Raw genomic sequence first — 69,692 nt, 5'->3', positions numbered from 1 at the left:
AGTTCCCCACAGGAGGGCAGCACTGGGACAGACGGGGAGCCACAGCCGGCAAGCACACTGACAGGTTGATGGAAGAGTTCCTCTGGAGCGCACAGGAGCAGGTGAAGCGCGTTGAGTTCAGTGGACTTAAGTGGCTTCTTGGCAATCCCAGAGCCTGGCGTCTGAATCGAGAGGTGATGATTTGCACTTTCTAAAAAAGTCTGAGCACCATCAGATTAAGTAAATGTTGAGTTTACTATTGTAATTTGATACCGTAAACCTCTCCATAGAATTGCGGAGGACGTGTAAGACCTTCGGGAGCAGGACAGAGGACCCCGAAGTCCCGGGGCGGGGGGGGGGCAGGGAAGGGGACGCGGCAGTTCTTCGGGGGTGGGGACAGGGTGGCGGAAGACTCCCGGAAGCGAGGCGAGGCCGAACACCCGGAAGACCTTCGGGGTGGGACCAAGATGGCGGGGCAGGCTGCTTAGACCTTCGGGGGTCGGGCCTCGGCTGCGAGAGACCTCCTAGGGCGGGAACAAGATGGCGGGTCCGCTGCAAGCGGAAGTCGCCCGGAAGTCCTCTGGGGTGGGACCGGGAGGGCGGAAGTGTCCCGGAAGTGCGGCGGAAGGTCAGACTTCCCGGAAGCGGCTCCTAAGTCTTCCAGGGGCGGGGGCGAGGTGCCGGAACGCTATCGGAGGATGTGTAAGACCTTCGGGAGCAGGATAGAGGACCCCGAAGTCCTGGGGCGGGGGTGGGGCAGGGAAGGGGACGCGGCAGTTCTCCGGGGGCGGGGACAGGGTGGCGGAAGACTCCCGGAAGCGGGGCGAGGCCGAACACCCGGAAGACCTTCGGGGTGGGACCAAGATGGCGGGGCAGGCTGCGTAGACCTTCGGGGGTTGGGCCACGGCTGCGTGAGACCTTCTAGGGCGGGAACAAGATGGCGGGTCCGCCGCAAGCGGAAGTCGCCCGGAAGTCCTCTGGGGTGGGACCGGGAGGGCGGAAGTGTCCCGGAAGTGCGGCGGAAGGTCAGACTTCCCGGAAGCGGCTCCTAAGTCCTCCAGGGGCGGGGCCGAGGTGCCGGCAGCCTGTCGGAAGCGGGGCGGAGGGTGTGTAAGACCTTTGGGAGCAGGATAGAGGACCCCGAAGTGCCAGTGCGTGGCAGGGAAGGGGACGCGCTAGTTCTAGTTCTTCGGGGGCGGGGACAGGGTGGCGGAAGACACCCGGAAGCGGCGCGAGGCCGAACACCCGGAAGACCTTCGGGGTGGGACCAAGATGGCGGGGCAGGCTGCGTAGACCTTCGGGGGTTGGGCCTCGGCTGCGTGAGACCTCCTAGGGCGGGAACAAGATGGCGGGTCCACCGCAAGCGAAAGTCACCCGGAAGTCCTTTGGGGTCGGACCGGGAGGGCGGAAGTGTCCCGGAAGTGCGGCGGAAGGTCAGACTTCCCGGAAGCGGCTCCTAAGTCCTCCAGGGGCGGGGCCGAGGTGCCGGCAGCCTGTCGGAAGCGGGGCGGAGGGTGTGTAAGACCTTCGGGAGCAGGATAGAGGACCCCGAAGTGCCAGTGCGTGGCAGGGAAGGGGACGCGCTAGTTCTAGTTCTTCGGGGGCGGGGACAGGGTGGCGGAAGACACCCGGAAGCGGCGCGAGGCCGAACACCCGGAAGACCTTCGGGGTGGGACCAAGATGGCGGGGCAGGCTGCGTAGACCTTCGGGGGTTGGGCCTCGGCTGCGTGAGACCTCCTAGGGCGGGAACAAGATGGCGGGTCCGCCGCGAGCGGAAGTCGCCCGGAAGTCCTCTGGGGTGGGACCGGGAGGGCGGAAGTGTCCCGGAAGTGCGGCGGAAGGTCAGACTTCCCGGAGGCGGCTCCTAAGTCCTCCAGGGGCGGGGCCGAGGTGGCGGCAGCCTGTCGGAAGCGGGGCGGAGGGAGTGTAAGATCTTCGGGAGCAGGCTAGAGGGCCCCGAAGTCCCACGGGGACAGGGAAGAGGACGGGGTAGTTCTTCGGGGGCGGGAGACACAGAGTGCAGAGAGGAGAGCATTCCAGAGAGGGTGAGGGACAGACAGAGGGCGGTCCAGAGGGGGGCGGGGGTCCAGGACAGAGCATCAGCAACAAGGCAGTGGCGAGTTGCAGGTCAGAATGAAGAAAGTGGACTTTATTCTCAGGACGAGGGAAAGCAGGGGCTGATTCGGGTTTATATAGAACATACTATTTGTGTGTGTGTGTAGCGGGCTGGGGGGGGGGGGCGGTGTCCTCTTAAAGCCAAAGAATACGACAGTGCAAATACAAAATTGGGCATCAAATTGAAAATCAGAATGAGAAACCTCACCAAATCACCGCGGTGGTTCGATGAGCCGACATACCCGTAAGGCACCCCCCCGCCGGCGTTTCCGGCATCACGAGACCTGAATCCCCAGATGGTAACTGCACACACCTTAAGGATGAAGTTTGCCACAGACGAGCTTCTGACTTGGCCCATGTCAAGCCCTGTTCCTCTCCCACTGTCCGGGAACTTCCAACGATGGTGACAACTTCTGTTCCTATGCCTTCCTGTCACTATACTGGGTATGCAGGCTCAGCGGGTGGGTGAGGAACACGTCCCGAGAGCCATTTCGACCCTGAGGTGAGTAACAATAACCTCACTACACATGGAAGTATCTGCGAACAAGTATGTTCCGCTGCAGAAACAGACGGTAGCGCTTATTAACTGCAGGTAGAAGACCTTACTTTTGCCGACTTTACAAAAAGCACGAGCACGGAACACATTGTGAGGGTCCCTTCCCAGGCCTCGGGAGCGAGGGGTCCTGAAGCTTAAGCTTTGCTCACTTCGCAGCAGATCTGTGAAATTCTCGCATGGGGAACCGACGGAAGGGTTCAATGTGCTCTGAGGAGAGCTGGAGGGGACAAGTGTGGGAGGCTGGCACTGCGGCGGTGGCCCTGGAGCCTTCCTGGGATGAGACCAGGGCCCCACCCCCCACCCCCCCCACCCCCGCCTCAGCCAAGACCGACTGCTCTCGTCTGCGGCCCCTTTTCCTCTGTGGCCATAATCTCTCCTGCACAGGAGCTGCCACGCGCCCGCCGTGGGCCTGCCGCGGCGTCCGCAGCTGTCATCCCTCCGCCCGTCTGGTCTGGGTCGGCTCAGCCCACGGTCGTTCTTAAACCAACCGCTGGAGACGGAGAGAGGGCACACCCGGCTACCCCGAGGGATGTGCCACCTGGGTCAGAGGAACAGACAAACGCATTGTAAGAACCGTAGGTAAGGGGAAAGGTAAACTCGAGTTCTCTCTCGGGAGTAGAGGGGGAGAGGGAAATGGGATCTGAGGGATCCAGAGGTGCTCAGAAGCACTGATGACCGATTACTGTAGCGGGTGCAGGGCTTGCACTGTAAACGGGCCTTTCACGTGTTTTCGGAGCGGTTTGCGTGAACGCGTGTGTGTATACGTGTGCACGCACACACTTCCGGTCCTAGGAAGAGCCATCGGTGTCGATGGCTGGCAACAGGTACAAGAACGTGATTCCCACAGAGGCCGAGGGCCACGGGTTCTCCAAGACGGTAGGGACACAGCAAGGGAGGCCTTCAGGGCACAGGTCCCATCTTTCCCTGCTGATGACACTCGCACCCACCGACTTTAGCCTCTTGTGTCCCGGCACCTCCAGGGCTGCCCCAGGACACTGAAGCATGAAGGATCACAGACCCACTAACCCCGGTGAACAACAGTGACTGCTACAGACAATTCTCCTTCACCGTTTCCATTCTTACCGAGTTTTATTCCCAGAAAAGGGGGGAGGGGGGGTAGAAAGGCCCATGAAGAGCAGTCACCGCTCAACTTACAGAAAGGCGAGGCCCCGATCAGAGGCTGCCATCCCTCTTTCCCACCGTCCGGGTTCAAAAGCCAACACGTGCTCACTGTGGAAGAGGGCGGCTGAAATGGGGCTCAAAAGATTTATAAGACCCCCAATTCTGTCTTCCACGCATCCTTTTCTTTTTGTTCTTTTTCTTTCTTCTCACGCTCAGCCTTAGCTTCTTCTTCCTCGTGTCTTCTGATCAGCTGTTCCACTTCCTTCTGTCCGAGGACTCCGATGACCGTCTTTCCATTCTCTCTGGTCGGCGTGGCAATTTCCACTGGGGGCAAACACACACACGCACGGCTGCGTTATAGCAATCACAGGTGCTAAAGTTGTTGCAGCTACCTTCAAATACCGTTTACATTCATCGCCGTTGCAAAATCACGTTAGGTACCTATCGCTAGGTTTTACAGCAGCACAGAAATACTCACGGCGCCGTTATTGCCAATGCGTGCGGCCTTCCATCCCCCGTAATTTCCGCTCGGGTCGCTCCGATAGAGCTGAAAGCCGTAACGCTTATCCCAGCCAATGGACAGCAGCGAGACGCCAAAGGCACGTTTTTCCCTTTAACCAAGAAAAGAGGACCGTCAAGCACATCGGCCGCCCAAAGGCAGTATCGCTACAGTCACTCGAGCTCCCCGAACGTAGCTGAAGCACCTTTCTTGTGAAGCTGAGCATTCGTAAGTGGCTCTGTTCTGGCCACCACAGACTAAGGCCCACCAAAACGTCCACTTGCTTCGGGGAGATGGGCACAGCCAGGAGACGGAGTTAAGACCCGGAGGACCGCTACTCCGCGCTGAGTTTAATTATTAGGTAAGAAAAGCAATCGGTTTCCAGACTTAAAAAGGCTATTTCTGCCTCTCGATGGTCTATTAATAAAACATATGATAATACATATCGCGGAAACCACGAAGCGCAAATGTACAAAAAGTTCTTCACTTACTTTTCAATTTCTTTTTACCATCTCATAAAAAAATTATTACCTAGAAAATGTCTCCCCTTTCTGGAATAAATATGCCCCAGATTTCCTACCTCCAAACTGCGCGTACGCTTGTTTGATATCACAGAGCGCTGTCACCAACTGCTCACGAGGAATTGGCTCCCGATACTGTAATAAATAAATACCTAGGATGAAAACACTGGCATAGTCATCATTTTTTCCTAAGACACAAAAATCTAAGCAAAACATATTCTGGACATAAACCTGCGCCATGGGGGGACATTGACAGTCACCTGTCACTTGAAAGGGGAGCAGGGGAATGTCAACATCCTAACAATCTTATGACCATAGCATTTTATAAGTTCGGGTTAGAAAAAAGAAGCAATTTTCAATTAATAAATCTGCGATGACTCTCATCTTGGCAAAAACGAGTTCTCCTTAGAGATGTCAAGCAAACTGACTTATCTGATCGTCAGTCACACTCTCTCTGACCATACCTTTGGGCAATGAGCCTCAGTTCGTTGGTCAGAACGTTAGTGTCAGAAGTTACGCCGGCCACGGTGCAAGCCATGCCCCTGGAGGAAGAAAAAAAAAAAAATGTATTCATGTGTCTGCAAGCAGAGCAGGTGTCTGAGAGGGCCTTTAAGAAGTATTTGCAAAGCCCCGAGTTCCATGATAAGTTTACCATGCTCGCGTCAATGCTCTGGTTTTCTTCTGAACAGACAGAAACTACAGAAGGTTTATCTTTGCGGGACAAACCTGACGTCGTTTATGATATGAAAGATACACAGCGCCCCCTCCAGTTCTTCGATAGGCGTATTCAGCGCCACGACGCCGAACAGGGCGAGAGAAGGAGCACTAGGAAGCTAAAGCAAGTCCCGAGAGGGTCCAGAAGGAAGACAGAGGTTTTGCCAGAGGGGAAGAAAAACTACCCCCACTCCTGGGTCATCGGTATTCTCACCTCCAAAGGCCTGGCTGGCCGGGGCGGAGGGAGGGGGCTCAGGGGCTAGGCTCCCAGGAAAGGCGCCTTTCCTTTCTTTGCTGCCGCTCCCCGAGGGCTGCGCTGGCTCCCCTAGAGCTGGCACCCTCTGTCACCTGCTGTCACTACACCTCCGCAAGCCTGCCGGCTGCCGAGCGGCCCGTGGCCCGGCGGTGACTCTGGAGGGATGACGCTTCCTTGGACACGCATCCAAAGGCCCTAGAACCGGCACCCGCCTCGTCCCCCACTCAGGGGGGAAGTCTCTGACGGGCAAACCCAGTGCCCCGCCGGCTAGGAGTCCCGCACGCCCAACGACGCGAAACTGACGGGGCTCATCGAAACTGTTCCCAGACCTCCAGGGGTAGGATTCGGGACACTTCCACACAATTCCCGAGTAGCCGCTCGGAACACTCGGGGAGCCTGCCACGTGTCAGACCCTGCGCCAGTGTATTTCACTCGTGTTACTCTAGTTCATTAAACGGCCACCACCACTCGAGGCGGCACCGAAGCCCAGAGAAGGAAAGCAACGGGTGCGAGGTCACACAGACTTAACCCAGATCTGCACACCTACCACGCCTGTACTCCGAACGGTATAGAGTAGTTTCTCCACCTAGGGCTTGGCCCTGCACGTCAAAAGCATAACGCATCGTCCTAAGCCTCAAGGAAGTTTCAAATAAGAATCAAAAGTGTCCACCGGTAAAGGCACAATAACAAGCGTTCGCTTCAAGTTTACTACGGCACACGGGCCAGCCCTCCCGAAATACGTGCGATCCTACGTATGTGAGCACGTGAGATATTGAAACCCTCTCCCCCCTGTGAGCTCACTTACTCATCATCGAGCTTATAAATTTTTTCAGGGACAACAACTTCATCAAGCAGCTCGTGGATGTTGCGTCGCTCTGCTGCAAGCCAAACACCGTCGTTCGCTAAAGTTCCCGGACAGGTGCCCGCACGTCCGATGGCCTCCATGGCGTATTCAACCTGGTACAAGCGACCTGCAAAACACAAGCGGTGAGAAACCGAGACTCCCTTCTGGGTGCTTGCACCACTGGGCCAAGAGAGTCAGCGGGAACCCTGACAGGCTCTACCCTCGAGTCCCTCTGTCGTTCTCTCGTGCTGCGCGTGATCGACCTGGTGACCATAATGACATCAAAACACAAGAGAGCATGAACTATACAAAAAGTGTCTTGACTTCCGCCCCACCCCCACCCCCACCCCCCCAAAAGTCAAGCACTTAAAAATACTTTTGAGACAGATTCTACAACTCCTATTTTGCCTCCTGGAGAAAATATAGTGGTCCTGGAGTCATAGCTTCGAGACCGCAAAGGAAAATATATACCCATGACTCCCGTCCACTGAAAGTAACTCCTGCGTAAAACACATCCTGGCACCCAGAGTCCAGTGTGTAGCAGGGAACCGATCATTTCTTCCCACTCCCATTTTCTCACGCAGGTCTGTAAGCTGAGTACCAGACCCTTTGTCAGGCGATAGCTTACGGACGTGTGCGGAACTTACCGTGTGTTCTGAACTTTACGGCTCCTGTCAAAAGAAAGTAAGGTAAGATCCTTACTAAAACGAAAGTTACAACTGAAAAAGCATTTCCACGGCTTAAAACCGTTCCGTCCACCCCCTTCTTTGGCCGAGGTGAGGGACGCAAACACGATTTGACACAGGTGGAGACCGAGGCACCGGGGCTGGAGGGGAAAATCGAAAAAGCCCTTTTTTGAAAAAAAAAAAAACCAACGCAGAAAAGGAGCCCAAATGAGACGCGGTAGAGGCAGAAAGAGGGATGAGACCCTGCAGGTCCAAGAGGAAGAACTGGGGAAGGAGAAAGAACGGGGCGTCCAGGCGGAGCAGGAAGCTTCAGCAGAAAACACTGAGTCGGACGCCTCACGGGCAAGAGACAAACGGCCGAAGCTCAAAAAAAAAAAAAAGAAAAGAAAGAATCGCAGCCGCTCGAAAGCTAAGCCAGTATCCCGACCACGGAGTCCAGGAGGACGGACACGTGAAGAGGGGCAGAGGCTTCTCCCGGGAGGGCTGGGGTCCTGCATGCGGAAGGAGGCGGGGGGTTGGGGGTGGGGGCGTGGGGCGACCTCGGCCCCCAGAGCACATTTCCCAAATAGCGGAACACCAGACGAAGGCCGCAGGACCGGCGCGCCCAGACGAGATTTCTTAAAGGTGGGCCGGGGCCTCGGGGCCTGCCTGGCACTTTGGGAGGCGGTGACCTGCGACCAGGCCGCCGGAGAGTCCTCATCCCCATGCTCCACGCCGGCCGGCGCAGCCGGCACCCCCGCGGCGCCCGAAAGGCAGGTACTAACCGGAGAAGAAAAACTGGAATCGGGGGCTACACGAAGGGCCTCACGCCACAGGAAGAACCCACTATCGGACACAGCCCGCCGAGTGTCCGCTGCCCATGTGGCCCACGCGCGTGCGCAGAACGATCTCGCGGGGTGGGGCAGGGGGCGGGGAGAACGGGCCGAAGATACGGAAGTCCTCCGGGGGCGGGGCCGAGGGCAAGGAAGCCCTTCGGGGGCGGAGACAAGGTGGCGGAAGACTCCCGGAAGCGGGGCGGGGCCGAACACCGGGAAGTCCTCTGGGGTGGGACCAACGTGGCGGAAGTGCGGCGGAAGGTCAGACCTCCCCGGAGGCGGCTCCTAAGCCCTCCGGGGGCGGGGACCAGGTGCCGGCGGCCTATCTGAAGCGGGGCGGGGGGCGGTGCAAGACCGTCCTCCACATCTTTCCAAACAGTACATTTCACTTACAGCGAGTTTACGCGGCGACACATTCAGCAGGCTATTTATATCGCCCTGCTTTTCTCCCCGCCAGGCCGGTCATGTATCATGCTAAGTCCATCAACATTTCTTCTGAGAAGGAGCCAAGTCCATTTTTATTTCCTCTGGGAGATGCTGGGACTAGGTTCATTTGCATGCAGTTCATTTGCGTACGTCAAAAGTCCGGGTGGGCGTTCCAGCCGCCGCCAGGTTCTGATGCCAAAATCTTTGTCAAAAGCCAAAATCTCCGAGTGGCCAGCCTGCCACTGCCTCTCTGACCTCATCTCCTGCACTCCTCCCCAGGGGTCACTCGCCTCTAGCCACACGGGCCTCCTCGCTGCTCCGCAAACACACCGGCACACGCCAGCCTCGGGGCCTTTGCACTCGCGACAGTTCCCCGGCCTGACACACCCTCCCCGGGGTAGTCCCACGGCCCGGCCGCTTCTCGGGGACACCTTTCCAGACCATGCTATTCAGACCCCGACACGCCCTGTCCTCCTTCCCAGTGTATTCTTCTCCAAGCTCAGCAACACCCAAGGAGCCGAGGCACAGGCTTGAATCTCTGTGAAGCTGCTACGTAGAAAAAAATACCGAGGCCACAGCTAGAACGGCAGCTTCGTAAAGCTTGGACGTACACTCTGCGTCCCTAGAGTGCCGCCGCCGCCGCCGGGCGTCCCTAGAGTCGCGGAGAGGACAGAAGAAGAAATAGCTTAGCGGACGGCCCCCGAGCGATTTGACCTACAGAGGAGGATGGCATTGAATACAGAATGACATGCACACCTACCACACCCACTAACTGAGATATGGCGAGGCCAAACTGGATTTTTATCTTGTCATTCGTGGGTGTTCCACAGGACGGACCCATCTTTCGTCGCCTCGAAATCAATCCTTAAACAAGCCATCCTCATGTTTTGCAATAAAGAACGGTTCAGCTAATCCTGTCTAACAAATTTTTAAAAGTTAGCGTACCGGCTTCTCTCCTACAAATAACTTTTAAAAGTTCGTCATCATTAGTGAACCAAACTATTAGTTAGGCTATTATTAATAGTACTTTTAAGATGAAATATTAATACAATTCTTTGTGATCAATAAGGAACACTCCAGTTCAGATATGTTTTTAAGTTGAATCAGAGGACTCTCATGGAAATAGGCAGAGTTCCCTAAGAAGCACTCGGTACTTAGTACAGACTTATTTAACTTCCGAGTAACAGAAGCCTTTAAATGACCAGTTAGGGGGTTGCTTGACACACAATTTCAAACCTAGAAAACATGTAGGGAAGTAAAATAAACGTATCAACGGTAGATGTAAAAGAAACGTGCTTTAATTTCCATGTTTTTAGAAAAGACTTTATTGATGTATCTTTAGAGGGGAAGTGGGGAGAAATAGAGGGGGAGAAACATGAGTGTGTGGTCACTTCTCATGCACCCACACTGACTGGGGACCTGGCCTGCAACCCAGGCCTGTGCCCTGACTGGGAATCGAACCAGCAACCCTTTAGTTCACTCAATCCACGGAGCCACACCGGGCAGACATACATGATTTTAATATACAAAGATATACGAAGTACATAGTAGGTGCTCACTTTGTTGAATGCATACACGAATGAACACATGAGTCCATACCATCTGACAATTCCCTTTTCTTTCCAATATTCGGAGTTTCATCGTCGGTCGCGAAACAACTTTCACCTAGTTGCAGAAATTTGCTACTAAGGATGATGAGGCATTAGCCTGCGCTTCTTAAAATCGGAGACCTAGTCTTACTCAGATTTGAGTATGAAGAGAGGGGATAACAGCACGCTGGTTAAGAACACAGGATTTTCAGGTGGACGGCTTGGGTTCCTTCCAGCCTCTAACACCTGCTGTCTGACCTGAAAGCAAGTTACCTCCTTCTCTGCATATCAGTTTTGCCTTCTGTAAAACTGACCACGGTGAGGATGAAATAAAACTGTGCATGGAAGTGCCAGCACGGGGTCATTCTGATTATTCCACAAATGACTACTAGAGTAATGGTAACCGATAGACCTCCAAAGACACAAATACACAGAAATATTGCAACAAAAGCAGTCACTGCCTGCAGAGCTACTGATTCTGCCTGAAACCTCCCGGAGGGCCACTAAAGGTCGTTTCCCTACAGATCACCCGAGGAACGGAACCTTGCAAAATACGAGGGAAGAGCTTGTCTGTGGAACTGGGCACTCTCTGCACAGTACAATGACAGTTCAATAAGAAGCTTCCCCAGAGTCTACACCCTTTAAAGCTAATAATGATAATTAGAAGAGCAACCTACTAATAGCACACAGATGACATATTTCAAAAAAAAAAAAAAGTGAAGGGGTTCAAGCAGTGACGCACACTAAAAACAGTGTAAGAACAAAAACAAGAAGGTATTGGGCCGATAGTTAAAAATACAAACAACACGGGCGAAAAACTGGGACAACCGTAAAAGAACAACAATTTAAAACAAGACCCAAAAATTGCCAATAACAAGAGACAAAGTAAACTGGATACATAAAAGGTATAAATAAGAAAAATGACATTAACACTCTGAGAGACTTAAGTTTTGGCTGTACAAATTCAATTTTAACTTTGAATATCATTTCTCTAGTACTGTCTCAAATTTGGGGACTTAGAAGAATGATTTACCTAAAAAATTTGGTGACTAAGGAAGGACAAAGGACTGAAAAGCTGAAAACCTTATTTTGAATACTTGGCACCACCACTCGTTTAGCTGTGAACCTGCACGTGCCACAATATCCTAACCTACATCAATATGGATATCTATTGGCACAATGTCAATAACTGTTAAAAGTGTATGGCAAGAACTCTTCAAGTCATTATATTTGAATATTTTATGTATGTTTGAATTTTTTAATTCTAGAAAATTAATAAGAAAGAATAACTTCTGCTTTGCTGCCTCACCGTTGTGCAGAAAAAATTAAATAAGCTACATTATCTTACTAAGTCAGGTAGTATCTAGGTAGTTTGCCATTCTTTTTTTTTTTTTTTTTAACCCCCGCTACGACTACTCACACTTAGTGTGCTGGGACAGACGTGCGCTCTGCACAGTCTCCCGCTGGCCTTACTCCTCGCTTTCGGGGTTCCTACAGCCACCCCGAAAGAGCACTGGGCCTGATGATGGGGTACATACGAAGCGTTTCTGGAAACCTGTTAGCTCTTCTGAAGCTCCATCCAGGAAGGCTGAGTCTATTAAAGATAGAAGCCTGTTAACCCTAGGCTCATTAACGCTAAACCTATCAACCCTGAGCCTAGCCATCTAGCCCTATCCGTACAATGGACTCGGTGAGCTTCCCTTAGCTGTAATTCCCAGAGTTCCCCACAGGAGGGCAGCACTGGGACAGACGGGGAGCCACAGCCGGCAAGCACACTGACAGGTTGATGGAAGAGTTCCTCTGGAGCGCACAGGAGCAGGTGAAGCGCGTTGAGTTCAGTGGACTTAAGTGGCTTCTTGGCAATCCCAGAGCCTGGCGTCTGAATCGAGAGGTGATGATTTGCACTTTCTAAAAAAGTCTGAGCACCATCAGATTAAGTAAATGTTGAGTTTACTATTGTAATTTGATACCGTAAACCTCTCCATAGAATTGCGGAGGACGTGTAAGACCTTCGGGAGCAGGACAGAGGACCCCGAAGTCCCGGGGCGGGGGGGGGGGGCAGGGAAGGGGACGCGGCAGTTCTTCGGGGGCGGGGACAGGGTGGCGGAAGACTCCCGGAAGCGAGGCGAGGCCGAACACCCGGAAGACCTTCGGGGTGGGACCAAGATGGCGGGGCAGGCTGCTTAGACCTTCGGGGGTCGGGCCTCGGCTGCGAGAGACCTCCTAGGGCGGGAACAAGATGGCGGGTCCGCTGCAAGCGGAAGTCGCCCGGAAGTCCTCTGGGGTGGGACCGGGAGGGCGGAAGTGTCCCGGAAGTGCGGCGGAAGGTCAGACTTCCCGGAAGCGGCTCCTAAGTCTTCCAGGGGCGGGGGCGAGGTGCCGGAACGCTATCGGAGGATGTGTAAGACCTTCGGGAGCAGGATAGAGGACCCCGAAGTCCTGGGGCGGGGGTGGGGCAGGGAAGGGGACGCGGCAGTTCTCCGGGGGCGGGGACAGGGTGGCGGAAGACTCCCGGAAGCGGGGCGAGGCCGAACACCCGGAAGACCTTCGGGGTGGGACCAAGATGGCGGGGCAGGCTGCGTAGACCTTCGGGGGTTGGGCCACGGCTGCGTGAGACCTTCTAGGGCGGGAACAAGATGGCGGGTCCGCCGCAAGCGGAAGTCGCCCGGAAGTCCTCTGGGGTGGGACCGGGAGGGCGGAAGTGTCCCGGAAGTGCGGCGGAAGGTCAGACTTCCCGGAAGCGGCTCCTAAGTCCTCCAGGGGCGGGGCCGAGGTGCCGGCAGCCTGTCGGAAGCGGGGCGGAGGGTGTGTAAGACCTTCGGGAGCAGGATAGAGGACCCCGAAGTGCCAGTGCGTGGCAGGGAAGGGGACGCGCTAGTTCTAGTTCTTCGGGGGCGGGGACAGGGTGGCGGAAGACACCCGGAAGCGGCGCGAGGCCGAACACCCGGAAGACCTTCGGGGTGGGACCAAGATGGCGGGGCAGGCTGCGTAGACCTTCGGGGGTTGGGCCTCGGCTGCGTGAGACCTCCTAGGGCGGGAACAAGATGGCGGGCCCGCCGCAAGCGGAAGTCGCCCGGAAGTCCTCTGGGGTGGGACCGGGAGGGCGGAAGTGTCCCGGAAGTGCGGCGGAAGGTCAGACTTCCCGGAGGCGGCTCCTAAGTCCTCCAGGGGCGGGGCCGAGGTGGCGGCAGCCTGTCGGAAGCGGGGCGGAGGGAGTGTAAGATCTTCGGGAGCAGGCTAGAGGGCCCCGAAGTCCCACGGGGACAGGGAAGAGGACGGGGTAGTTCTTCGGGGGCGGGAGACACAGAGTGCAGAGAGGAGAGCATTCCAGAGAGGGTGAGGGACAGACAGAGGGCGGTCCAGAGGGGGGCGGGGGTCCAGGACAGAGCATCAGCAACAAGGCAGTGGCGAGTTGCAGGTCAGAATGAAGAAAGTGGACTTTATTCTCAGGACGAGGGAAAGCAGGGGCTGATTCGGGTTTATATAGAACATACTATTTGTGTGTGTGTGTAGCGGGCTGGGGGGGGGGGCGGTGTCCTCTTAAAGCCAAAGAATACGACAGTGCAAATACAAAATTGGGCATCAAATTGAAAATCAGAATGAGAAACCTCACCAAATCACCGCAGTGGTTCGATGAGCCGACATACCCGTAAGGCACCCCCCCGCCGGCGTTTCCGGCATCACGAGACCTGAATCCCCAGATGGTAACTGCACACACCTTAAGGATGAAGTTTGCCACAGACGAGCTTCTGACTTGGCCCATGTCAAGCCCTGTTCCTCTCCCACTGTCCGGGAACTTCCAACGATGGTGACAACTTCTGTTCCTATGCCTTCCTGTCACTATACTGGGTATGCAGGCTCAGCGGGTGGGTGAGGAACACGTCCCGAGAGCCATTTCGACCCTGAGGTGAGTAACAATAACCTCACTACACATGGAAGTATCTGCGAACAAGTATGTTCCGCTGCAGAAACAGACGGTAGCGCTTATTAACTGCAGGTAGAAGACCTTACTTTTGCCGACTTTACAAAAAGCACGAGCACGGAACACATTGTGAGGGTCCCTTCCCAGGCCTCGGGAGCGAGGGGTCCTGAAGCTTAAGCTTCGCTCACTTCGCAGCAGATCTGTGAAATTCTCGCATGGGGAACCGACGGAAGGGTTCAATGTGCTCTGAGGAGAGCTGGAGGGGACAAGTGTGGGAGGCTGGCACTGCGGCGGTGGCCCTGGAGCCTTCCTGGGATGAGACCAGGGCCCCACCCCCCACCCCCCCCACCCCCGCCTCAGCCAAGACCGACTGCTCTCGTCTGCGGCCCCTTTTCCTCTGTGGCCATAATCTCTCCTGCACAGGAGCTGCCACGCGCCCGCCGTGGGCCTGCCGCGGCGTCCGCAGCTGTCATCCCCCCGCCCGTCTGGTCTGGGTCGGCTCAGCCCACGGTCGTTCTTAAACCAACCGCTGGAGACGGAGAGAGGGCACACCCGGCTACCCCGAGGGATGTGCCACCTGGGTCAGAGGAACAGACAAACGCATTGTAAGAACCGTAGGTAAGGGGAAAGGTAAACTCGAGTTCTCTCTCGGGAGTAGAGGGGGAGAGGGAAATGGGATCTGAGGGATCCAGAGGTGCTCAGAAGCACTGATGACCGATTACTGTAGCGGGTGCAGGGCTTGCACTGTAAACGGGCCTTTCACGTGTTTTCGGAGCGGTTTGCGTGAACGCGTGTGTGTATACGTGTGCACGCACACACTTCCGGTCCTAGGAAGAGCCATCGGTGTCGATGGCTGGCAACAGGTACAAGAACGTGATTCCCACAGAGGCCGAGGGCCACGGGTTCTCCAAGACGGTAGGGACACAGCAAGGGAGGCCTTCAGGGCACAGGTCCCATCTTTCCCTGCTGATGACACTCGCACCCACCGACTTTAGCCTCTTGTGTCCCGGCACCTCCAGGGCTGCCCCAGGACACTGAAGCATGAAGGATCACAGACCCACTAACCCCGGTGAACAACAGTGACTGCTACAGACAATTCTCCTTCACCGTTTCCATTCTTACCGAGTTTTATTCCCAGAAAAGGGGGGAGGGGGGTAGAAAGGCCCATGAAGAGCAGTCACCGCTCAACTTACAGAAAGGCGAGGCCCCGATCAGAGGCTGCCATCCCTCTTTCCCACCGTCCGGGTTCAAAAGCCAACACGTGCTCACTGTGGAAGAGGGCGGCTGAAATGGGGCTCAAAAGATTTATAAGACCCCCAATTCTGTCTTCCACGCACGCATCCTTTTCTTTTTGTTCTTTTTCTTTCTTCTCACGCTCAGCCTTAGCTTCTTCTTCCTCGTGTCTTCTGATCAGCTGTTCCACTTCCTTCTGTCCGAGGACTCCGATGACCGTCTTTCCATTCTCTCTGGTCGGCGTGGCAATTTCCACTGGGGGCAAACACACACACGCACGGCTGCGTTATAGCAATCACAGGTGCTAAAGTTGTTGCAGCTACCTTCAAATACCGTTTACATTCATCGCCGTTGCAAAATCACGTTAGGTACCTATCGCTAGGTTTTACAGCAGCACAGAAATACTCACGGCGCCGTTATTGCCAATGCGTGCGGCCTTCCATCCCCCGTAATTTCCGCTCGGGTCGCTCCGATAGAGCTGAAAGCCGTAACGCTTATCCCAGCCAATGGACAGCAGCGAGACGCCAAAGGCACGTTTTTCCCTTTAACCAAGAAAAGAGGACCGTCAAGCACATCGGCCGCCCAAAGGCAGTATCGCTACAGTCACTCGAGCTCCCCGAACGTAGCTGAAGCACCTTTCTTGTGAAGCTGAGCATTCGTAAGTGGCTCTGTTCTGGCCACCACAGAATAAGGCCCACCAAAACGTCCACTTGCTTCCGGGAGATGGGCACAGCCAGGAGACGGAGTTAAGACCCGGAGGACCGCTACTCCGCGCTGAGTTTAATTATTAGGTAAGAAAAGCAATCGGTTTCCAGATTTAAAAAGGCTATTTCTGCCTCTCGATGGTCTATTAATAAAACATATGATGATACATATCGCGGAAACCACGAAGCGCAAATGTACAAAAAGTTCTTCACTTACTTTTCAATTTCTTTTTACCATCTCATAAAAAAATTATTACCTAGAAAATGTCTCCCCTTTCTGGAATAAATATGCCCCAGATTTCCTACCTCCAAACTGCGCGTACGCTTGTTTGATATCACAGAGCGCTGTCACCAACTGCTCACGAGGAATTGGCTCCCGATACTGTAATAAATAAATACCTAGGATGAAAACACTGGCATAGTCATCATTTTTTCCTAAGACACAAAAATCTAAGCAAAACATATTCTGGACATAAACCTGCGCCATGGGGGGACATTGACAGTCACCTGTCACTTGAAAGGGGAGCAGGGGAATGTCAACATCCTAACGATCTTATGACCATAGCATTTTATAAGTTCGGGTTAGAAAAAAGAAGCAATTTTCAATTAATAAATCTGCGATGACTCTCATCTTGGCAAAAACGAGTTCTCCTTAGAGATGTCAAGCAGACTGACTTACCTGATCGTCACTCACACTCTCTCTGACCATACCTTTGGGCAATGAGCCTCAGTTCGTTGGTCAGAACGTTAGCGTCAGAAGTTACGCCGGCCACGGTGCAAGCCGTGCCCCTGGAGGAAGAAAAAAAAAAAAAATGTATTCATGTGTCTGTAAGCAGAGCAGGTGTCTGAGAGGGCCTTTAAGAAGTATTTGCAAAGCCCCGAGTTCCATGATAAGTTTACCATGCTCGCGTCAATGCTCTGGTTTTCTTCTGAACAGACAGAAACTACAGAAGGTTTATCTTTGCGGGACAAACCTGACGTCGTTTATGACATGAAAGATACACAGCGCCCCCTCCAGTTCTTCGATAGGCGTATTCAGCGCCACGACGCCGATCAGGGCGAGAGAAGGAGCACTAGGAAGCTAAAGCAAGTCCCGAGAGGGTCCAGAAGCAAGACAGAGGTTTTGCCAGAGGGGAAGAAAAACTACCCCCACTCCTGGGTCATCGGTATTCTCACCTCCAAAGGCCTGGCTGGCCGGGGCGGAGGGAGGGGGCTCAGGGGCTAGGCTCCCAGGAAAGGCGCCTTTCCTTTCTTTGCTGCCGCTCCCCGAGGGCTGCGCTGGCTCCCCTAGAGCTGGCACCCTCTGTCACCTGCTGTCACTACACCTCCGCAAGCCTGCCGGCTGCCGAGCGGCCCGTGGCCCGGCGGTGACTCTGGAGGGATGACGCTTCCTTGGACACGCATCCAAAGGCCCTAGAACCGGCACCCGCCTCGTCCCCCACTCAGGGGGGAAGTCTCTGACGGGCAAACCCAGTGCCCCGCCGGCTAGGAGTCCCGCACGCCCAACGACGCGAAACTGACGGGGCTCATCGAAACTGTTCCCAGACCTCCAGGGGTAGGATTCGGGACACTTCCACACAATTCCCGAGTAGCCGCTCGGAACACTCGGGGAGCCTGCCACGTGTCAGACCCTGCGCCAGTGTATTTCACTCGTGTTACTCTAGTTCATTAAACGGCCACCACCACTCGAGGCGGCACCGAAGCCCAGAGAAGGAAAGCAACGGGTGCGAGGTCACACAGACTTAACCCAGATCTGCACACCTACCACGCCTGTACTCCGAACGGTATAGAGTAGTTTCTCCACCTAGGGCTTGGCCCTGCACGTCAAAAGCATAACGCATCGTCCTAAGCCTCAAGGAAGTTTCAAATAAGAATCAAAAGTGTCCACCGGTAAAGGCACAATAACAAGCGTTCGCTTCAAGTTTACTACGGCACACGGGCCAGCCCTCCCGAAATACGTGCGATCCTACGTATGTGAGCACGTGAGATATTGAAACCCTCTCCCCCCTGTGAGCTCACTTACTCATCATCGAGCTTATAAATTTTTTCAGGGACAACAACTTCATCAAGCAGCTCGTGGATGTTGCGTCGCTCTGCTGCAAGCCAAACACCGTCGTTCGCTAAAGTTCCCGGACAGGTGCCCGCACGTCCGATGGCCTCCATGGCGTATTCAACCTGGTACAAGCGACCTGCAAAACACAAGCGGTGAGAAACCGAGACTCCCTTCTGGGTGCTTGCACCACTGGGCCAAGAGAGTCAGCGGGAACCCTGACAGGCTCTACCCTCGAGTCCCTCTGTCGTTCTCTCGTGCTGCGCGTGATCGACCTGGTGACCATAATGACATCAAAACACAAGAGAGCATGAACTATACAAAAAGTGTCTTGACTTCCGCCCCACCCCCACCCCCCCAAAAGTCAAGCACTTAAAAATACTTTTGAGACAGATTCTACAACTCCTATTTTGCCTCCTGGAGAAAATATAGTGGTCCTGGAGTCATAGCTTCGAGACCGCAAAGGAAAATATATACCCATGACTCCCGTCCACTGAAAGTAACTCCTGCGTAAAACACATCCTGGCACCCAGAGTCCAGTGTGTAGCAGGGAACCGATCATTTCTTCCCACTCCCATTTTCTCACGCAGGTCTGTAAGCTGAGTACCAGACCCTTTGTCAGGCGATAGCTTACGGACGTGTGCGGAACTTACCGTGTGTTCTGAACTTTACGGCTCCTGTCAAAAGAAAGTAAGGTAAGATCCTTACTAAAACGAAAGTTACAACTGAAAAAGCATTTCCACGGCTTAAAACCGTTCCGTCCACCCCCTTCTTTGGCCGAGGTGAGGGACGCAAACACGATTTGACACAGGTGGAGACCGAGGCACCGGGGCTGGAGGGGAAAATCGAAAAAGCCCTTTTTTGAAAAAAAAAAAAACCAACGCAGAAAAGGAGCCCAAATGAGACGCGGTAGAGGCAGAAAGAGGGATGAGACCCTGCAGGTCCAAGAGGAAGAACTGGGGAAGGAGAAAGAACGGGGCGTCCAGGCGGAGCAGGAAGCTTCAGCAGAAAACACTGAGTCGGACGCCTCACGGGCAAGAGACAAACGGCCGAAGCTCAAAAAAAAAAAAAAGAAAAGAAAGAATCGCAGCCGCTCGAAAGCTAAGCCAGTATCCCGACCACGGAGTCCAGGAGGACGGACACGTGAAGAGGGGCAGAGGCTTCTCCCGGGAGGGCTGGGGTCCTGCATGCGGAAGGAGGCGGGGGGTTGGGGGTGGGGGCGTGGGGCGACCTCGGCCCCCAGAGCACATTTCCCAAATAGCGGAACACCAGACGAAGGCCGCAGGACCGGCGCGCCCAGACGAGATTTCTTAAAGGTGGGCCGGGGCCTCGGGGCCTGCCTGGCACTTTGGGAGGCGGTGACCTGCGACCAGGCCGCCGGAGAGTCCTCATCCCCATGCTCCACGCCGGCCGGCGCAGCCGGCACCCCCGCGGCGCCCGAAAGGCAGGTACTAACCGGAGAAGAAAAACTGGAATCGGGGGCTACACGAAGGGCCTCACGCCACAGGAAGAACCCACTATCGGACACAGCCCGCCGAGTGTCCGCTGCCCATGTGGCCCACGCGCGTGCGCAGAACGATCTCGCGGGGTGGGGCAGGGGGCGGGGAGAACGGGCCGAAGATACGGAAGTCCTCCGGGGGCGGGGCCGAGGGCAAGGAAGCCCTTCGGGGGCGGAGACAAGGTGGCGGAAGACTCCCGGAAGCGGGGCGGGGCCGAACACCGGGAAGTCCTCTGGGGTGGGACCAACGTGGCGGAAGTGCGGCGGAAGGTCAGACCTCCCCGGAGGCGGCTCCTAAGCCCTCCGGGGGCGGGGACCAGGTGCCGGCGGCCTATCTGAAGCGGGGCGGGGGGCGGTGCAAGACCGTCCTCCACATCTTTCCAAACAGTACATTTCACTTACAGCGAGTTTACGCGGCGACACATTCAGCAGGCTATTTATATCGCCCTGCTTTTCTCCCCGCCAGGCCGGTCATGTATCATGCTAAGTCCATCAACATTTCTTCTGAGAAGGAGCCAAGTCCATTTTTATTTCCTCTGGGAGATGCTGGGACTAGGTTCATTTGCATGCAGTTCATTTGCGTACGTCAAAAGTCCGGGTGGGCGTTCCAGCCGCCGCCAGGTTCTGATGCCAAAATCTTTGTCAAAAGCCAAAATCTCCGAGTGGCCAGCCTGCCACTGCCTCTCTGACCTCATCTCCTGCACTCCTCCCCAGGGGTCACTCGCCTCTAGCCACACGGGCCTCCTCGCTGCTCCGCAAACACACCGGCACACGCCAGCCTCGGGGCCTTTGCACTCGCGACAGTTCCCCGGCCTGACACACCCTCCCCGGGGTAGTCCCACGGCCCGGCCGCTTCTCGGGGACACCTTTCCAGACCATGCTATTCAGACCCCGACACGCCCTGTCCTCCTTCCCAGTGTATTCTTCTCCAAGCTTACCGACACCCAAGGAGCCGAGGCACAGGCTTGAATCTCTGTGAAGCTGCTACGTAGAAAAAAATACCGAGGCCACAGCTAGAACGGCAGCTTCGTAAAGCTTGGACGTACACTCTGCGTCCCTAGAGTGCCGCCGCCGCCGCCGGGCGTCCCTAGAGTCGCGGAGAGGACAGAAGAAGAAATAGCTTAGCGGACGGCCCCCGAGCGATTTGACCTACAGAGGAGGATGGCATTGAATACAGAATGACATGCACACCTACCACACCCACTAACTGAGATATGGCGAGGCCAAACTGGATTTTTATCTTGTCATTCGTGGGTGTTCCACAGGACGGACCCATCTTTCGTCGCCTCGAAATCAATCCTTAAACAAGCCATCCTCATGTTTTGCAATAAAGAACGGTTCAGCTAATCCTGTCTAACAAATTTTTAAAAGTTAGCGTACCGGCTTCTCTCCTACAAATAACTTTTAAAAGTTCGTCATCATTAGTGAACCAAACTATTAGTTAGGCTATTATTAATAGTACTTTTAAGATGAAATATTAATACAATTCTTTGTGATCAATAAGGAACACTCCAGTTCAGATATGTTTTTAAGTTGAATCAGAGGACTCTCATGGAAATAGGCAGAGTTCCCTAAGAAGCACTCGGTACTTAGTACAGACTTATTTAACTTCCGAGTAACAGAAGCCTTTAAATGACCAGTTAGGGGGTTGCTTGACACACAATTTCAAACCTAGAAAACATGTAGGGAAGTAAAATAAACGTATCAACGGTAGATGTAAAAGAAACGTGCTTTAATTTCCATGTTTTTAGAAAAGACTTTATTGATGTATCTTTAGAGGGGAAGTGGGGAGAAATAGAGGGGGAGAAACATGAGTGTGTGGTCACTTCTCATGCACCCACACTGACTGGGGACCTGGCCTGCAACCCAGGCCTGTGCCCTGACTGGGAATCGAACCAGCAACCCTTTAGTTCACTCAATCCACGGAGCCACACCGGGCAGACATACATGATTTTAATATACAAAGATATACGAAGTACATAGTAGGTGCTCACTTTGTTGAATGCATACACGAATGAACACATGAGTCCATACCATCTGACAATTCCCTTTTCTTTCCAATATTCGGAGTTTCATCGTCGGTCGCGAAACAACTTTCACCTAGTTGCAGAAATTTGCTACTAAGGATGATGAGGCATTAGCCTGCGCTTCTTAAAATCGGAGACCTAGTCTTACTCAGATTTGAGTATGAAGAGAGGGGATAACAGCACGCTGGTTAAGAACACAGGATTTTCAGGTGGACGGCTTGGGTTCCTTCCAGCCTCTAACACCTGCTGTCTGACCTGAAAGCAAGTTACCTCCTTCTCTGCATATCAGTTTTGCCTTCTGTAAAACTGACCACGGTGAGGATGAAATAAAACTGTGCATGGAAGTGCCAGCACGGGGTCATTCTGATTATTCCACAAATGACTACTAGAGTAATGGTAACCGATAGACCTCCAAAGACACAAATACACAGAAATATTGCAACAAAAGCAGTCACTGCCTGCAGAGCTACTGATTCTGCCTGAAACCTCCCGGAGGGCCACTAAAGGTCGTTTCCCTACAGATCACCCGAGGAACGGAACCTTGCAAAATACGAGGGAAGAGCTTGTCTGTGGAACTGGGCACTCTCTGCACAGTACAATGACAGTTCAATAAGAAGCTTCCCCAGAGTCTACACCCTTTAAAGCTAATAATGATAATTAGAAGAGCAACCTACTAATAGCACACAGATGACATATTTCAAAAAAAAAAAAAAGTGAAGGGGTTCAAGCAGTGACGCACACTAAAAACAGTGTAAGAACAAAAACAAGAAGGTATTGGGCCGATAGTTAAAAATACAAACAACACGGGCGAAAAACTGGGACAACCGTAAAAGAACAACAATTTAAAACAAGACCCAAAAATTGCTAATAACAAGAGACAAAGTAAACTGGATACATAAAAGGTATAAATAAGAAAAATGACATTAACACTCTGAGAGACTTAAGTTTTGGCTGTACAAATTCAATTTTAACTTTGAATATCATTTCTCTAGTACTGTCTCAAATTTGGGGACTTAGAAGAATGATTTACCTAAAAAATTTGGTGATTAAGGAAGGACAAAGGACTGCAAAGCTGAAAACCTTATTTTGAATACTTGGCACCACCACTCGTTTAGCTGTGAACCTGCATGTGCCACAATATCCTAACCTACATCAATATGGATATCTATTGGCACAATGTCAATAACTGTTAAAAGTGTATGGCAAGAACTCTTCAAGTCATTATATTTGAATATTTTATGTATGTTTGAATTTTTTAATTCTAGAAAATTAATAAGAAATAATAACTTCTGCTTTGCTGCCTCACCGTTGTGCAGAAAAAATTAAATAAGCTACATTATCTTACTAAGTCAGGTAGTATCTAGGTAGTTTGCCATTCTTTTTTTTTTTTTTTTTAACCCCCGCTACGACTACTCACACTTAGTGTGCTGGGACAGACGTGCGCTCTGCACAGTCTCCCGCTGGCCTTACTCCTCGCTTTCGGGGTTCCTACAGCCACCCCGAAAGAGCACTGGGCCTGATGATGGGGTACATACGAAGCGTTTCTGGAAACCTGTTAGCTCTTCTGAAGCTCCATCCAGGAAGGCTGAGTCTATTAAAGATAGAAGCCTGTTAACCCTACAGGCTGAGTAGGCAGCCTGCCCCCTGTGCTGCAGTCCACGGCTCTGATGGCACGAGGCTGGCGCATCTCTTCAGTAGCTTGTAATAAATTCAGCAGCAAACGTCCCATTGTTTTCTTTGGATGATTAAATTAAGTATTTGCCAGTAGACAATACCAAACTTCTCAGCACTAGAGGAGAAAAAGAAATCCAGAGTCATTATGAATGCGTTGCTCAGCTTATGTCAGGGAAACATAAGTTTTTGGCTTATTCTGGGAAAGGCAAAGGAAGACAGCTGAGGCACCCCCTGTCTGTGGGAGAGCAGTGCGCTCACCGCACCGAGGGGTCCGGGACGACATCTGTAGGGGAGCCAATGGTGATGTGTGGGCAGGGGCAAGCTTGCGGGGAGCAGGCAGAGCCTGGGCTGGGGACAGGGCCCGTCCTCTCAGCCTCTCAGCCCGCGTGCACCCTACCAGCACCCTCCCCACCCCAAACTATCAGCAGCAGCTGGTAAATAACTGAGCATCTCCTGGGCAGCCTTCTATGGAAACGCCGGACGAGGGCGGGCAGTGACACAGCCCGGGCACCTACTATTGATGAGGGTGGTTTTCGCTGTGTCTCCCTTGAAACACTGTCAAAGGGCTTTCCCTCCATTATGTCAGTAACCGTCCGAGCAGCCCTCACAAGGGTGGGGGGGCCCAGGGGTTGTTAGTCCTCTTGGTGGGGGGAGTGGGGCCGTACAGCGAGCCAGAAACAGGGCTGGGCTGAGGGTGCAGGTGCCTGGGCGTTGACACGTCCTGCGTGCCCAGCACGGACGATGGGGAGGGGAGAGGCCCGATGTCTCTCCAGCCCTGAGAAGCCCTTCGAAACCTGGGCTTGTCTGTGTCACCCCCGGAGCTGTTGTCAAGCACAGTGTCTTAGTGCCGGTCTGGTGAGATACTTTCCTTCTCGACCTTGTCTCAGGTGAGCTTTCCACAGCCCTGTTCTTAGTCCTTCTCTTTGCAGATGAGGAGAGTGCACCGCGGTGGTGAGGGAGCAGCTCCAGGACAAGAGCTTCCGTTGAGCTGCCTTGGAGTGAGAAAGGGGTTCCTGAGCTGAGGGTCGTGGAAGGAACTGCCGCGCCGCCAATGTGCAAGGTTGGGGAAAGCCCCGGTCTGCGTGACTTGGTCTGAAAAAGCCACGTTTGGGGCAGAGGCCTTGCCCAGGGCTAACTGGAGAGGGGCCGTTGCCTCATTCAGGGAAGGCAGGCTGTGGGCCTGTCGCGCTCTGGCCCAGCTCTCCTGGGGGCTGACCACCGGCACCGCTGGCTCTGAGCCTTGCCCCGCTGCCAGGGTTGGGGTGTCCGGGTGGCACCCTGGCCGCAAGATTGGCTCCTCTCCAGCTGCAGTGGGGAGGCTGAGCTGGAGGTTGAGGGACACAACTGCCGGGGGGCCGGGGGCCTGACTTCTGTCCCCGGCCGTCTTGATGCCGCCTGGTTTCAATCCGTGTTTCTCCATGTCCGGGATGGCGCCGGACCCACAGACCTAGATCTGAATCCTCCCAGGATTTTACTCGTTAGCTCTGTGCCCGTGGGCAGGTCACTTAGTGGCTCATCCTGTGCCTGTTCTTTCCTCTAGAGCAGGGCAAAGGGCACCCGCCCGAAGGGCTGTGGTAAAGAGGGGACGGCAAAGAGCCCGTCAGAGCAGGGAGGGCGTGAACGGGAGCCATCCTGTCCTCACCCTCTTGCTGGCCCCCAGGACACGGCTGCTGTTCCCTGGAGCCCCCTTGTTCTGGGAGGGCAGCAGGAGGGGCTCTCAGAAAGGGTGGATGAGCAGGGGGAGCCACGTCCCAGAGCGGCAGGCCTCCCAGGGGTGCTCGGGCCCCTTCTCCACCAGCTCCCAGGGAGGCCGTGGGAGCCAAAGCTCGCACCCGCTGCGCTCCACGCCCGCCGGCGCCACCCATGCCTGTGCCCTGGCCTGTGAGGCATCACCTGCTGAAGCTGCGACAGTGAGCTGTCCTTGCAGCGGCACTGACCACCTCCTGGCGTCTTCTCTCTCCTCGGTCTTCCTCTGGTCATGCGGCCGACCTAACACGGGTGCCGCCTGTTCCGGCGTGAAGCCCACAGCGGGTGTGCGGGCAGGATTTCACCTCAGAGCCACGTGTAAATACCCTGAGAAACCAGCTTTGAACACTGACGCTCTCCTGCAGACCCCGTTTCTAGATGGGAAAGCTGAGGCAGAGGGCAGGAGAGGCTTCCCAGGCTGGTCCCCGCATTGCTGTGCTTTCGGTCCTGTGGTTCCTCTAGAGCAGAGGCCACAGCAGAGGCGCGTGCTGGCTGGCAGCTGGGCCTCACCTCTGGCTCAGGGCAGGCCCCGCTACCCGTCGGGGCGGCCGGCACGTGCCAGCTCGGGCACTGAGGGCGGTGGCTGTTTCCAGTGAGCCCTGCAGACACTGATCAAGGACGCAGCAGGTTCTGGCCCCAGAGACTGTAAATCACAAAATGCCCTCCAGCCCAGAGTCTCAGTGCAACTGGTTTTTATTATTAAAGCCGAGTTTGAAAAATGGCTGCCCCCCTACCCCCAGGTCCCTCCAAATCCATCCCTCTATGTCCTGTGAAGCTGAAAACTAGGTTTGTCTTGAAAAGACCCAGAAAGGCTCATGCGGAAGTGAGAGAATGAGGAGGAACGGACAGACTCAGGTGGTGGTCTGGGTGAGACTGTGTGGGCTCCACCCAGGATCCCTGGCCAGGAGGGTTGGGGGGTGGGTGGGGCTGCACAGCCCCTGCTCACAGTGCCGGGGTCCAGGGTGGGCGTCAGGAATGAAGGCAACGGCAGAGGCGGAGCTGGGCCTGGACCTGCCCTGCTGAAGCTGGGCCTCGGGCTGGTTTTGTAAAAATGGTTAAAAACCCAGCCGTGAGCACCACCTTCCCGTGGTCAGGGCCAGCGGAGGCACCGGCTCCGGGCTCTGAGGTCTGAGGCGTGTGTCCCCCTTCCCTGGGGGCAGGCAGCTCCCTGAGAGGCCAGGTGGGCTCCTGGGTCCCTCGTGTGGCTCCTAACTGTGTGCCCTTCTCCCAGCCTGGCCACCTGGCGGATCTAGGCTTCAGGGACCGTGTGCAGTGTCTGCTCTTTGGATTCCGAAGATCTGAACTTCTGCAGTGTGGGCGCTGCGGGCTGGAAGTGGGTGACAGGCTGGACGTGAAAGACGGGGAAGCCCTCCTGATTCTTCTGGTTGAACAGACTGAGCCTGTGCTCCGGCTCTGGGCTGGCCGGGGCAGAGCCGGCTGGGCTGGGCCGGGCCGAGGGGGCTGGGTCCAAGGCCCTCTGGGAGGGGCAGGGGTCCTCCGACAGGGAGGACAGCAGGTTCTTGACTGTGGTCTCGGTCATTTGCTGCTGCGGGGGTGGGGGTGGTGGCAGCAGAGAGGGGCTGGGCCTGGAGGACCACAGGGTGCTGCTGTCGCTCTGGATCCTGGGGACCGAGCTGCCAGTGGGGCAGGACGTGCTCTCAGAGGTGGAGCGCGTGCAGGTGCCCTTGCCACTAAGCCTCAGGGGCACGTCCACGGAGAAGAGGGTAGAGGAGACGTGGGGCTGGTGGATGTCCACAGCCGCAGTGGTGACCAGGCATGGGGCTGCCTCGGGGACTCCGACGTCTGCGAGAGAGGAGGGGAGCGGCTGACACACTGCCCTCAACCCCACCTGTGGGTCCCGGTGAGTGAGGGCAGCTCTGAGCTGAACCAGCTCTTGGCCTGGACAGTGACAGTACATGTTCAGGGAAACGTGTATACACGTATGGGTACACCTGCACATGGGATCTTCAAACACAAACAGTTGAGTGGAAGAGGGACACGAGAGCTGACACACCTCCCCTTAGCCACACTGGTCGCCTCTAGCTGCTGCTGTAGCTCGTCGCCCTGATTAGCCCCCAATCTTCCCACTATGGCTCGTCCTGACTTAGCCCCCCAGCTCCTCTACTCTAGCTTGTCCCCCTGATTAGCCCCCCCAGCTCCCCACCCTAGCTTGTCACCCAATTAGCCCCCAGATCCCCACCCTAGCTCATCAGTGGGTGTGGAGCGGCCGTGGGTGCCTTTAGCAGCTAGAAGGCACGTGAGCATCCATTGGCTGCCGGACACCTACCACGCAGCTGCGAGCCCTCTGGAGAAAGATTGATTGGTAGGGCGGAGAGCCCCGTTGTCTTTGGAAGCAGCTTTTGGGGGTCAAAGGGGCTTCTCCGATCTGCAGGGAGGCGGGGAGCCCTGTGTCTCTGGAGGGACCTGACCCAGGAAGGTGCAGGCCCCTGTGCTGGACTCCGCGTCTGTCCCAGCACACTGTGTGAGTAGTAGTGGGGATAAAAATACACCTTTACCCTCCCCTGTACGTGCAGAGGTCAGGACACCTCTGATGGCCAGCTGCTGAGCCTTGCTCTGCCCAATAGGCCCCTTGACTCTGGCCTGAGCTCCATCTCTGACTCGACGGGGACTCTGGGAGCCAAGGTACGCAGGCAATCCGGGGACGGGGCATTGCGGCACCGGCCTGCCTGATGAGGAGCCTGTACATGGCTGTCGCTATAGAGCTCTGGCCCTGCTCCTCCTACATTGTCCCCCCTGCACCCAGTGCCCGCTTCTGCACAGCTAGGTGCCCCTCAGGTCATATCCTTGAAGGTCTAGCCTCTCCTGTCCTTGACTCTTGGGAACCTGGCCCTCTCTAGGTGCGTCTTAGTGAGGAGGCTTGTGGAGCCGACGAGCCCTTGGCTGCTGGCCACCTACCTGGCAGCTGCGAACCCTCCCGAGAAGAGTGATGACTGGGAGGGTAAGGGTAGCAGTGCCCGGGTGGAGAGCGCCATTACTTCAGAGGTAAGCTTTGGGTGTCAAGGGGGCCGCTCGGGGCTGTGGAGTGGCAGGGAGCCCGGGGGCTTGCTCTCCTGTCCTCCGTCTCTCTTCCTCCCTCTGTCCCACCTCTCCTCTCTGTCTCTCTCCCCTGTCCTCCATGTCCCTGTCTCTCTTCCTTCCTCTGTCCCTCCTCTCCTCTCTCTCTCTCTCCCCTGTCCTCCGTCTCCCTGTCTCTCTTTCTTGCTCTGTCCCTTCTCTTCTCTCTGTCACTGCTCTCCTGTCCCTGCTCTCCTGTCCTCCGTCTCCCTCTCTTCCTTCCTATGTCCTTCCTCTCCTCTCTGTCTCTGCTCTCCTGTCCTCCAACTTTCGTCCTTCTTCTGTCCCTCCTCTGCTCTCGTCTCTGCTGTCCTGTCCTCCGTCTCTCTTCCTCTGTACCTACTTTCATCTCTGTCTCTGCTTTTCCGTCTCCCTCCCTTCCTCTGTCCCTCCTCTCCTCTCTGCCTCTGCTCTCCTGTCGTCCATCTCTCTCCCTTCTTATGTCCCTTCTCTTCTCTCTGTCTCTGTCCTCCGTCTCTCCTGTCTCTCTTCCTTCCTCTGTCCCTGCTCTCCTCTCTCTCTCACTCTCCTAACCTCAGTCTCCCTGTCTCTCTTCCTCTCTCCCTCCTCTCCTCTCTGTCATTGGTCTCCTGTCCTCCCTCTCTCCTGTCTCTCTTCCTTCCTCTGTCCCTCCAAGCCTGTATAGTCTATCCTAGCCTAGCATAGTCTATTCTAGCCTGTGTAGTCTATCCTAGCCTAGCATAGTCTATCCTAGCCTGTGTAGTCTATCCTAGCCTAGCACAGTCTATCCTAGCCTGTGTAGTCTATCCTAGCCTCGCATAGTCTATCCTAGCCTGTGTAGTCTATCCTAGTCTAGCATAGTCTATCCTAGCCTGTGTAGTCTATCCTACCTAGCATAGTCTACCCTAGCCTGTGTAGTCTATCCTAGCCTGTGTAGTCTATCCTAGCCTAGCATAGTCTATCCTAGCCTGTGTAGTCTATCCTAGCCTAGCATAGTCTATCCTAGCCTGTGTAGTCTATCCTAGCCTAGCATAGTCTATCCTAGCCTGTGTAGTCTATCCTACCTAGCATAGTCTAGCATAGTCTATCCTAGCCTGTGTAGTCTATCCTAGCCTAGCATAGTCTATCCTAGCCTGTGTAGTCTATCCTAACCTAGCCTAGACAGTGAAGAGAGGTGAGATAGAGGAAGGAAGAGACACAGGAGAGCAGAAATAGAGAGAAGAGGAGGAACAAACGAGTAAGAGAGACAGGATAGACAAAAGACAGGAGAGCAGAGATAGGAGAGGAGGCACAGAGGAAGAAGAGAGACAGGAGAGCAGAGACAGAGGAGAGGAGGGACAGAGGAGGAAGAGAGAGGGAGGTTACGGCCCTGTAGAAGGTGACACAGGTGGCCGCCTGTGCTCTGGGCCCTGAGACAGGAAGTCCCACCTCCTTCAGGGGTCATGTGTGGGCCGGGGGCCACAGCTCAGTGTGACAGGCTTGGTGTAGGCTGGGCGGCGCAGGCAAAGGCCGTACCCGGCGACAGCTGCAGCTCCTCCACCGCATGGCAGCGACCGCGAGGCCGGCAGAGCACCTGCGGGGCCCTCAGCACCTCCTCCCGCTCCGCCGCCAGGTCCAGGTCCTGCTGCGCCAGATGTGCCCGCAGCTGCCGGATCTCGAACTGCAAGAGGAGGTTGTGGGTGAGGGCGGGTGCAGGTGGGGTTCAGGCAGCTGTCGGTGGCGCTGTGCTTGTGGGCGTGCTGAGCACCCAGAGGCTGGACTGGTGCCCCTTAAAGTCCCCCACAACGTAAGAGCCTCCTGCAGGACACTGGACAGCTGGCATGTGGCCTCGTTTCCTCATCTGACACATGTAAAATGGGTGTGTGTAGGGTTGGGGGACAGACTGTCCAGGGTCATCTCTCCTGTCACCATGTGCCAGGCTTCAGGCTGAGCCATCCCAGGTTTCAGATGAGAAAAACTGAGGCCCACAGAGGTCCTATCAGAGCCCAACCCCACAGGGCAGTGGGAGCACCAGGAGGAGGTGCCTGAGCTGTCCCTAAAGCCTGTTAGCCTCCCAGCGCTCTTCTCTCCAGGTGCCTGCCACCCTACCCCCGACATTCCCTGAAGGGTGTTTGCTGCCCCCGCAAGTCTCAAGCCTGATGTTCACACACAGCTGAAAAGGAGGCGTCTGTCAGCCTGGCCTGTGGCACCGGCACCAGGCCCCTCGGGCTTCTGGGCCCTGGGTGTCCAGCCATCTGAGCGGCTCCAGGTGCTTTTTAAATTACAGCGGTTGGGGCGCACATTCTCCTGGCTGTGAGGGTGTGCCCGGCTCTGCAGACTCGTGAATAAAGGCCTGGCTTTACTGCTAGCTATATATATATATATATATATATATATATATATATATATATATATATATATATATATATATAAATGAATAAATGAATAAATTAATAAATGAATAAATAAATGAATAACTAACTAACAGCGGTTGGTCTCTGTTCCTCTCTTTCTCAGATGGGCCTACCTGGAGGGAGCTGGTCTTTATTTATTGGCTCTTTCCTGTGCAGAATCTCTCTAGCTGAGAGCCTTGGGAAGGAGGCCCCATGTGGGGGTACCTTGAATCAGGAATGTGGGGTCCCTGGGAACTTGGGAAACAGGGGGGGAGGGCTGCCACGAGGGTCTGCTCTCAGCCAGGCGGCACATGTGTTGCTAACGGGAACCGAGCTGGAGGGTCCGCTTGCTCTCAGCAGCTGGGAGGCTGGGAGTTTATGAGTTGGTGGCCACTGCTCTGTCTGTCTGACGTGGCCGGTGGCAGCACTGGCTCTCCTATTGGACAGACTGACAGCGGCCTCACCATGCTCCAGCCAGGTCCTGCCCCTGCTCATGCTTTGGCCCAGACCCAGGCCCCTCCTCTGGGTGGTCACTACAGCCTTTGTACTCAGGTGCCCCGCTGAAGGTCAGCCCCTCTGGACATCTGTCCACCTCTGCTGCTTACTGTCCCCCAGCACCAGGACCTCTGCATGCGAGGCTGTGTTTCTACAGAGTGGGCAGCCTGCCGGACACTCCTGCAGAGGAACAGTCTGCCCACGCACATCCCACAGGTGAAGAAACTGAGGGCAAAAGGGGTGGCGTGACTTGGCTAAAGTCAAGGGGGTAGAGCAGGAGGCAGAGCCCCGAGTCACCAACAGGCCTTCTCCCTGGCCCGGCTGCCGGCCCAGCTGGTGCCCAGCTCCCAGGCACCTGTCTCTCCCGTAGGGCACAGTACTGCTCACACCTCTTAGAGTGTCTGGGGGCCCTGGGCAGACAAAACCCAACCCTGCCTCAGAGACAGGTGTGCCAGAGAGACTCAGGAACCGAGCTGGGGACTCAGCAGCTTCAGGGTGCAGAGCTGACCGGCTGCCATGGGCGAGGAAAGGCACCTTGGATCGGGGGTCTGAGCCGAGTCAGCCTGGCTGGGCACACGTGACCTTAGAGAGGTGCTTCCCCTGCTCTGGGCCTCGAGGGGCTGCAGGAGGTCTCTGGTCTTGGGGGCCCCTGTGAGTTTAGGCAGCACCAGTGCCCTGAGCCCTGGACGTGGCCACAGCCCCTTACGCCTTGCTCCTGGCAGATCTGCGTCAGCCTCTCCAGCTGCTCATCCTGGATGACCTTGGCCTTCTCATACTGCTGGATGACCATCTCCATCTCCACCTTCACAGGCAGCACGTACGCTGGAAGACAGAGACGACCCGTGAAGGACGGGACAGTGCTGGGGACGGTGCCCGCTCAGGCCAGGGAGGGGCGGCGCCAGCATGCAGCCCCAGCAGGTTCTGGCCCGGGCGCAGCTCCTGAGGGGTCTGTGACCAGGGGTGACTGCGGTGTCTTCCTCCCGCCCCACAGTGATGGGACCCTCAAGCTGGGACTAAAGACTCCAGTTTCCAGTCTGTCGCTGCCCAATGGGGTGCAAGCGCAGCGCTCTTTGAAGGCGGCTGCGGCTGGTGAGGAACTGCCGGTGCGAATGTCAAATGCAGCGGCCGCCTCGGAAAACACTCCAGCAGTTCCTCAAAATGCTAAACAGTGAGCGCACGGCCCTGCCATTCCACGCTTACGCACCGAAGAGAAATGCAGTCACACGTGCACACAAAACCGTGTACCGGAGCGCTCACAGCAGCCCCAGTGTGACAACCTAAATGTCCTTCGTCACATGAGAAAACGTGCGCTGTCAACCCAGGGCTGCGGAAGGGAGCCAGCACCGACACGCAAGCGCAGGAAGCCACGCACGGCAGAGCACGAGTCACGATGGCACCCTGTGAAGTGCCTCGGGGGCAGATGCACGAGCTGGGGGTGGCTCAGCGGCTGCCCAGGCCTTGGCTGGGGTAGGGGTAGCAGGGGGACTGTGAATGGGGGTGGGGTTGGTTTTTTCTGAGTGATGAAAATGCTCTAAACGTAGATTTTGGTGATGTTTCCACACCTCTGTGAACATACTAAGAACTATTGAACTGTGCACTTTAGACAGGTACGTTTTTATGGTGTGTGAACTATATCTCAACAAAAATATTTTTAAAAAGGTTACTGTATTGGGCCTTTCCTGCTCCTCCCTCCCTGCTTCCTACGGCGGAGACATGGCTTTGATGCCTGCCTCTGCAGCAGTCCTCCCGGACCACAGCGGGACTCCAGGGAGCAGCTCTGGGCCGCAGAGCAACCAGACAGGGGGCCTGGGACCTGACTACAGACAGCACGTGTCAGCCGGCCTCCCTGCAGACTTCCAGAGAGAAGGAAGCTGGTGTTTTGAGTCACTGCTGCTCTGAGTCTCTGTTAATCACTATAACTGATGCACACAGAGCCCAGAGCTGGTGTGGGAAGCCCCATGATTTCTCCGCTGGCAGAGGCCTCATGGCCACTGCCTCCAGGAAGTCCTCTAAGCTCTTCAGAAGTCTCAGCACCAACTCCTGACCTGACCCTGCCTGGCCTCTGCCCTTCACTCCCCTCACAGTTCTCTTGCACTCTGTTTATTCTAGAACTCTCGAGGCCTTCCTTCATGCCACGTCCCCTTTCCACCCACAGCCTCTCAACTGCCGCATGTTCTCTGGCCCCTGCAGAGATCAGGCAGGGAAGAGACCCAGCGTCTGGCTGAGGTACCTTGGGGAAGGGCAGCCTCTGCCTGGTGGCAGCACAGCCACGAGAAGGCAGAGCAGGTCTGGGAGTGGGGACCTAGAGGTGGGCATGTGTGTCACTAGAGCTGATGGAAGCCGGAGCCGAAATCCCTCCCAGGCCAATGGCTGCCACACACACTGGCTCTTTGCAAGTTGACAGGCTTGGGGGCACCTGCTTGTCCTTGGTGGACACAGAAGTGGGCCAGACCCTGCAGAGCAGCACCTCGACCAGTGACCTCAACAAAGCCAGCAGGAGCCCGCAGGCAGCACTCGAGTTGTGAGCAGCTAGTCTTTCCACTGGCAGGCCCGACTACCGGCCCACAAATGAGAGACAGCCTTGTCAGAAGAACACGTGACCTCTGAACTCCAGTGTCTGCACATGAGGCCCAGGCAGCGTGTGCGTGGATCCGAACGCCTGACGCCGAATGAGCAGCAGGCCTGGTTCTCTCCCACAATCACCGCCCACTGTCCACGGCGAAGCCCAGCGCCCACCCAGCCCGGCCTCCCAAGGGCCCCCTCCGGCCTCTCCTCTCAGCGGAGAGCTCTGGTCTCTGCAGCACCCGCCTGCCACCCTGCCAGCCCGCCAAGCCCTCCCGGCCACTCACCGTCAATGACCCTCTTCACCCGCCAGATGCGGAGCAGGATGAGGAGGCTGATGGCGTCCCAGGGGCTCCTGGGCCCGTTGGCCACCGTGGAGGCCACCATCGGGGCCAAGGACAGAACGATCACGGCCCCGTCGAACACCTGGCAGAAGAGCGGACTTCAGTGTCCTGGGATGTCCCTCGTGTCCCCAACCAGAGTCCAGGCCTGCCCAGCACATGCATCTGCTCGACGCCTCCTCCTGTCTGCCCATTAAAAAGCCCCCCACCCCTGGCTGTCCCCCAGGCCCTGCTCAGTGTTTTGGGTCACCCCCAAGAGCTGCTCCTGAGCATGCCTGCCCCTATGACCTCCGCCCTCTCCATCCTGCGTTCCCACAGCCTCGGGCTGTTCCAAGCCTCTTTCCCAGAGTCTGTTTCCTGCATCTTGTCTCCCCTCAGGATGGGGAGCAGCCTCACTGACCCCCTGGGTCGCAGGACCCAGAGCCTGCGTCTCATCTCTGTCTGCAGGGAGGCAGCGCCAGGACAAGAGGGGCCCTGGGCCCAGCCCTGCCGTCTGCTGCTCCAGCCTGGCCTTCCCGAGACCTCCACAGCCAGGCCCCCCATCTGCTCAGCTAGAGGCTGGAAGCGGGCGGGAGGCAAGGCAGGAGCCGCAGCAGATGCCACCGCCTCGCCGGCGCTGTGTGACAGCCAGGCCTCCTTTCCGCCCCCCCCCCCCCAGTGCCCCATTCACCCCACTCACGAGGCAGAACAGGGGTTTTGCTCTGAGGAACCAGCTCAGAGCACCGCTTCAGCCCAGTTGTCCCACCACGGGGCACACATACGTGTTTTGTAACACATTTCAAAAGCTTCCCAAAGCGATTCAGGAATAAGTTAAAATTCTGCAGAACTTTACCAGACTGTTTAGACATCCCTTTAGTGGGAATGTCCTCAGTCTTCCCTCCCTCCACACCCCACACCGGGGACCCCTGCCTCTGTGTGGGAAGGAGCGGCCACATCCCCGTACTCAGCCTGGGGGGTGTGGGAAGGGAGACTTGGTCTTTACCTCTATTTTGTTCTCGATGTAATCCCAGATCCCAAGCACCACAATCCGGAGAACAGTCTGAGGAAAGAAGTGACACAAGAATCAGGGTTCCTGTCCCCCCACACACGGAGGCGGCTCTGATCGCATCCCTGCCCAACAGAGGACGCTGTCTCCTCCCTGCCGAGCGCCCACGAGCGGCAGCCCCGCTCCTCGTCCTCATGCTCCCAGGCCGCACACCGATTCCCAACCCCCGTCCTGCCACCTGCACATCAACAAACGTGCGAGTTCTTCCTGCTTCCGCCTTGACCTCTCAGGGGCCAGCCTGCCCGTGACCCTCTCCTCCGTCTCTTTCCTTCCTACACAACTCCGGCTTCAGCTGGAGACATTTCCCCGCCTTCCCCGTGTCCAGCAGCGACCACATCCTGTGTACACATTCTGGGCTAGGCATCTCCTATTAGGGGTGCCGGTTCTCCACCAGCCCCAAGCCACCACGTCAGTGTCGCCTGCGTACCCAGCTGGTCCTCCCAGGAGAGAGATGAGCCCTGCCTGGCTGTGTGCTGTGGGCTTTCTTGTTACAGCAGCCTGGCCCGTGTGCTGGCCAGCAGACCCTTTCCCTCCCTCTACCTGGGAAAGGCCTTTCGTCCTCTGGCCTCAGCTCCGAGGTCACCCCCAGGCTGTGTCTCTTCTTCCCGCAGGGTCCCTACAAGTCTGGGAACGCTGCCGCCCTCCCGCAGCCCACCCCTGGCCCTTCTCACAGAGGAGCCCCTGTCCCTGGGACCAGCACACGCTCCCTCACATAGCCTCAAACCCTCTGGGGGCAGCGGAGGGACCCCTGTGTGGCTGCCCTGGTTCCCAGGTGCTGGGCACTTGTGGGATGTGGGTCACGCATACCAGCCCCTCTGCTCCGCAGGACAGGGTGCATGGGGGAGGCGGGGCTCCTGTTACCCCCCAGTCACCCTCGTTACCGCTGCACCCACCCTGTCTCTACCAGGTCCAAGGTCGGGGCGCTGTCATTCTCCTGGCCCCCAGCTCTCCCCACTTAGCCGTGGGCACCCCGGCCCTGCCCGGTGGGATACGTGTGGGAACAAGCGTGGGTCTGGGGCTGCCAGGGGCTTGTCTGTGTCAGGCGGCTCTTCTCCAGCATGATAGGGAGGGGCTGACAAATGAACACCAGGTGATAAGTTCTGCAGACCCAATCAAACCCAAGCAGAGGGATCGCAGGAAGAACCTCAGCAACTGACTAAACCACAGATACACGGCACGTTTTCCAGGGCTGGCATCAAGGGGACGTCTGGCCATGGTCCAGGAGCCTGTGGGAGGAATGGCAGTGAGGGAGACTGGGGGCCTGGAGGGCAGGACCTGACGGGGCAGCTGGCTGGGAACAGGCACTGTCCTGTGGCTGAGGCACCTCCAGGGCAGTGACCTCAGAGAGCCGGCTGGGGCAGCCCTGGGATTTGCCTCATCTGACCACCAGGCCCGGCCTCGCTCACCAATGCCATGGGCTGCAGGAGGACACTCTACCCTCCCCACACAGCCCAGCCCAGAGACTGAAATCGAGAAAACGAGAGAGAGAGAGAGAGAGAGAGAGAGAGAGAGAGAGAGAGAGAGAGGATAGGTTGACAGAAAGAGCCATTAGATGGGGCCAGAGCTGTCCCACAGGGCAAGGGTCTGACTCCTTGGCGGCCTGAGCAGATCAGGAAACACCCTCCACGTTCCAGCCCACGGCTCTGCTGGGCTGGGATCCTGGCTCCCACCGTCAGTCCCACTGGCCCAACCTCTCCCACTGAAACCCAGTGCCCAGAGCTTTCCCTCCCCTCACTCATCAGACACAGACATGGGCTTCATCTGCCAACTAGACAGGGGAAGGGTGCCCACACTCCTTGACCCCACACTCCAGACACACAGCACTTTGCCTAGACAGACCCACGAGCCCCACGGCACCTATTCAAGTCCACTGCCCAGCCCTGGGACCCTGTCCTTGCAACCCCAAGAGACAGGCCTGCAGCAAGCTGCTCCCAGAACCACACCCCCAGCATCCTCGCCACTCTGCCCACCTCCAGGCCCCTGGCTCCAGCCTCTGACCCCCATCTGCTCTTCACTGGTCACATGAACCACCTACTCTCCCTCAGTGACGTCCCACTCAGCATGTCACAGCTGGCCCGCACCTGGACCACACTTACGCATCTGGCAATCAGCTCAGGACCACCTGCTGGGCCCGGCCTCCCTGGCAGGGTCAAGGTTGCTTCCCTGTGAATGTCCCAGCACAGAACTCACTCCCAGTTTCCAGTCTCCTTCACTGTAGCCTCAGGGGCACTCAGACGGCCTGACACTTGTCAGTGTTCAGAAAATAAAGCCTGATCTCCCCAGGAGAGGAGCTACCCTACAGAGAAGGCCCCAGGGCCCAGTGTTTACCCACCTCTGAGAAGAACACAGAGAGGATGACCAGACTGATCCAGTGAATTACACCGGCGAACTGGAACGCACTGGGAACTGCAACAGACACAGTAACAAGAGTCAATTTCGGGAGCAAGGACTTGGGTACATCAGGAGAGGGGCTCCCAGCCCAGCCCTGCCCCTGGGACCTGGCCTCTGGCATGAACATTTGAAAGGAGAGCCCCAGAGGGGCTCAGAGACCTGGGGGCAGCCCGTCAGGTCCAGGTGAGCTGTCAGAAATCCCCACCCGGTCTCGCCATGCACATGCGTTGGGGGGCTGAGGCAAGCTCGCTCTGACTTTTCATTCTGAAAACTGAGTGTCAGAGATGGCGGTGTCGGCCAGGGTGTGCCGGAGGACAGGCTGGGACGAGGACTGGCACAGGGTGCTGGGGCTGGGGGATGCCAGCCTCCCCAAAGTGGTGAGCAAGTGACTGGTTCAGCATCCCAGTGGCCCCGCTGGACTTTCAGATGCCAGCATGTCGGCCACTGACTGTTCCCACCTTCCTCCGGCAATCCCGTAGCCAAGGCACCAGGCTCCAGGAGGCCCTGAGACCTGCAGGAGCCAGGTCGGCCTCCGACCCCAGCAGGGCACCATTTACCAGAGGGTGGGCCCACAAGCAGGGTGCGAGGGCCCAGGACAAGGGCCACATGGGCTCTGATGGAGATGTAGGTGGTGGAGATGCTCTCTGGAGGACGGGCGTAAAAGAGAGACTGGCAGGGCCAGAACAGGAGCAGAAACACTGCTGAGAATGCGCAGGCTGCTTCCCTCTGGGCTCCAGCTGGGCCTGGTCAGCACACAGCTCAGAGGACCTGGGGGCCAAAGGAGCCCAGAGCCATCATGGGGCAGGCTGAGCCCCAACCTCCCCCAAAGCTCTGGGACTAGGGAACCTGGCGGGTGCAGAAACCAGGCCTGGAGCAAAGGGGGAAGCTGCAATTCCAAGCTCCAGGTGGGGAACTTCAGGTTCCCTGGCATTGGGTCAATATGACCCTGAAAAATCGAGCCAGGAGACAATTCCTTCTGTCTTGGCCACGTGAGTCCTAGTGAGACCAAGCGGCCGAGGCCTGGGTGAACCTCCATGTGATTCTGAAACTGTGAACTCTCTCCCCATTATTTCTCAAATAAATCTCTGTGCTTTTTTATGGTTGCTTCAGAAAAGCAATACATCTCTGATCATGTGACCTAGGGAATTTAAGATGCCCTTTTACGAGCTGCTATTGGATCTCTCGCTGAAATCAACCTTCTGGAGATTTAATTTTAAGCAGCATTCCAGAGGCGGCTGGGCTCTCCACCCTACTCTGTTCTGTCAAGCCTGGAACCTGGGCACCTGGGGGCGCCCCCCCACAGGGAGACAGACACCGTTATGAGCAGACCTCACAAAGAGCAGACGTCCGGGTGCTTGGGAGGGAAGGCCACAACGTGGTATAGCTGGAGGCAGGCTGAGTGTGACACCCCTGCCGGTCACCTTATGCCTGAAGATTCCAAGTGGAGCCCAGCGGGGCTGACCAGACAGAAGACACCTGGTGCTTCTGTCTTTCTCTCAGTGGCAGAGGGGTCGGCACAGCTAGGAAGGAGCCCTGAGTCAGAGGCTCTAGTAAAGGGCCTGGCAGCATCTGAGAAAACAAGCCCAAGAGCACCCATGGCTCTGGGGCAGCTGGATCCACGGTCTTGGGTGTGGCCAATGGCAGGGAAGGAAACCTCATCTCTTTTTTATTTGCACTTGAATGATCCACCTTCTGAACAAGGGAAACAGGGGAACCCGGGACTCTACAGAACCACTCCCCCAACCCCCAACCCCACTCTGGGGCTGGGGGAGCACGCAGGCCCTCCGCTCTGACAGCCCTGTCACCACAGTGGCCACAAGGACAAAAGAGGCCGAAGAAGAGCATTGGCCCTGTAAACACAGCATGAACGCCGCGAGGACCTAAGCTGGGAGGAGAACGGCCCCACCAATAACTGGCCTCCTCACGGGGAGCCTCTACCTTCTCCAAATCTTAAATCCCTTGTTGATCAAATGGGAGGATGACAGCCTCATCCACCTCACCGGGCTGCTGCTGGGGTCTAACGACAGAAAGGTGCTTTCCAAGCTACCCCACTCACACTGGACAAAAATACATGGAATCGCACTGTCACTGTGGCTGCTGTCACTAGTTACAACAAGGTGATAGCACCTGGGAACTGTAAGCTACAGAAAATTCCAGCCTGGAAAATACCAAATGGGAGCAATAAAAAGAAGTGCATGCAGGGGTCCCCAATGTTTTTGATTTCATCAGTTTCAGACGGTGGAATGCTGGGAGGACACGGAAGCGGCGGTACTGGGTGAAGAGGGGCAAACTGCTGCAGGGTGCCAGGAACAGCTGCCCAGTTGTCCTCCCTGGTGGTGATCCCGTGGGCCAGGGGTCCGGGGTATCAGGCCGGGGGCACCTCACACTGTGGTTGGGGACCCCTGATGGATGCACATGGAATATGGACATCATACATATTTGCAGATGTATCCCTCTAGCTACTCACATTGGAGAAGCTTTATATCTATTAGAAGTTCCAGAGTCAGGAGAATCACCACCAATATTACACAGGCTACCAGGAAACTGTTGAGACTGGCACTGAGCAAAAATACCTGCCACACGGCTGCTCTCTTCCCACAGCACGGCTTTAGCCAGGTGGACCTGTGGGGACAAGAGCAGGAGGAGTCGCTGAGAGGGGGACCCCAAGGCCCTGCTCTCAAACCCCGAGTCACCCCTCCCGCCCTGCACTCCCCGACGAAACACAACCTATTCAAGATATCACAGAGTAGAATTTCGAAGAAGGGTCTCTTTGGGCCTTTGATCCACTCCTGTTAGAAACACAAGACCCAGGGAGAAGGGGGTGCCTGTGAGGAGGCCTGGGAATGAAAGGCACCGTCCTCAGCTCTGGGGGAGCGCAAAGATGGGGGTTCAATCCCCAGCCTCGGGAAGCTGGCCCCAGAAAGGGTTTCACTAACACGGGGACACAGGGTGGGAGGCCGTGTCAGCGAAGAAAAGGCCACAAGAGCCACCAGTGGACAGGGCCATGAGCGGCAGGAAGGTCTGGGTCTGAAGCCTGCCCCACCTGGACAGAGGCCCCAAGAAGCCGCGGCACCCACATGTGCGTGCAGCTGTGCTGCTGTGGTGCGTGAAAGGCCCTTCCTGATCCACCTTCTCCCCGCAAGGTGACACTCCTACGGCCCCGCTTCCTGGGCCCTAACTTAATCCTTCACACCTTCCTCATGCAGCCACCCAGCTCTCACTTCCCGCCCGATGTCCATGTCACTGCAGGTCTCAGAGGAGACCCGGCCCAACCCCACGTCCTCTAACACCCAGTGCATTCTCTGTGGCCCCTGAGGCTGACACCATTTTATTGCCACCTGAAAGTTCAGCCAAGCACCTTTGCAGTTATAAATTACAAGGGCTGCTGTGAAGGTCATTTTCTGGGAAAGTCTCACGCTGAGCAGCCAGTGTGTGTGTTTGGGGGCGCTGAGCTTCCTTAGCCTCAGTTAAATGGCAGCACCTGGAAAAGCAGGGCCGGGGGCCCCAAGGGTCCAGGACAGAGACGGGCAAAACAGCAGACTCTCTGGCTGACCCGGTGTTTGGAAATCCCAAAGGCTAATAAAATGTCCTCAGATTCAGGAAGCTCAGACATTCCTAGGAGACTATGTTTCTGCAGAAGGACAGAACGTGCCCAGGTTTTAAATCTCCCTGAGGGATTAAATATCGACTCAAGAAGCTCCGTGGGCCACGAGGGAAAATCGACACTGAGGCTTCAGCTCTGGAAGGCGCTCTCCTTCCGCCGTCCCAGCGACCCGCCCATCCGAGCCCCGGAGCCTGGTTCTCAGTGGCGCTTCCCCAAAACGGCCACCGGAGGGCAGGCGTGTCCCACTCCTGTCGGGGCTCCAGGATGCCTCCGAGGGCTGCCAAAGGGCCAAATGCCAAGGAGCGAACGGCCTCCCGGCAGGTGGCCCTTCCAACGTCAGGTTCCACCGGTCCCTGCTGAGGACCCACAGGAATCCTGGTCGGGCCGGGAGGCCGGGAGCTTTGTCTGCTTCTGCTTTACATTCTTCGGGGTCTTGCTAAAAGCCTGACAGAGTAACGACTAGAATATTAAGATGAACTCCGGCAGATTTCTGGTGGGTCCCTCCTCTGAGGGAAGGGAGTGGCCCGTCCCTGTTCCCTCAGGCAGTGGCCCCACGCCCAGGGCTGAGGTGGAGCCAGAGGTACCTGGGTGGCAGGGGCTGCGTTTGCTCCTGTTGGGTCTGGCCTCATCCCAAAAAGTGCTCAGGGCAGTGCAGTCAGGGTGTCCGCAGGGGAGGGAGCAGGCCACAGCCAAGCTGACTGCCCAGGAGGCAGCCAGGCCAGATGGCCCTGTCAGCCCTGCTCTGAGATGTCACCTGTCGAGCCCCCAAGGAAAGGAATGGAGGGAGGGGTCACAGTGAGTTGTTGGCTCTGTCTGCAATGAGGCCCCGAGCCCAGGCTCGCCCACCTGCCCAGTGCTGACCATGGGTGGCACTGCGGGACCAGCGGGTCAGACCTTCTCTCGGTGGCAAAGGGATAAAACTATAGCCCTGAACGCCCCCTCCAAATGCACAAACCCACAATACCGTGCACAGCAAGGTCATGGAGGGACCTACCTTTCAACCCTGAACCTCAGGCGGCTTTTCCTTCTCCTAAAAGGATGCTAACATTGTACTAAGCAGAGCTGCCGTGTTCGGAGGCCACTCGGATTTCCTTCTCTTAGGCTGACTTTGTGGAATTAGGGTGTGAAATCAGCCCAGAGGTGGGCTGGTCATGACCACAGCCCAAGTTCTGGTCCAGGGCCCGGCCCCTCCCTGTGGCTCTTCTTCGATCCACACAGGTGTGGGCGGCAGTCCCCAACTGTCCCCAGATGGAACTGGGTCCCTTCTCCTCTAATCCTTATCTTAACACTGCCTTGCCCACCCACTCATTCATTCACTCAAGTCCCTCCTTCCTTCACCCACACCAGCTCTGTACCAGGCCCCTGGGCCAGTGCAGGGCACAGACTCGAGAACAGACTGCAGAGCCTAGCATCACAGATGCCACTGCAGAAGCAGGCGCAAGCCTGGGGTGGCGCAGGGGACAGAGGGCTTTCCGCAGGAGCTGGTCCTTGAGGGAGAACACGGAAGCGCCAAGTGCACTTTGGGTTCCAGCTAGTAGGTTCCTCCACGCGCACCGCCCCTCCCCCGACCCCCCCCCCCCCGCCTTCAGCTGTTTGCCAGCACAGCTAAAATTATTTCAGCCTTTATTTAAACATGTGGCTACACTGGACCTGTTTTCAAGCTGACATCTTGTAACTATTCCGTGCTCCATCCCATCTTCTTCCTCTGACAATGGCATCATCCCAAGTGAGTGACAACACCCTGTTCTGTCTGTGCAGCCTCCCCACAGGTTTCTCCCATCTGGGGGTCAGTATCTCTCTGGTTAGACCTGTTAGAGCCCTAAATATACACAACTACAGAGAGCTGAATGCCTTTCATTCCTCCCTTCAGTTCCCTATTTTTGACACAGACTCTCCCACCTGCTCTCCGTGACCCCCTGGAGCGCCCTCTCTACACAGCCACGGAGCTGCCACAGACCCTCGCCCTGCCCGACCTCCCTCAACAGGATGGGGACAGGCCTTGGACAGTGCGGCCATGCAGCACCACCACACTGTAATGATGACAACCACAGACACACGTGTGCTGTTGGAAAGGGACAGGGGACCCACAACGCCCACAGTGCTGGCCCGAGCCAGGAGCCAGAGATGGGGCCACACTTGTGCTTCTGCCACTGTGACCTTGCATGAGTTCTTGCACACTCTGGGCCCCGCTGTCCTCTTAAGAGTATGGAGAATAGATGCTTCCTGAGGGGTTTTCTAGCTCTAATATTCTCAGATTCTGGGAGACTTAAAAACACTGAAGTATCATTGAGCTCAAGAGAAGTGAATGGTGGGTGCTGGGTCCCTGAGGCCCCTTCGTTTCCCGAGGGGAAGCTTCAGGCCCCCACATAACAGTTCTTTCAGCAGGAGCAAGCTCTTTGACAAGACTTCCACCAGAACTGTACACACTGTTGTTGTGCATTGCTTCAGAAAGGACCAGGTGGAAATTCTGGGAGGACCCCAGGAAATGCAGCAAGAGCCAAAAAGCCTTGCAAGGAGAGCGTCCCTCACCCCCCTGCAATGTGCTTCTGTTTTGCTTCCTTTTCCCTGGCACCTGTCTGGGGCCTGCTCTTCCTGCCTCAGGAAGCCCTCTGGCTGCCAAGAGAGCCCCGCAGAGAGGACAGGCAGCAGTGACAAATCCCTTCACCCGTTGCTTCCTGTCACCCCACAGGGGCAGCTTCCAGGGCCACCTGGACACACAAATCAAATCAAGAGCCTCTCTGCCTGTGGGCGCCTTACTTGTATTCTCCCCAACGGAGGAAACTCTGCACAGACCCAGTTCAGAAGCGAATGCGATGTTAAGGCCGGGCATCCCTCTGCTTTCTGTATCTCCTGCTCCCGCTAGGACGCGGCTCCAGCCTCTGGCCCTGAGAAACGCACCTGCAGGGCGTCACGAGGCTGCACTGCCGCTTTGGACCACCAGAGAGCAGCAACGAAGCGCCCGCTGCTCAGGGAGGGACCCAACTGGCACATAATTTGCAGAGCTCAGTGGAAACGCACGGATGCTTGATCAGAAATTGTTGAGAATCTGCAGTCTCCTGTCCAGAGACTGCACAGGCCACACGTGCATGGAGCCAGCCCTGGCTCAGGGGCCACGAGGACCTCGGCCCAGCCTTGAAGCCGGGGAGACCTGGGTGCTGACAGCGCTCGACACGGCCTCCACCACCTGCATCCCTAAGCTGCCTCACACCTGCGTGCCTGTCCTTCCCCCACCAGCCTACTAAATCTGTGCACAGCACTTGGGGAAAGTTATATTTTCAGAGAAAGCCACTGGGTGAAGCTTTCGCAAAAGGTGTGTGGTTTCACAGCTGTTTAGTCATTTCTCTCGGGAGAGTGGGAGCCCCTTGGGAACAAGTATGGGGGATCCAAGCTCTGAAAGTCTAACCTGAGTCAGTGTTCCTCATTAGCTTCTAAACTAACCCAGCAACCTTCAAGTCTATACTCCAAGCAGGCAGCGTGTGCCAAAACACTTACAGGCAGCTGAGAAAGAAGAGTGGCCGCAAGCGGCTCAAAGTTGCCGGCCAGTGTTTAACCGTCTGTGTCTGAGAGCAGCAGGGTGACTGGCTGGGTGACCACAGGACTCTGCTCTGGTCCTCAAACCTGGGTGTTTCCCCTGCCTCATCCTGCTCCAGCTTAGCTGTTCAACTTCAGAAAGTACGTTTGTAAGACAGACAGGCCAATGAGATGTTAACTGGGGAACAAAGGCATCCAGGCTGCTCCACAGGCTAAGGATCCACCGTCCTACACAAAGGGGGCAGCAAAGCTCTGGATCAGTGCTGCCAAGTCCCCAGACATGCAGGGTGCCTTCCTCCGGCTGCTTCCCTGGTGAGCGCTGGCTGAGCAAGGGCACCGCGGGCAGTGCAGCCCAACTCCATCCCTGATGGGCTCCCTGCAGACCTCCGGGTCCCCAGTGTGCAGAGAGGGGCGGGACAGGCCACTGTGAAGCACGTCAGTCCTTAAACAAACGTGGTTCTCTGACCCCCAGGCCAGTGCTGCAGAAGAGGCCGTGACTCGCACGGCAGCTGATGGATCTCTAAGCCCAAAAGGGGCCTGAGTGGCCTGATGTGAACATCTGGCCTTTTCCTGTTCAGCATCCCTGACCCCTGTGTGCCCCGTGGGAGGGGACCATGGAAACCCGGAAAGTCACGCAAGAGAAGTCCCAGCACCTACCCTTCTCTTTGGTAATCGTCATCCAGGTCCGACAGGAGCTGCGAGCCCGCCGTGGAGAGGTCGGCCGCAGCCAGGGGCAGGTCCCGGTAGGCAAGGGTCCCCAGCTGGCCAGCAGCAATGCTCTTGGTTTCCTCGTCCACTTGCTGGGAGATGATCTCAACTTCGGAAATCCCTCCTCCTGGGGCAGACCTGGTTGTGGAGGGGCAGGGTTGTCATCCCTCACAGCAGCCCCTTCTCCGTTCCCCGGGGAAAGGAGTGAAGATGCATCAGAAGGACGAGTGCCCACCTGGGTGGGGGGCTCTGAATTCTAACCTTTTTTTCCCAACCGCGGTTGAACTCTAACCAATAATACCCAGTCAGGGTTGCCCAGGAAGTTCTGCGCTGAATCCACCTACTTCTCTTCTGCTTGACTCATTCAGGTACTTGAGGGAAAAGTGGAATTTTTATTTGAACACCACAGGTTCGCCGTCAAACCACCCAGACTCACCAAGTAATTTCTGGTGCCCAGTTTCCCCTGCAGGCCGGTTCCCGCCTCTGCTCTTTGCGGCATGACACTCACAGAACGACTTGAGACCTTCAGATGGAACAGGCACAGGGTGTGGGGCTTCGGTGTTTGTTTCCCAATAACGGAAATAAAAGTGTGGGTGCTTATGTGGGGGAGCCCCAGCTCCTCCAGATGTTTTAGAAAGAGTGGATGCTGGACTGAATGTCTTCTATTCTTCTGGACTAGTCAAGGGAACTACGGATTATGAACTGGACAGTGTTTCCTGATCCATGGGGTGTTCCTGGATGGCTGGGTAATTTCTGAGACTAATAATATTTAGACTCTGAGAAGCATGGAACAGGCTACTTCTGCCCTGCTGACCTCCCTGCCCTACATCCCCTTCTGCCGGGGGTCACAGTGGGCATCTCAGTGGGGGGCAAGGCCTCCTTTCAGAGGAGTTAAGGCCCCACAGTTCACAGCCTGACTATTGAGAGAACACCCTGGTCTTGGGTAAGAACAGGACAGTGGACAACAAGTATTAATGGCCGAGTTCTTCACCCTCCCTTTCCTGCAGCTCCTCCCAAACCCTGATGCTATGTTCAGTCATGTGACTTGCTTGGGTCCACAGCATATTAGCAGACATGACGGAAGCAGAGGCATGAAAAGGCACTCGTGAATTTCTGTGATGATGCTGTAGCCCCTGCAATATAACCATTAGACAGTAACCGGCCTGCCCAGGGGAGGACGAGGGACACATGGAGTGGAGCCCAGTCACACCCAGATCAGCTGAGAGCCAGCAGAGCCCACACCCAAGGGTGACCAGCCAGTACTGTCGGAGCCATCTAGCCGGCTACCCACGACATGAAGGAATAAGCATGTACTGCTGTATTCTACTGAGGCTCTTCGCTGGCTGTCCCACGGCATTGCTGTGGCAATAGTGGGGACCTGCTCCAGGTGACAGCAGCCAGCCAGCCCGTAGCTAGACAGGCGGTGGAGTAGTAGAACAGGGATGCTATTCTCACCTTGGCATTTTTTATTTTATTTTATGTATCATTTTTTTTTCGAAAGGGAGAAGGGAGGAAGAAAGAGAGGGGGAGCAACATCAGTGTGAGAAACATCCACTAGTTGCCTCTCATATGCGCTCCAACCGGGGACCAGGCCAGCGTCCTAGGCCTGTGCCCTGAGAGGAGGTGAACCGCAGGCCTTTTCCTCTGTGGGAAGACGTCCAGCCCACTGAGCCATGCCGGCCAGGGATCCACTTGGCATTTCTGCCAGTAAGTTACAACCATGAAACAACTGACCACTTTGCTGGTGCTTGGCAAGACCAAGTGGCTCGTTCACACAGCATCTCAGGTTTGAGAACTGAAAGCGATTCTTCCTGAAGAGTTCTGCCCCTCCCTTCATAAAGCCTGATTTTAGAAGCCCGGTCATGATTTCTAACCTTCCTCTCAATTCCTGTTCTATTAATTTACCTTGTCTTGAGGTTTGCTTTTGAAAGGCTTCCCGTTTTCTGTGGCCTCCTGCTAAAAAATATATGTGTAGTGGTTGACTGAATTAGAAGACCCTTGTCTTCTGGGAGACTGATAACAACAGGTTTTTTTGTTTGTTTTGTTTTGTTTTTCAGGAGAAAATAACCAAATTTAATAACACATCGGTGTGTGAACCCTGCATACAGGAGTTAAGTCCGTGACCCCACATGCATAAGAGGGTCAAGCAGCAGCTTCAGGATGCAGAATCCCTCTGCTTATTTGAACTAAAAGACAAGATGATGTTCGTGAGGTGACCCAGAGAAAAAGCAGATTTTAACAAGTCATCTTAACACCAGGCTCAAGGACAAAACCGCCTAGAGAGGGGGCTACTGTTGACCCGCAGACGTGCCTGAGTTCAACCTCGGCTCCCGCGGGGAGCGGCCCCCAGGGCCACTTACTGTGGGCTGCTCATGTTGCGAGAGGCCGCCGGAGCCGAGGGCTTTCCTGGGGTCCTGTGGCGCTCAGCTGTCTCTGAAGCCTGCTGTCAGCATTTCCAAGTGTGAGTTCTACCAGACATACAACTGTGGTGCCCTAAAAACAGACAGATGAAGAGCGGTTTATTACACTCAGGTACCAGACTGAAGTCCTCCTAAGCTCATCTAAAAATTCAAGTTCTTAGTACTGTCCTCCATGAAGCGCTTTTCACAGTAACGCTGGACAGCTTCCTGGAGTCATCTTCTGGGCGTAAACACCAGGCAGGATGGCCCTCTTTCAGAGAGCTAAAGAAACGGGCTCAGAGTGCCACAGTGACTTTTTTGATCATACACAGATGGCAGAAGAGCCAGGCTGGAGGGACCCCAGGCTCTCTGGCTTCTAATCCACAGCTCTTTCCACCACACGTGCTTAAGAAAACCCTAACCTTTGTAGGGTTTGGGATTGTGTGTTAATTATAAAGTAAGTTCTATAATGTTCTCCATTCCATAATACAGGTCTCACCAGTATTGATCTTTTTTGCTCTTTCTATGAAGCCCCGTGGAGGGCTGGTCATATGGTCACCTAACTGCAACTGGCACTGAAGCCAGGGTCGAGGTACCAACAACTGGGCAGCCAGGTGAGCAGCACCTGACCAGGAACCATGTTCTAACGCACTGTATTTCCAGGTGAGTACTTTACACGCCACGCAAGGAACGAGCTCTGAGGAGGCTACAAAAGGAAGGGCTTTGTGTTCGCGGGCCCTCCACCTGGCTGGGCACTGGTCTCGTCTCCCAGACGCAAGCTGATAACATTGGCTCTCCTGCGTCTGAACTTCTCAGCTAAATTCCAGCGTGAGCCAATTCCTTACCATAAACCTCTTAATGAAATGCACACATGTCCCATTGGTTCTGTTTCTCTGTAGAAAACTGTCTAATACAACAGCAAACATGACAAGCACTCAGAGAAACTGGGCTTCCCTCTCTACTACACATCACCATAGCAACATGCATGCCCATCACCTAAGCCAGCTGCCTCCAGGTGTGTTCGAGAGGTCAGTCAAGACGAGAAGAGCCACCCAGCTGTGCCCAGACTAAATCACCAACCCACAGACTCAGGAGCTAAATAAAGTTGTTGTTTTTTAAAAATTTATTCTTCAGTAATTTATTAGCATCTTCTATGTTCTATGAACCATGTTAAATATTGAGATTATCAAGATAAATGAGACGGGGTTACAGCACTCAAGAAACTCATGGGCTAGTGATAGAGCCAGATGCAGAGATAGAAATTAATATTCAAAGAGGTGACAATAATGAAGAATTATGGAGTGTTTTGAAAGCTATAAACTTCCTTATAAATATTAAGCAACTAATGACTCCTCACTGGCAGGCACAATCCCCACCTCTTCATTCAGCCATCTGTTAAAAAGAGGTGGGTTTTTTTTTTTTTTTAGCCCATCAAGGTTTTGGGGTACTTTGTTATATGGTATTATTATGGCAATAGATCGTGGATACATTACAGACAAATGGCCACTGCAACACATAAAATAATTCAAAGACGTCTATTTCTAAAAAGCTACATTTCTCTCCATCCTCCATTTTAACCCTCCACCTCTTTTTTTTTTTTTTTTTAAGAATTTATTTACTTTTTGGAGAGAGGGGAAGGGAGAGGGAAAGAGAGAGAGAGAAACAACGTATGGGTGCGGCTCCCACACCCCCAGCTGGGGGCCTGGCCCGAAACCCAGGCCTGTGCCCTGACTGGGAATCAAACTGGTGGTCCTTTTGGTTCTGAAGCCAGAGCTCAGTCCACTGAGCCACACCAGCCAGGGCAACCCTCCACCTCTTGCTTGAGGTCCCTATGTTAATACTCAGGTGTGGAAATCCATGCTCGGAGTTATGCAAACATGTGCCCACGAACCTAGGCTAGCTTTTGTGGTCTTGTGCTTAACAAAATAAAACCAACTCTACAATTTGCTTTTATCGCTCAGCAATATATAATGGACATCTTTTCTGGTCAGTCGATGAAGACTGATATTTTTTCTCATTTCTGAACACACATGCACATACTTAACTTTATATACATGGCTTATCTTACCATTCATTCTTTCAATGGCTCCTTTCCCTCTTTTGCCTGTTGTCCCCAGTACATACATGCTCACACGCACATGCACCAACATTCAACCTGTGCACACCTGCCCTTACTTGTAGAAATCCCTCTGCCAAGTCGAGCAATAAAATTCAATTTCAATTTTTCATTAATGGCTGCATAATATTCCACAGTGTAGATGCTCTATAACTTAGTCAACAATTTCTGTGTTGATGAGCAGTTTTCAGGTTTGTTTTTTTTTGCCACTGTTAAAATGCAACAATAAACATCCTTGTTTACATTTCATTCTTGTCAATTCTATCACCGCAACAAGCCAGCATTACATCCCTTTTTTTCCCAAACCCACTGTCATTGCTTAAACACTGGCCCTAAAATTTCTCAACTGCGTTATTACAATCTCCGTAAGTCAAGCCTCAATCCGCCATCCAGCATTCTCCACACTACCTCCAAAGAGTTGTTATTCTCCAGTACTTAAAAAACAAAAAGTATACCCATGGTTCACATACAATAAAACACACTCATGGTAAGTATACAGTTGGATAGGTTTGAACAGAACCCCCCCCCCGCCTCCAATCAAGATACAAACTATTTTCATTGCCCCAGAAAGTTCCCTCACGGCTCTGCAGTTGAGCCCCCGACACCCAGAGGCTCCTGACCTCCATTCCCAGGGGTTAGCTTGGCCTGCCTTCAAACTGTAGGTCAGCGGAATCTCACCATTGGATTATTTGTGCCTGGATTCTTCAGCCTGACACAATGTCTATGAGATTCACCTGGACCTCTGCGTTCATCAGCTCTTTGCTCCTTTACGTGGCTGAGCAGCGGCCTCCCTGCACCATGGCTCTCTATCTCCAGCACCACAAGTTCAGACCGACCAGTCTGAGCGAAACAGAATGTTTCAAATCATTTACATTATCCCACTACGCTTTGGGATAATTTATTATGCAGCGATAGTAACCCTAATATCACAACTGACAAACATTAGCCTGACTGGGATACTAAAATGAGGAATGAAAAACAAAACAAATCGACTCCTAGTATGGTGACTGTATTCACCTATGTATAAAACCGGGAGGAAAAAAACCATTTGTGTCTCCAGCTATGGGCCCCAAACTTCCCACTAAGTGCCATCGATGGCAATGAACTCATAGCCACAGGGACTGGACAAGAGGCTTTTCATCTCTACATAGGACCACTGAGGTTTTCAAGTGTAGACGCAGCTGAAAATGTGGATGCTACCTGTGTGGCACAGCCAATCACGCTGCAGATGAATGAGCTGTTGCAGAAACTCTGGATATCTACAGTGCCACTTGATAACACTGCATCTTTTGACACAGGCAGAGCTACAGAGCTGCCTACAGAGTATAATTAAGGGTTTCGGATGTACTAAGGTTTTCTCCTGCCAAATGCCATTCATCTATGCTTGACTTTTCCAACCAATAAAACCAAAGTGCAATTTGTAAAGCAAGCTCCCTGCGTGAATTATTTCGTCCTGCTAGTTTAAGGCACTGCCTAGTTCACACTAGAGAAGTAACGCTGGGACCCCTAAACCGCAAAGTCCAGAAAAGGAGCCAGAAGAGTGAAGTGACTTGTCAGGAATTACACTCCTAGTTTGTTAAAAACACAAATTCCAAGACTTTCAGAATGAATAGCTGCTGTGACTGTAGAGACTGGATTAGGGTGCACGGGTGGTATGCCCACCCAGGACAGCAACACTGGCAGTGACACCAGAAGGTGGTGGGCAGGGTGGGCAGGGAGACCGGAGAAGGGCGCAATAATGGAAAACAGGAGCAATTTCTTCTACCTGATGCGGATACATTTCTACAGAGTTAAACCGGAAGGCAAACCACTTTTTGAACTTAACCGCTTGTTTGGGAGAGTTAAACGGCAGCATTCTGGGGCTCCATTTTTTATAAGCTCAGGGCCAGCCCCCCAAATTCCACAAGGACCCCTTCATGTTCACACAACAGCCCCAGACGCGGGCGTGGGATGAGGTGGGAAACCCGCGGCCTTAATGAAAAGGGGTGGCGGGGCAGCACCAGGGTTCCGGGCGCCGCCCGCGGCCCGCCGACACCCCCAGCCCCAGACGCGCCGGAGCAGCGGCCGCGTCCCGTCCCTGCCTGTGACCTTGGGCAGGGCAGCCAGCCTTTCGGGGCCTCAGCGTCTTGCCCACGGAGGTCACAGGTCGGCTGTGGGGAGGAAGTGCGACCGAGCACGAGCGGCCTCCAGCCCGGTGCCCGGCACACAGGGCGTCGCAGGCTGCCCTTCAGGAGAGAGAAGGCCCGAGGCTGTGTCCCGGCGGCGCCCACGTCCGGGGACCTCCCCCCGGGCCCGTGGTACCACTTTCCGCCTACGCCTCCGGTTTTCCTATCCTTTTCACCGGAGCGTTTTGGGGACAAAGGAAGATGACCAGTTGCACCCGCCCAGCGGCTGCTGGAAGCAAAGGCGAGGGGCCGGGGAAACAGGTGGCGCGTGCCCTGAGGAGGAGCGACGCTGCCCCGAGTCCCCCGACGGCTCACCGAGGACGCAGCAACGCCCGACGGCGTGTGAGGGAGACAGCGCAGCGCGGGCCCCGGAGGCGGACGGCGACCCCCGGGTCTGGCCTCCAGCAGGTGGCAGCTCCGGCGTCCCGGGCGTCAGCGCCCGCTCCCCCGAGGGGCCCACGTCCCGCCAGCCCGGCCCGCGGCGCGGCGCCCGGGGAGCCACCACAATGGGCGAGCCGTCCGTCCCCCGGGGTGCGATCCCCTCCGCCGCGCGCCCAGCCCTGCGGGGGTCCCCACAGCCTCGGGCGGCAGTGACAGCAAGACGCCCGCAGAGGCCGAGGGCGCGCGTCAGGCACCGCGGCCGGACCCGGACCCGAGCCCCCCGGGCTGCGGAAGGGCAGGTCCCCGCTGGAGCCGAGTCCCGGGCGGCCGCACGCACCCGGCCCGCGGGGATGAAGGTCAGCCCGGCACCTCGGTCCTCCAGTCCCACGTGAGGAGGAGACACGGACCCCGGCGCCCCGGACTCCCGGCCCTCTGGCCCCGCGGGAGGCGGCGGCACGACCCTCGGCCCCCCGGCCCCGCGTGAGGAGGCAACTCAGCCCCCGGCGCCTCGGCGTGAGGAGGCGGCCCGGCGCGCTGACGACGGGGACACTCACCCGCCTCCGGACTCCGCTGTCTCGGTGCTGCGGCAGCAGCCGCCCCGGGTCGCGCCCGGACGCTCCTCAGCGCCTCCTGCCGCCGGCGCTCGCGGGCCCGTGCCTCCGCCATCGCGCCTGCGCACTGGCCCCGCGGCCTCCGCACGCCCCTGCCCCGCCCCCTGCCCCGCCCCCAGCCCCGCCCCTGCGTCCACGCGCGCCCCCGCCAGCCGCGCCGCTGAGGCGCAGCTGAGGCGCGGTCCCGACACCTGCGGCCTCCGGGCCGGGCGGGGACTGCGCAGGCGCGGGCCCCAAGCGCGCCGGCTTCTTACCCAAGTCTAACGGTGGCATTTCAGAGGGAAAAAGGTCCTCGGTGGTGACATTTGTAGGAGCTACATGGGTTGCCAGGGGGATTTTCTTCGACATTTCTACAAGGAAGAAATGTGAACTGGAGAAAGCGGGGGTGGGCCAAGCAGACTTGGGAGGATGGATGATATTGGGGAAGGGGGCATAGTTTTCTTACAGGTGGTGGCAATATTTCAACTACACTTGAAAAAGTGTAAAAGAAAAAAAAAAAACTCACCCTTGGCATCACTTGGCCAAATTATCACCCCATTTTTCCCCATCTAATAGAACTCTAAAGACTTTATTAAAACCTTTGAAAAGCACTCAGTTCAATGCAAATCAAAATAGCAGGACAAGCATTTTGAACTTTGCGAACAGGGGACTTGGAACACCACTTCAGTTTACCTGGGATCTCTGTAGTCTTATACAATTTTTTGATTCAGGTGCTATGCTACTTTAAGGGAACTTTAGAATAGCTGTCTATAAAGGCCCTCTAGAGAGAGAAGTGTGGAAATTAAATGCTAACATCTTTTGTATGAACATTTTAAGTGATCTTTTAAAAATAATGATTCATTAAAAATGTAGGTGCAACCATTTTATGTGGTAATGTGAAATAAAAAATCCCCAGGTGCATAGAAGAAATCCAGTGAAAGTCTACATATTATGCTTAAGTTACTCTGGGGCATAGCCCTGGCTGGTTTGGCTCAGTGGATTGAGCGTCGGCCTGCGAGCTAAGTGTCGCTGGTTCGATCTTCCAGTCAGGGCACATCAGAGAAGGAAAACTCTGATTCCAAAAAACCTCCGCTGCCTTGCGGCATACCTCTTCAGGGGAAAGGCTAAGGGAGTAAACCCCGACAGAAAATCCGGAGCCGGAGTCCCTAAGGCGGTTTGACGTTGTAGTCAACACCGGCAACTCCTGCGGCGCACCTGAAGCCAAGCTGTATCGACTCCGTCTTTCCCTTGGACCCTTCAGCTGCGAAGAGAGGGGGGGTCTGCTGCATGGGCAACAGCAGACCCTCCATATCACCCTGCCCAGGCTCTGTAGCTTCAGCTTCACTGGAGAGGACACTCCAGCGTCATCGCAAGATGTCGATTCAACACGGGAGGAGACAGATACCGTGTCACTCCCGAGTCGGACTGCACAGCCATTCTCGGCGGTGCAGATAGACTCTTAAGAAGCTACACCATCGTCTCTCGAGACGGACGGCTGCCGACGACGACGACGACTCTGGGGCATATAAGTTTTAAAGTTTGAAAACAATTCAGAACAACAATACCTTTTCAATAGTCATGAGATTTGAAGATACTAGAGATTCCATCAATCCTTACACTTCGGTATTTTACTACACCTGCCAAACCTGAGAAATTACAGTTAAATAAGATTGCTAGAGGCAAACGCAATTAAAAAAAAAAAAAAAAAATTCCCGAACGTGCATGTCAGTCTGTGCTGCCCCCTGGTGGTGTCCCAGTCAGGCCACAGGCCTGGGTTGCAGGCCAGGTCCCCAGTTGGGGGCGCACAAGAGGCAGTCAATCATTTCCCTCTCACATCCATCCATGTTTCTTTCCTTCTCTTTCTCCCTCCTTTTCCATCTCTCTAAAAATAAATAAATCTTTTAAAAAGTCTTTTAGGAAAATAAATAATACTGAGATCTTAAATTGTTAATGTTTACATGAATTTTAATGTTTTAAAAACTCTTCTAAATGTTTATAATACATTCTCGCTTATTTGGAACATACAGAGAGAAAGCGAATCTGAGTCATTGAAAAACCTGAGAAATGGAATATATGTGACTTTGTGGGATATTTATTTAGAAATGTAAATATCCACAATAACTTCTAGCAAAACAACTTTTAAAAATCCTGCTAGGATGGCATTGATGAATAAATATTATTGACTTATAATTAGCAAAATTCATGTGCACCCCATCTATGTGGATAAAAACACAAAGCAGAGTACCACATACTCAGCAGGTCCTCAATTTTCATTTTTAAAAATTTTCTAATAAGTAGGTTAGATACGTTTAATGCAGCAAGCTTATCTTGGAGGATAGTACCTCAGCGGCAGATTGCACTTCGAACAGTGACAATAATAGTAATGATTCCACACTATAATAAACCCACAGAAAGATAAATGGAAAGTGAACAAGGGAGAGTGTAAGGCACGAAAATGAAGGTTTGTGAAAGGTATATGGAAGTTTTGTTAGACAATTTTTAGTAATAGAAAGTATAGGCAATGGAGATGTAATTTTAGTGAGTATTAGAAGGACAAGAATCTCCCTTCCTGATTTACATTTTTCTCCCTACCTGATCCCTCCAGAATTTGGCCTTCTGCGGGAGGGAGTGATGACTCTGTGAGTCTTTGCATGAAACTAATAAGACAGATTGTTAACAGGGGTTTTGTCAACTGAGACGTCATGCCTGAAGGAGGAGTGCCTGGGCTCTGGTTGTTACCAAAAAGCCCTGAGGAACTGGGATTAACTTTCAAAGCTAATGAAAGCCCACGAGGAAAAAGCTGGTACCTTGGTGGGTTGTGCGGTTCATGGTAGTCTTTCTGGGGAAGGAACGAAGGTTGCTTTCCTGAAGGATGGCTAAAAAGAACCTTAAGGCACAACAGAAAATCCAAAGGACTTCAAAGAAGCAGGTGTTTACAGGTGAGGCCAGGTGGCAGGTGTGTGGCTCAGCTTCTCTGCCCTGAAGGGCGGACTAAACAGTCAATCTGAAGGTTCCCTGTGTGAGTTCCAGCAAAGGAGACTTAAAGTTCATATGTGATCAATATCTGCTCTTGTGTTCATGCAAACAAACAAGCTAAATTAAAACTGGACTTAATACAGTCTCTTTAATGTCAATGAGGGTGATCTTAAGGAGAAAAATAATGAGTTAAGGAAAATCACAATGCTCATCTGGTGGACTATAGACCAGTGCAGCTAACTGTCTTCAAAGTTTATTTTCATTTGGAAGTTGAAACTGGGTTTGTGACATCATCAGAGATGCTCAACGTACAGGCAAGAAGAATCTGTCAAATTACAGCTGTTAAATGTCATTCAAAAAAAGGGCCTTGCCACTGGATGTCTTCCCAAAAGACAGTCTTACAGACTATGACTGGTTTGTATTGTTATGTTAATTAACCATTTTGCACAAGTTTTCTCATTGCAGGTTTGTCTGTCTGCCTGATGAGCCACCATACCAATTCCAGCCAGGGGACTGAGTCTTACTGAAGACCTGGAAAACTCAAGGCCCTGACCAGCAGCTGGCGGAACAATAGATTGGCCCCTGTGATGTCCCGTGGACAACACATTCTTCCTTGAAGCTGATGGGAATCAAGCCCTGAATCCACCACACAGCACCACTATTAATTATACTATTTTATTCATAGGACTGTCAATGCAGCTACAGCACAGGCAACCTATTACCGCTACCAGCCCACCCACCAGGCTGAGACACACACCACTTGAATGGGAGTAAAAGCCCTACAACCCCTTCTTACACTTTTGCTAAAACTAGTTTTAGCTCTCATTCTAGGATCTTGCTTCCTGTGACTCCTTGTAATCTTTCATCAAAAGAACCATCAATACAGTGCAGACAGCTCACACCCTCATGCTCCTGTCTACTCCTCCATACCATCGGAGATATAGATATGGAGGGAAATATCCACTCTAACTACGCCTCTATGTCAACAGGAAGTAGCCAGAATGACTGTGACGCCCTTTTCCTCTAAGCCCTCCATCCCTGACACTGGACCTCAGCATCATTCTTATTATTACAAACAAGACTGGAAATGTCAGAACATGGCAGCAGCTGGACTGCCTGCCAGACTTTTGCTGTATGCAAATAAATAGTATCCAAATTAGCCTGCCGAAAGTGTTGATGGGTAAACTCACCCTAACCGAGATGTATGTTCAGAGAAGTGTGCCATCGGCACCTGCAACCAACAAGACAGGTAGTTTTTATGGGCTTGCGTGGCTATGTGGAAGTCTCTGCTTCTATTCTTTTTTCTCTTCCCATTTCTTTTAAATTTCTCCTGCCTTTTTTTTTTTCTGTGCACTTTCTCCCTACCTCTAAACCCTTTTTCTTTTTTTAATAATCTCGGTGTAAAATCCTAAACTGTTTTTCCCCTGGTTTCTCAGAGCAAGGCTATGTGACAGTTTGTAAGATAATTTTTCTTTTTTTAAGAAACCCTGTGGAACTCTTGTCTATGAGCTCAGTATTTGAATTCATTTTCTCCACAAACTTATATAACATTCTTGAATTATTCAGAAAGGCAAAATTAAGTCTTAAAGTGTGATATATATCATAACTTTTAAAACTGGACAGTAACATGAGAGGGCAGCTTAGTATACCTCCTTTTCTAAATAAAATTCGGTTCTATTTGCAACTCATGGTATAGGGGCAGCTGGACTGCCACTTTTGACGTAAACAAACTAGTCATATGCAAATGAACCTGCTGAAACTGTTGATGGGTAAACTCACCCTAACCGTAATGTGTTTGGAAAGGTGTGGAGATGGCGCCTGCAAGGATCCAAGTAAGAAATTCATATGGGTCCTCGAAGTGAACTGGTGTCTCCATTCTCCCTTTCCTTGCTTACCATGGGCCATTGAGTAGGTCTGGGAGTTCCTTCTTACTTTTCTCTCTTCCTTCAATAAATCTCATGTAAAATCCTAGACTGTTCTCCGGGTGATTTCTCAGAGCAAAGCTACCCGACAGTATGGTGATTGAATTTAGTTTAGTTAGACTGGGAAACTGTAAATGTTAAGAAAATGGTCTCAACATGGTCTCAAAATTCTCATTTTGATCATTTGCATTTAAAATTAATGAATAGATTTTCTTCCAGTTTCTTGTAATTATGCATCCTACCTTTTTTGCAGGCTGTGATGAGTCACTAGAGAACAATAACTTTTATACAAACTGTTTATGAAATGGAAATGCTTCATACACACTTAGTGCCAAAATCTTAAATGCAGTTTCTTGGCTCTTGCCAATGTTTTCTACTTCCTAGTAGTATATATTCTTGTTAGCAGGAATGGTAACACATTTGGTCCCACTTACCTTAGAGTTTCCTACAGTCCTGTGCGGAGCACTGAGCCCGACAACAGCGGTGTGGGCAGTGGGTTAGGGGGATGTGCTAACACCAGGTGCCCTCTGATGAAGCCCGGGGGGAAGGTGGCTTACACAAGACTGACAGTAATTTCTGTCTTGCAAAACAGCCTATTATTTTCTTACAGAATAATAAAATACCGCTTATTAGTCTTGGCAATTTATTTCACTAAGCAACTTTCGAGTACCAAAACAAAAATAGTTCTTCAGTATTTATCAAATAAGTAAAAAGTCATAATTTTGTTACAGCTTCTGAAAAAAATTGGTAATATCGTAAAGCAGAGAAAGGTTTCTCAAGCCATCTGAATATTTTCCTCCCTCATTAAGGGAGGAAAATGTTTTCATGATTCTGCTAAAAGATCATCTGACAGCGCCGAGGTAGTCATTGAACATCTGAAATCGCCATCCTCCTACGAAGGAACCCTTCCCTCGATCCTCTCTGCAGGAGACTAGTTCAAATCACATGCACACAGAACCTGGTGCGACAGCCGTGATTGGTTTGCTTGTGCCTGATGCAACACCTCCCAGCCCTTGTTCTGCATGAAGTTACACACAAAATTGTCCTTCTATTATATTAAAAATACCCCAAAGAAACCTTTAGAGCATCAAAGCTACAAAACAAATACGTGTAAAGCTGTTTTAGTTTGAAATACATATATTCCAGGGCCCCATTTTCTGGGAAGGAAGAACCCAAAGGTCTGTGCTGTGAAAGCCACTTCCCAGGCGGCTTTACTTAGGCGACCCAAGGTGAATGAGTGCCACGACTGTTGTGTAGCTATGGAACAGGTCGTCATCCTTTACCTCGTTACACTTCTTCAGGATAAAGTTCCCGGTGACTATGCGGTCACATCCAATTTCTCCGTTTCCAAAGAAGCCAAACAAAGGAACACTAGGAAAGCACTTCCTGAAAGCATCCGCCTCCACGTTCCCCTTGGCTCGGTAGTACTGAAAGCCTCTGCCCACGCACGCGAACATGAAGCCAACGGTGTTCTGCTCTGGAATGTTGGCGGCCCGGAGGCGCTGCATGGCCGCCTCGGCGGTCTTCTCGTCGCTGACGTCCTCGTTGAGAAGCACTGTGGCGCTCTGGATCCGCTGGCCACTGAAGGACAGCCCAACCACCCCGGTGGCGTCGATAGCCAGGGGGTGCCTGGAAAAGTAAATGAGAACAGAGGCAATTCATCATGAAGCAAAAAAACAAAACTCAAATTTTAATGTGTGGAAGAAGAGAAAAATCCTCCTGGTTCCCTGGCTGGGAGCTACTGCCTTTAGCAGCCCTCACCTAGTCGGAGGCTCACCTTCCAGGAAGAGTGTGGCAAGGGCAAGAGACTACACTACCGGAATACATACATTACAGGGATGCAGAAGGCACCTCTGCGGACAGGGAAACCCCCTAGCCTCTCAGTCACAAATACACAGGCACAAACGCAGCTCCACAAAGATTCCTGAAACCAACCCTGGGCGTTAGAGGGGTATCGTTACCTTTCTCGCTTCCTTAAAAGTAACGTTACAATTTTATTCATATACACAATGATGTCTAGTAAACGAAGCTTTCTGGTATTTGCACCCTTGTACCTTTTCCCCCCTTACCTCAGCTATAAATATTCAATCATGGAGGATATTTCTAGCTTTATGTTGTTTGGTACATAAAGAAATATGATTATATTGCTGGGTCTTGTTTGTTTCCAGCCTAAAATTAAGCTTAATCTGAAGGTTAAAACGTATTTCCTTTTTTTGTGTTGCATTTGCCTGATATTTTTAATGAAATATTTCATTCTTAATAAAAAAAAAAATGCACTGCCAATAAAATGACAGGGCATAACGCAGTGAACACCCACTGGGGGAAAAAAAGTACCTTATATTTCTATCATGTTTACCAACATCTGAGGCTATGAAACAGGCAAGAGTCACTGGGTTAATGAGAAACTAAAAGTCAAAAAGCTTAAGTGACCACCACAATAAAGCCAGTTGGTGGCAAAACCAGGGTCTGAGGGGCAGAAGCCACCTTCTCAAGTCTCCTGCTGCTCCTTTGACTTGGAGGCATTTCTTCTCTGTACAGTCGCAGTATGTGTTGTCAATTTCTTGCCTTGAAGAATTACTGACCCCATCTTTTTGGGGGGTGGGGGAGGCACGTATCTGAACACCCATTAAAATGTAGCACTCATTTATGCACACGGCTTCTCTCGTGCACTGAGCCAGTATGAAGACCACACTAAAGTTTGCCACGTGAGGGGCACTGCCTGTGTTAGGCAGGTGAACGAGGTATACCAGGCACAGATTTGTAGACAGCCAGGCTGACAGGCTAGCACTGCTTGGAATTCGGTGCACTTGGCCGTCCTCCCTTCTTCCCTGATGCCAGTTCAGGGAAAGCTCTTTGCTTTCTCTGACCTGCCCGCGAAGGCCAAGGGGGGCAGTGAACGACAACACACCTGGGGTGACTGACACTGCCCCAAGAAATACTGATCTCTAACCATCCTCCACGTCACTACTCTCAGATCAAAATACTGAACAGGAACGTGAGGGACAAATACTGGCGTTGGCAGGAAGCCTCGCCTTCCTGCTCTTGGAAGCAGTTGGTGTTTCTGTTCACTTAACTAGCCCAGACTCAAAACACTGCCTACTTGCATTCAGAAGAGAAAGGGAGCAATGCCTCTCCTGACAGAAGAGCAGATATTTTTTATCTTTGAAAGCAGAGCCTTGAGTAACAAAATCAAAGATTACCTATCGTTGAGTCTGACAAAGCTGTTCAAAGGATCTAGTACAGAATTCCAAGGACACCCACCAAGTAGTGCAGGAGGGCCTGCAGATGCTCCATGGAAACAGGTTTTGGGGCCAAAGAGATCTGAGAATCGCCACAGGTAGTGTCATTCCCGCTCTAGGAGATTCTGAAGGCACTAAGCACATCAGAGGCTCTGAGAAGCCCAACCAGAAGAGCGGCTCTTGAACCATGGATTCCCTTTAGGGGAGGGAACGGAACTGGAGAGGAAGTGACATGCTGGCCCCGCAGAGTCAGATCTGTCCAGGGCAACCTTAGTAGATAACGTTGAAAACTACTTCTGAGGAGCGTATGAGTCCAACTAAGAATCAGCCGTTAAAGGACAACACACATAAATCTCATTCTCCAACTGTAAGCAGAGTTATATTGAGTAAGCCCCTCCGCCTGCATCTTTTGTGAAATGGAATGAACTGTTAGGTTAACAAGTCTTTAAACTTGTTTTTAAAAAGAACCGAGGCAACAAAAGCCCGAGGATGGACCCTGTCAGGCACAGACATACTTTTCAGAGGTCAGCGAGGCCAGGTTGTCCACCTGGCCTCCAGCCACGATGATGTTCATGTCACTGAAAGTGTTGACCACTCGCTGCAGGTAGTTGCTCGCTCCCACCTTACAGCAGTTATAGCCAAACACCAGGACCACGCGGAGCTCGGGGTTATCGAGAAGGCCTGCCGAGAAACGGAGAGCAGCGATGAGATGTAGCCTTAAAACAGGAATTTTTAATTTACTTTATTAAAACTTTATTTTCCACATTTTAGAAATAAAATGTTACTGTTAACACTTGTACTTCCAGTCATGTGCAATTTAGTGCTTAAGCTGTCAAGTTTTCCAGACTACAACACAACTCAAAATCTCTGCTACAATTTTTCCCTGTTAAAAAAACTAAATGGCTATTTGAAAATAGCACAATCAACGCTCCAGGCACATGAGCAAGCAGCTAGATGAGGGAGCAGCGCCCCTGGTTCACACAGAACACAGTGAGCAGCAGTGCGAACTTGAAGATCCAGGGGAAATGGGGAGAAAAGGCACTCAGCATCTGGGGTGGCTCATGGTGGTTCCTCCCAAAACACATCCTCATCAAGTACCTGGTGTGACCTAATTTGGAAAAGGGGTCTTTGAAGTTATAATTAAGGATCCTGATGTGACAATCCAGGTGAGCCTCAATGCTCAATACTTCCTGAGTGGCATGTCCTAGTAGGTCCCTGCTTGACAGTCTGCCTTTTCTAAAACCTGAAATGTACGGCACTAGCCTGTTGATCACTCAATGGAATTACCCACAGCTCCAGTAACGTGTGCTGTATTCAGACTAACAAAATCAATCAACAAGGTGGGAAATTAATGGTAAATAACAGTCACTTACCTACTTCAGTGAGGTGACGTCTTTCTAGTGTTAAATTCTTTGGATCCTTAATAAAATGAAAGGGTTGTATTTTTATTCCTTCAATTTGAGGGAATAGTAGAGCAAAACCAGATTCTCCAATTTCTATTTCCTGAGGCCGATTGCTACCTGATCCCATTGGAGTCACTAGGGAAAAAGTTAAGCAGTTTGGTCAACAGATTCAATAAAAACTCAAATTTCAAAAAAACAAAAACAAAAACAAACAAACAAAAAATCAGAACAGTGTAAATTACCCAGCCCACCTAGATCACTAAGACAGCAAACAAGCTGACAGACCACTGTCTGAGCCAGTTCTCAGCTCTGAAATTGTTAGTGGTATAGTCGTGATGTCTGTAAACAAAGACAGAACAGGCACACGTTGCAAAACTTTTTCAAATGGTGAATCTAGATGAAGGGTATGTGGGTGCTGAACATTCATTCTTTCAACTTTTCTATAGGTTTAAAGTTCTTCTAAATAAAAAGTTGGTGTGGTGGTAAATACTTCACAGCAATTCTACTTTAAAAAATTTATCCTGAAAATAAATACGTACACATACTCACATACATACAGAAAAACACTTTTATCAGAGAATTTTTAATAACAAATGAAAAGTCAAAATGTTCAACACTGGTGTTTAGATTAAAAGCTACATGTATACAATCAAATGTAGCCATTAATAATGACAGATATATGTACTGACATGGAATATGTAATACATTGTGAAATTTAAAGGCAGGTGTCAGAAACAAAACTGTATCTCCCCCAGAATTTATACAAAGTCCTAACCCCCAATGTGGGGAGCTGATGGAAGCAGAGAGGAAACAGTCCAGCCAGTTACCCTGAATCGTCTGTAAATACCTGAAATCCTTTGCACTTCACCGTCCAAGACTCAGATTGAGACTAAAAGTCTCCCAGTGAAGGCCAGAAATGCCCAGCAGGCATCCCTACTGAGTCGAGCAAAGATAATAGCTACCGTTAACTCACTGCTGCTGGCACATCTCAGTTCTAACTGTTTTCCACGTGTTAACTCATTTTGCTGTCACAACCCTCCAAGGACGACACTGCGGCGCCCCCATTTCCCAGGCAGGGAGGCTGCTCCCGTGAGGGCCGGTCCTATGCAGTCAGACAGGGAGCAGGTGTGCAGCCAGATCCCAGTCCAGGCAGCTGCCCCGCTGCCCCGCGTCTGCCTCAACAGAGTGTCTGCCTCCCACCTGCTACAGAAAACAATAAAAAATAATAAAAACTAGCAAAAGAATCACGGCGGCAAACCTGGAGAAGGGCACGACTTATGCTATCAACTTCAAACAGTGGGAGGCAGGCAGAGAAACAGCAGTTCCTGGCGAGGCCCCCCCCCCTCGCTCCACAGGAACGGCGACAGTGAGCGTGCTCACTACGGCTGACTGGGGGAGGGCAGAATACAGAGGTTTTTCCTGTCCTGAACGGTCCTTGGGGGGACACGCAGCACAGCTGGTGTGCAGACAGCCCTGAGATGTGAAATACTAATCACAGCGACTACAGTCAGTGTATTCTGGATGGCCAAAAATACAAACACCCTCTAAGGCTACAGGCAGTTCACCGATCGATCGACAGCACCCCACAGTAATGCAGGGCAGGAAACGATCCCGGTGCCGCTTCTCTCACCTACAATCCCTGGGGTCACGATCCCCAGAACTTGGCACTGTTTCGGGAACAGCTTCTCCAGGGCAAGGGCCGTCTCCATAGTCGTTCTTTTCCTTGCTGTAATAACACAGTGCAAAAGTATTAAATGTCATCCATGTTAAGGTCATGTCTGATGGTGTGGAGGGAAAAAGGCAAACACTGAATAAAATTTAAGTCATTTTACGCCAGAATGCTTTACACAGAAGCTTGAAAACTTTGATGAAAACAAACATGTTCCTGTTTCAGGCCCATTTTAAATTTTAAACTTGACCTTTCAGCATCACCAGTTTACCTTTCTGCTTTGTGCATATACAGCTTTCGCTCCCATGAAGTCAAACTTTGCTTCAGCAGCTAAACTTTAGATTTGCTATTGCACCTTTCTGTTCAGCTGCTATGAAAGCGCAAGGACCCTGCATAAACAGTCGTCTGTGTTGCCCACTGTCTCGGCCTCACTCCGGTCTCGGTGTGCCCGCCTGGGACACACGGCAGGCTGCGGCTCCTCGCAACAAGCCAAGAACGTGCTGCGTCTACACATAACTGTGGCAAACAGGTCCCCACCCTCCAACACAATAAAAACCCTGAATAGACTAAGATACACATCCTGTTTTAATAATAAAAAGAATGGCCTGGAGGATTAAAGTATTTCAAAATGAGAAAAATACCTAACGGAATTGTTTCAATTGTACTGCAAGGTTCAAAAATCAATCTTTAAAGCAAAAACAGCTTTTCAACATTCAAAGACAATATATCCATGCACTCTGTATAGAGGGTAGGCCCACAGCATCAGAAAGTAACCATCAGGACTAGGATAATATTTAACTCCAAACATGATACAGAAGAAAACAAAAACACCACAATTTTTTCTTTTGATACTCACCTCTCTTGTGGCCTCGACACTCTTCCAGACTAATGAAAGTGTCAGAATCAGCCATGTAAAGAACTGTCTGCGGGAAGATGTGAACATGCTGCAAAGAAAAGAGTAATCGGAATTAGGTCGCATGAATCCATGAGCGCTTCGGCGGTCCCTTAAAGTCTCACCCTGGTCCACGCTGCGGCTGCCCTGCCCTCCTTCAGGTTGCTGCCGGCATTCCAAGTCCACCCACTTCCGGCTTTCACTTGGGTTCATTCATTTTCAGCTCATTTATCTGACTTTACCCGAGCAGGCGTCAGAGTAACAGGAACGGCTCAGCGACAGAGGGAAGGCACGGACGGTTTCACCCCCCTCATCTCATGGCCCATCAAATGAAATATTCCAGGACTTCACTCCAACTACACTCCCACAGCATGTTTCCCTTATGATCACAAACACACACACACACACACACACACACACACCTTTACATAGCCTCCTGCAGCTCTCTCCCTTTCCCACTTGAAGTGATTCAGGATTGTGTCCCCCAAGAGACAGCTTACATGCCTCCTCCTCTTCCACAAAGCCCTTTCCTGGGCTCCCTCCAGACAGTGGACCTCACATGCAATACGTCTTACATCCCAGCAAGCCACCACTTAGGAGCTGGGCTTATTCAAACTCCTGTTTTCCACTAAACTTCACATGACAGTGAGAACTGGCTGAATTAAATGAAAAGGGTGAATATATGTTTCCTTCTAAGCTGGTTATTTTCAAAGATATTTCACTAGCAGAATGGAATGAGGTAGTTAGCATATAGCAAAGTCTCAATGTTAATTAAATGAAAAATGTTGATCCATTATATTTTGAGGGAATGTTAAGATGTCTCATATTAGATTCTGTTTATACAAACTCCAAAGATACAGACACACGATGGTGACCCTGTGGTGGCCTCAGGATTGGACAAGATGTATGGGTATACATCAGGGTTTACACACATGGGAAAAGGGGAAATATTTACAGGGCATTTATCTAATATCTAACTATATTAAGAGTGATAAAAGCCAGGTTTCTCATTGTCCAAAAGGGCAAGACAAATAAGAGCTGAGAGAAAACTGGAAAGAATCCTGTGTTGGATTAGAATAGGATAAACCTATGTTTCCATATATATGTGTATATATATGTATATACTGTACATATTCCTTGGCTCTGTCCCCTGACTAGGCTTTGGAGCCACACACCATTCAACAGCAACAAGTTGTCCAGATCTTGGCTTCCCAATACCAATTTCCACTAAACTGAACAAGGGCTCTTTGGAGAAATGGCTGATTCCAGGGCCGAAGCAGGCAAACCCCAAGATGAGCTTAGAACATCCTGTGCTCCAAAGTGTTCAAAGACGATGGAGCCATTTCTAAAAACCACTGAAGCCAGCTGACGGGTCTCCTGCCAGCTAAACTGCGGACAATCTGGGGACCAAAATACTGATAGTAGCAGTTAATATCCCATTGAATAAAATAGGAGTCTAAGAAAATATATAGACATAAGTAAATAAATGAATACATTGAAACAGTATATCAACATAGTTTCAAAGTTGTCTCCCCACCAAATATTTATTACAGAGGAAACGAGTAATTTTACAGTAGCAGCTCCTAGCTAACACAAGGTTAGTAAGAGAATCAAAAGTAATCACCGGAGATGAGGCAAATGGAAACCATATGATGCCTGATAGGCTGCCATGAGAACAGCAGCATCGCTTGGGATATTCCTGCCAAAGATACAGACTCCGAATCTAAGAAACATTAAATGCTTTACAAAATAACTGGCCTGTAACTTACATACATCTCAAAGTTGTGAAAGTCAAGGAAAGCTTGTGAAACTGTTCCAGATCAAAGATTCAAGAAACAGGACAGATAAATGCAACATAAAACTGTAAACCGAATCCTTTTGCATTGCTGGGACAAATGGCGAAATGTGAATGGAGTATGAGGGTTAGATGTTAGAAACGTATCAGTGATAATTCCCGGACTTTGACAGTTGTACAGCGGCTATGCTGTGCCCTTGTTTGTATGTAACGCACGCTCAAGTCTAAGGGAGGCAAATTCTTCTCCTATGGCTCCTCCCACTCCAGGTGAGATGCCTCACTGGCACCTGTGCTCAACAGGCTCCACCACAAAAGTACTGGATTGGGGTTTGGAATGTTTGGGTTTAAGATTACTTCTTGGCTTCTGCGTGTGACACTAAACTACAGAGACCCAGTTGCCTTTCCTGCAAAAAAGTGACAACAATACTTGCTTCAAGGGAAGCTGGTAAAGGAAAGGTTCTGCATAGAATTAACACAATAGCAAAAATCTGGATACATACAGTTCCCAACATTTGAGGGCTGATCAAATAAAATCACGGCACATCCTTACAGTACAGTCACTAAGCCGGACATTTACAATCTTCTCATGACATGAGAAAACGCTCCTAATTTATAAAAAATAAGCCCATGTAGGAAACCGGGATCAAAACAGACTGAGCTCTCAAAGGCTGACCGCCCCCACCCTGCGGAGGCCGGTGACCCCGTTTCACTTGCCTCGAGCTCCTGGGCTGCGACGCGGACCAAGCAGTGCTCCTGCGGGTGGCCGCCGTCCGCCGGGCCCGCCGCGATCCACGCCACCCCGCGCTGGGCCCGCAGCACCCTGCGCACGCTCTCCCTCCACAGGCGGCTCACGCTGGGGGCGCGACCACAAAGGGCTGTGAGCGGGCGTCCTGCCCGACCCCCGCCCGACCGCGCCCGCACGCCCTCGGGGCAAACCCCGGCCAGCCCGCCGCCGCTCCTCACCCGGCCACCCGCAGCAGCGCCTTGGCGGGCAGGAAGGCGAGCACACGCTCCACCACCTCCGCCAGGTTACTCAGCACGAAGGCGCTCCGTGGGTCTGCGGACGAGCCGCGAGCCGCGTCACCGCCACCGTCCGCCAGCTCCATCCCTCCCCGCCGGTTCCGGGAGCTGGAACACCGCTCCGCGGGGTTACGATGCAGCACCAGCTCCCGGCCAGGGCGCGCTGCGCAGGCGCGAGGGCCACTTCCGGCTGGGGGCGGGGGCTGGGACTTCCGGCAGCAGGCTTCCGGCGCCGCGGGGAGCTGTCAGCTCCGCCGTCAGTCCGGCAGTCACAGCGGGACCTCGGGCGCCCGGCGGCGCCACACGCGCGGCTGCCTTGCTTCTCCTTCCCTGACTCGACCACAGGCTGCCGTGCTGGCGCGTCTCCACAGTCCCAGCGCCCGTTAGCACCGCAAGCCCAGCCCCCCAGCCCGGCCCCGCACCGCATCGGCGCACCTGGCGCCCCCCGCAGGCCTGCTGCCTCGGACCGGGGCGCCCCGCGGGCTGCGTTCCCCGACTCCGATGCGAGCCGGGCTGGGGTGCAGCGAGCACAGCGCACGCGCCTGTGCCCGGACCGCCCCCGCCCCCCGGCCGCTTCCCCGCGGGTCTCAAGCCTCCGGCCTCAGAGCTGCTACTGACGACCCCAAAGAGCTGGCTTCTGTGGGTTGTGTCTGTTAATATTTACCATATTACAGCACTTTAATAGTAAAGTACTAAACCCATTACACATTAACAACATTTTTATGAAAAAATAACTCCCCCGCAGTCGTGAATAGCGACCTGCTTTCGTTTCGCAAACCTAATTTCTGGCTGGACAGCAGGCAGCCGGGTGGGCTGCTGCACACTCGGCGGCGACGTGACGTCACGGGGCCGCGGGAAAACTCCACTGAGCGTCTGAGAATGAGACTGAAAATGGCAAATAATGTTTCAGTATGAGGAAAGTAACGTGGGCCATCAAAGCCTAAAAGGGCCTCCTGGACTCTCCCGGGCACCCCAAGTCACTTGTTGGTTTCAGGCTTTTCATCCTCCGTTAGTTTCGGGGTGGCCCCAGGGCTAGGCAAGGAAGTGGGGGGCAGTACGCTCGCGGGGAGCAGGCCGGCGGCCCCTAGAGGTCCCCACACCACCCGCGGAGGCCGTGGGAGACAGGACCGTGACCCACCTCTGGGTGGGGCGGCACGACCGCACGCCCAGACGGAACTTTCAACCCAAAAGTCAAGTCCACACAGGAAAAATCTCCAAGAGGCGGAGCAGAGCCTGGACTTAGAGCGCCCGGGGTATCGCTGCCCCCGGACTTCCCGTGAGCTGCGCGGACACCCGTGTGGGCGCCCTGAAGAGGGAGCAGAACGTTAGCGCTGGGGAGCCAAGGGCGGCCGGGAAGGGTTCCCGCTAAAGAATGAGTCCGGGGAGGGGAGGCCGAGGGCGGCCCGAGCACACACCTGCACACGCCGCTGCTCGGGTCTCTCGCTGTCCCTGGTTAAATCAATCCGCTCTCTTCCTCTCAAGGGTGCTCTCACCCCGTCGCACCATGTGTCATCCATCCTACTCTAGAGACTCAACAGAACCTACAGTCACCTGAAGCTAAGACGGTCTCTTATGAGGGGAAAATGACAGAGTTATTTTTTAAATGATTCTTTATTCATAAACTTGATGCAAGTTTACAAAATTTACTGTACATTGCCAAATAAATCTGCAATGAAAAATAAACTCCAAAAAACCCAAAGCATGCCAAATGTGCAGCTGTCAATCTGCTAGCCATCAGGATAGTAAAGAATTCCATAATGTTTTCAAGATTAAGCCTTAGGTTTAAGAAACTGTAGTGCCTGAAAGAATTCTGCCTTGTCACTTGTCTGAGCAACTGTCAATCAGAACTGTACACAAATGTCACCTCTGAAGAGGACTGCCAGGAACTCTTTTCCTACTGTCCTCTCAACCACACAATAATGCAGAAGTGCCAACTCTCCCCAATGCGGTTTACAAAGTTAAACATTGAATCTCAAAGCAAATGCCTAAGAAATAGTTTTCAACTTTGTAACCGGTTTGAGCAGAAAAATGTGCTTCTAGAGTTTATTTTAAAAGTGCTTAATA

At 53.4% G+C, this 69,692-nt stretch overlaps 2 protein-coding genes and 2 long non-coding RNA genes across 4 annotated transcripts; all 4 read right to left on the bottom strand.

Annotated features, from left to right (window-relative positions):
* Window positions 1-3,657: 3,657 nt before the first annotated feature.
* Window positions 3,658-5,296, bottom strand: LOC149992219 (uncharacterized). The gene is made up of 3 exons (XR_016508498.1): window positions 5,257-5,296; window positions 4,852-4,927; window positions 3,658-4,096 (listed from the first exon to the last, which is right to left on the bottom strand). It is a non-coding gene; the product is annotated as an uncharacterized LOC149992219 (long non-coding RNA).
* Window positions 5,297-15,389: 10,093 nt separating this feature from the next.
* LOC149992218 (uncharacterized) lies at window positions 15,390-16,780 on the bottom strand. The gene is made up of 3 exons (XR_016508481.1): window positions 16,693-16,780; window positions 16,288-16,363; window positions 15,390-15,532 (listed from the first exon to the last, which is right to left on the bottom strand). It is a non-coding gene; the product is annotated as an uncharacterized LOC149992218 (long non-coding RNA).
* Window positions 16,781-25,651: 8,871 nt separating this feature from the next.
* TMEM266 (transmembrane protein 266) lies at window positions 25,652-52,763 on the bottom strand. The gene is made up of 10 exons (XM_090263665.1): window positions 52,677-52,763; window positions 47,422-47,554; window positions 45,011-45,199; window positions 39,686-39,840; window positions 37,160-37,233; window positions 34,765-34,821; window positions 33,729-33,867; window positions 31,586-31,701; window positions 29,528-29,672; window positions 25,652-26,779 (listed from the first exon to the last, which is right to left on the bottom strand). The coding sequence occupies exons 2-10, from the start codon at window positions 47,433-47,435 to the stop codon at window positions 26,226-26,228; spliced, it is 1,443 nt and encodes a 480-aa protein (XP_090119791.1). The 5' UTR covers window positions 47,436-47,554; window positions 52,677-52,763; the 3' UTR covers window positions 25,652-26,225.
* Window positions 52,764-58,715: 5,952 nt separating this feature from the next.
* FBXO22 (F-box protein 22) lies at window positions 58,716-67,814 on the bottom strand. Its single transcript, XM_090263802.1, has 7 exons — window positions 67,572-67,814; window positions 67,323-67,461; window positions 64,778-64,865; window positions 63,883-63,978; window positions 62,223-62,387; window positions 61,365-61,530; window positions 58,716-59,239 (listed from the first exon to the last, which is right to left on the bottom strand). Exons 1-7 carry the CDS (start codon window positions 67,712-67,714, stop codon window positions 58,822-58,824), a joined length of 1,215 nt encoding a protein of 404 aa, XP_090119928.1. The 5' UTR covers window positions 67,715-67,814; the 3' UTR covers window positions 58,716-58,821.
* Window positions 67,815-69,692: the final 1,878 nt, after the last annotated feature.

This window comes from Furipterus horrens, unplaced genomic scaffold (genome assembly GCF_987537825.1).
Source record: "Furipterus horrens unplaced genomic scaffold, mFurHor1.1.pri manual_scaffold_16, whole genome shotgun sequence".
Lineage (NCBI taxonomy): Eukaryota > Metazoa > Chordata > Mammalia > Chiroptera > Furipteridae > Furipterus > Furipterus horrens.
The sequence above is the reverse complement of the archived record's forward strand: the minus strand, read 5'-3'. Positions and strand labels throughout refer to the sequence as shown.

Bases quoted from the DNA above. Each gene is read 5' to 3' on its own strand.
- TMEM266 (XM_090263665.1), bottom strand. The intron at 39,841-45,010 runs GTAGGTGCTGGG...TTGTCCCCACAG, and splicing joins GACGATTACCAAAGAGAAGG to GTCCACCTGGCTAAAGCCGT. The intron at 34,822-37,159 runs GTGGGTAAACAC...TTCTTTCCTCAG, and splicing joins TCTCTGTGTTCTTCTCAGAG to ACTGTTCTCCGGATTGTGGT.
- FBXO22 (XM_090263802.1), bottom strand. From the start codon at position 67,714: ATGGAGCTGGCGGACGGTGGCGGTGACGCGGCTCGCGGCTCGTCCGCA. The intron at 63,979-64,777 runs GTGAGTATCAAA...GTGTTATTACAG, and splicing joins GTGTCGAGGCCACAAGAGAG to CAAGGAAAAGAACGACTATG. The intron at 59,240-61,364 runs GTATGTCTGTGC...TTACTTTTCCAG, and splicing joins GCCTCGCTGACCTCTGAAAA to GCACCCCCTGGCTATCGACG.